Raw genomic sequence first — 72,089 nt, 5'->3', positions numbered from 1 at the left:
ATATGGAACGTTTTTAATCAATAAGAACGGGACATTTCATATTAATACTTATATTAAAGTTTAACCTTATGAGTTTTCTACACACACACACACACACACACACACACATATATATATATATATATATGTGTGTATGTGTGTGTGTGTGTGTGTGTGTGTATATGTTACATATAACTATATATTTTTTAATCATCGTTAATCCTAATCTTCAAGCTATCTTATCATAATATTTCATATTATTTTATAAACTTTATGTACTAATCATATTACTTATCACATGTACATACATATATTCATACCCAATTCGTTATATTTATCTTTTATTTTCAATCATATTCATATTATAAATTCATTTTCATATTTTAAGTTAATGTTACTTATCATATATCATAATATGTTATCATTAACATTACAACAATAATAATAATAATAATAATAATAATAATAATAATAATAATAATAATAATAATAATAATAATAATAATAATAATAATAATAATAATAATAATAATAATAATAATAATAATAATAATAATAATAATAATAATAATAGAAGTAATATTAATAAAATGACTACCTTTAAAATAAGTCTCCTTAAAAAAAACTATCATTGCCTAGGCTCGAACCCCCGACCTCTCGTTACACGCAAACACCCTTAACCAATCGACCCATTCAGTTTTTCTGATTTAAAACACCCATTAATTTATTTAACTTCATTTTCTGTTATCACCTTCTTCATAAATTTCAATTTGGCCAGAGTATTAATCGATCAGACTAGTCCCCAATCTTCTTATCAAAGATTGTGACACCTAAAAATATTTAACATCACATATTTATATACTAGTATTATTAGAAAATGAGAGAAAACAAAAAATAATAAAAAAATAGAAAAATAAAAAAAATGGGACAGCCCTCTACTATAGCGACTGTCTTTGCAAAAAAAAAAAAAAAAAAAAATTTGATTTTTGGATTAGAGTTCATTTTAGATAATAATTATAATATGAATTATGTTTAAAATGATTCATATAAACTTCTGAGATTGCTAATTATATCAGAAACATCACATAAACCTTCAATTTGATCTTAGAACAATCTTTGACTTTTTAGAACCAAAACTTTGACTTCAAAATTCGAATTCATTTTGAGGATTTGGAACTTGAAATTTTGCAGAAATTTTAAGTCAAGGATTCCTAACAAGACTGCATTAATACTTTTTAAAATTTATTTCGAATTCGAGCTTTTAAATTTTGAGTTCAAGAACATAAACTCAAATTTTTGATTATGAAATTAAGATTGTTTTAGATAATAATTCCTACATGAAATATGTTCTAAATGATCCTTGGAAACTTTCTGGATCATTAATTAAACTTAAAACATAAAGACAAGTTCGAATTTTACCATGAACGATTTGATTGACTTTTGACTTTATAACCTTGACAACTTGGTATAACGAATTGAAACTTGATATTGTGCAGATAGTTTGAGTATGAGATTCCTAACACTTCTACATTTTTACATTTTGAAATTTGATTCGAATTTGAGACTTGGCTAAAAAGGTGAAGAACAGAGGAAGAATGAATTTGCTTAATTAATTTTTTTTTTGGTTTTCTTTAACAATTGTAGAAGTGTAAAATATATATTGAACTGAATAGTTTGTAATAGGAACGTGATTCAATCGCCTGTTGTTTTGTAGTAAGGATTTGGTCGACAAAGATCAATTGGAAATAGTAGAAGACAAAGAAAAAAATAAAATGGATAAAGATTGATAACTGAATTGTACGATTCAAAGACTTTGTTAATTAGTAAGTTTGTTTTCATCTGATTACTAACGAAAAATTACAGATATTTATTAATTATAAATATACTAATATTATTATTAATGGAACTATAATAATTTTTGACAACAACAATAATAATAAAAGTAATAATAATAATATGGTAATATTAATATTAACAATATGATGATTTTAATAAATTTAATAATTAATAGTAATGATAATAATAATAAAAATGATATTAATAGTATTATTAATGATACTAATAATAATACTAATTATAATAATATTAATATTATTAATGATAATAATATTATTAATAATAAAATGATATAACAATTTTTTTTTACATATTAAATTTCATATCTATATATATATATATATATTAATATTATTAATATTGATATTACTATTTATATTGAAAGTAATATAATATAACAATTATATTTTTATTTGCAAGAAAGTTTAATATGTTGACATTATATCTTAATAGCTATGTAATATTAATATTTGTATTATATATCCTAATATAACATTTATATATACATATATAATATCATATATACATTATATCTTAATAGCTATGTAATATTTAATATTTGTATTAGATTTTGAAATCATATATATACATAAAATAATAATATCATGTATATGTTTATATATATATATATATATATATATATATATATATATATATATATATATATATATATATATATTCTTTTTAATTGTACTTAATTATACTGTTTATTATTTTACATTTTTAATTCTAATTAATTAAAGTGTATCTTATTTATTCAAAATATTATATATATTCCTATATTTATATTTATATAAATATATTTACATATTTATTTACACACAATGGTTCGTGCATCGTCGGGAATAGTCAAAGGTCAAATGAGTTCATGAGAACAGTTCAAAAATTTTGAGACTCAACATTACAGACTTTGCTTATCGTGTCGAGATCATAATGAAATTAAGTTTAAATTTGGTCGAAAATTTCCGGGTCGTCACATATGCAATAAAATTGAGATAAACAAAGTTTTCTGAATTGAAAGGTGTAAGTTTAAGGTAAAAGCTCATGGCTGACAGGGTTGCTAGAAACATCGTGAGATGTTCCTGTTCAATCAAAATCGAAAGTACATCGAGGTGATAGCGAACAGCTTCAATATATTGTGCTCAATTGACTACCTAAAAAATTTGTGCGATCTAAAGTGAGGAGTAAGTTTAAGATTATTTACCCATGTGTGTAAGTGATTTTCAAAAAGTCTGGGAGGAAAGTCTGATAAGTTTATTGATTTTCAAAGACTAAAAGTGTAAATACTTGAAAATCTAAATGGAACATAAAGTTCTGAATGAATAAATTGAACAAGGTTATTAATTGCAAATCATAGTTCAGTTCTGATCCCAAGAAAAATGTTGATTAATTCATCTTCTCACAAAAATATGGTAGTCTACTATGTTAGCTGTATAGTTTGTTCTTGACAGTTTAATCTGTTTTCATACTTGTGATATACACCATGCTAGTTTATTGATTTAATTCATCATATGTATATGCATGCATTTGTTTTCCATTGTTTACATTATAAAATGAAAAAGACAAAAAGATTTAGTGTGATTTTAATATTTTTGCATGTTTCATACTGTATATTGTTGCATATCATTTGGTGGTTACTTCATAAACTCTGTATATGTGGACCAGGGGGAGTAAGCAAGTGTGTAAGTGTTAGTGGAAGAGATCCGTAAAATGAAAAGTTTATTAAGTCGGGTATTCACTTATTTGACTTAGGTTAAAATGCTTTTGGATCTGGAAAAGATGTGTAAAGTTGAGATTTTATGGACTAGTTTACATAAGTGAGTTGAATTGGTTGAGAATTAGCGTTAGAAGAAACGAGAATGAAAATTTAGTTTTAATGTTTTAATTGCAACCGGACGGTTACACAATGCAACCGCACGGTTACACCATGTAACCGCCCGGATAAGTGAAATTTAAGGGTTTTTGGACTTAAAATCTAACCGCACGGTTACATATTGCAACCGCACGGTTACATATTTTTGGGTCGGATACAACCCTGCAACCGCATAGTTGCAGGACGGGTATAAATATCCAGACTCAGAACCGTGGGTTGCTTGTGCTCTCAGTTGGTTAAGTGTTAAATTCATCTAAAATTGCAAAGTGTTAAGGGGAGCTTTTGATCTCGTTTTTCTGAATCTACTTGTGTTTCTCATCAATTTCATCTACAACAGGTTCTATTTCATCCATTAAATCTCTTGTTTTAATTAGTTTTTATTTTTTTAAAGTTAAGATCAATACTGAGAGTGTTGATGTGTTTTAACTGAAATTGTTGTTTTAAACATGCTAATCGGAGGTATTAGATGCTATTACAATGATTTATTTAATGATCAATACTCGTTTTGGTGGATTTGGGTTTTGAAAACCCTAACAGTTCGGATGAATGCAACCGCACAGTTGCACACTGCAACCGCACGATTATGCGTGCAACCGATTACTATTCTGTGCATCCGCACGGTTGCACAGCAGATTCAAAGTTCAGATCGACCAGTTATTCGTTGTTTTTATTTATTGTTGTCAGTTCAATGAGTTGCTTTAACCATCTTTGAGGTTATGTGTTATAGCTCATCTCTATGGCGAACAGAGCATCACGAGGGTGTCTCAGAGTGAATCTGGGAGCGCTATCACAACTCGAAGAAATCTGATTGCTGATCGTGCGATTCTGACCGGGTGTCATGTGAGAGCTCAACCAGGATTTACTGCTTACTGGAGGGGAATAAGTGCTGGGGCATTTATTCACCGAGATAGGGTTTACTTCCCTAAGCTTATTAGGGAGTTCTATACAAACTTTGAGTTTAATGAGAGAAAAGTGAAAAGTATTCATCTGAATATGTTTGGATATTCCTATGACTGGACTTTAGAAGAGTTTGCTGAGATACTCGATATACCTGATGGTGATTTTAAGTTCTTCAGCATGAGCAAGGATATAAACACTACTCCTAGAAGTTCTGCAACTGGAAACTTGTTTTCTTCATTTGGTTTTGTTTATGAATTGTGTAAATCTGGATTTAAGTGGCCAAGAAGGGGACCGGTTGAAAGGATCCGAAACTAATCATCCGGACGTTGTCCATATTGATTACAAACGAATTACAATAGTTGATAACATTGCGAGGTACTTGCCCTCTATATGATACATCTTACAAACGTTGCATTTATTCTTAAAAGGCAATCTATAGTTACATCCATAATTGACATATTCGCCTGACATTTCATAATATTCAAATGACCTAAACCGCCATTTACTTAATAATAGTCTCTATGAACTTCAATGACTCGAATGCAACGCCTTATGATATAAGTCCTTAATGGCCTCAAGTAGTATCCTTAGTACGAGATAATGCACAGCGGAAGACTTAATTCATACCTGAGAATAACATGCTTTAAAATGTCAACATAAAGTTGGTGAGATATAGGTTTAATGTCGACAGCGATATAAATATAGACCACAAGATTTCATATATAAACATTTTAATAAAAATATTCTAAGTGGTTGAGCACTTGGTAACCATACTTAACAATTAATCACGTCGCATATTCCCTTTAATATGAAATCTTACTACACTGTACCAAGTGTAGTCACGAAACGAAGTACTGTGCAACCGTTGAATACTGGTCGTCCAGTCCGGTTGGGGTTGTCAGGCCCGATAGATCTATCAACAGGATTCGCGTTTACAATACCGCTGTAAATATTAGTTACCAAGCTACAGGGAAGTATGCCAGTGGTACAACTCAACGTAGAATATATTTTTCAGTTACTTGTGTCCATAACGTAAAACATAAAATACATGTATTCTCATCCCGAAATATTTAGAGTTTAAAAATGGGACTATATACTCACTTTCGTCTTGAAGATATATATAATTTGACTTGGTCTCCGGTTGATATCACGAACCTATCCATATATAATATATCAATACCTTTTCTTTTTAAACAAACGTCACATATATATACTTGTTATACTTTTAATACTTTGAATAATTCCTTAGTCCGTAGTTAGCAGCTCGTTGTTAGTAATTCAATTTTAATGGTTCATTTTTAGATGTTTAATATACCCGCAATGAAATAAATAAAACCCCCAACGAAATAAATAAAACCCCATCGTATATGTATTGGTCAAGATTAATCTTGACCCACGGTACCGGTGTTGTCAAATGACGTGTTGCGTACATAAAGTACCGGTGTTGTCAAATGACGTGTTGCGTACAAACATGGGATCTTATGATTAATCTTCTCGTGTTGTTTACGGGTGATCCTGAACCATATAAAATTGAATTATAAGTACATATATATAAAATATCATGTTATCTTAGAAATATATGATTTATTTAATTTTTCCCAATTAATCCCGAAGTTAAACAAGTCTAGGATAACCAATTTTGTTTCGGTCATAGTTTCTTCGTTACAAATCCGTTTTCGTTGATTCAACTTGCCATCTCCTTGGATCGAGTCCCTCTTTAAGACTATGAACTGAAAATACCTTGGTTTGTATTCAAAATCACACGGCATAGGTGAAACTTTAGTGAAACTTATGAAGTTAAACATTTTTGTTACAAAAAAATAACACTTAATGACCATTTTTCTAAAAATACTTATACTTTGAATTAAATCATGAAATTTTTATGTGTTAACATATTTATAGTAAAAATCATTTTTCCAGAACATAAACCTCCAATTCAAAGTTTAAGATAGTTTTTAATTATCCAACCCAAAACAGTCCCCGGTTACACTCCGACGTCGTAAAAACAGTTTTTAAGATATTCTTTGAAAAACCAAGTTATACCTTGTTAAGTTAGCATATATTTAAGTTATATTACAGGTCTTGAAGTATTTTAAAAGTTAAGTTAGAAGGATCTATTTAGTTTGCAAACAAGTTTGAAAACTTTCAAACTATGTTCTTGTTGTTAAAATTGTATACCACAAAATATGATAGCTATATATATATGAATCGAATAAGGTTATGAACATAGATACTACCTCAAGTTCCTTGGACAAGGTTGCTGTAAAAGAAGAGTAAAAAGCTAGAACCAAAAGGGTGATGGAATTGGATGAAAGATTGGAAGTAAGTTTGTGTTCTTGGAAGGATTTCTTGAAGTGTTTTTGTATGGTTTTCTTATGGTGTTTAAGTAAGGTTTTTGAAGCTAAATGATGGGGAAAATTCTTGGAGATGATCAAGTATGAAGTTAAGAGTATTTTGAGAGAGAAATGGAAGTGTAAGTATGAGAAAATGGGGTGAAGAAATGGTGTGCATGCATAAAAACGTTTTTAGGTTATAAAGAAAAAAAAAGATACCTAACTTTGTTTTCTTGCTAAATAATTCATGCTACTTGACAAATGGTTGGTTCCACATGTTTCTTAATCATTTAAGGCTGCTAAGGAGCAGATTTTTATTGGTATATACCAATAGTAAATACATCTAGAAGCTGCGTATGATACGGGTACATATACCCTAGGTATACGTATAGAAATCTTTGAGAAAACGGAACGAGGATTCAAATATAGCTATCTTTTGTAAATATACTTATATTGTTTTATGTATTTAAGTCTTTAAAAGTGATTAAATACATTACTTATACGATATATGTATAAACATTATAGGTCATAAGTATTTAAGTCAAATAACGTTACGTATGGTTATCGTTTTGAAAACTTAAGTTAGTAGTTTCAAAATATACTTATAACTTATTGTTATTAATACAAAATGAGATATTAAAACATTCTTAGATCATGTTAAATATGTATATATACATATATATACACAAACGTATAATTATCATATATTGTATAGTTCGTGATATCATCGGTCAAACTAGACGGTCAAACGTTGTGTAAAACTCTTTTCGAAAACATAAGTCTCAACAATTTGGATTGTTTATCATGTTGGTAAGGTTTAATTTATGTAAATATTAATCTTATAAGTATAGAACGATCGAAAAAGTGCGGGTCAACTTTAGGGTTTTTGCTTATCGTGTCGGAACCATATAGAGATTAGAGTTTAAATTTGGTCGGAAATTTCCGGGTCGTTACAGTACCCACCCGTTAAAGAAATTTCGTCCTCGAAATTTGGTAGAGGTTGTCATAAATAACAATAGGAATGTTTTCATGACGAATATGAGGTAATAATGAAATTTTATCATTATTGAAAGATTTAGATAAAACGATTCGGTTATGTGAGACGCACGAGCGAAGCTATCACAAAAGAGTGAAATGAGTAAATATAGAATTGTTGTCACCGATGACGTGATTATGATCGATTTCCGGGATTTAAGGGTTTTAAAGAAAATCTTATGTAATAAGATTTAGTTTTGCGGCGATCAGGATCTTCTTTGATTTAACGCGGCAATCTGTTTTGATTTCTTTGTCGAATATTTCACTATAAATTTACCTCCTTGCCTTTCTTTCTTCCCACATCTTCTATTCTTTCTCTTTAGTTCCTACTTTAAGACATTCGCTAATATGCTCCATCCCATTCTAATCCTTGTTATATTTCTAACTTTCATATCTTTCATTCTTCTTTTTCATCTATCACCAGAAGAATATATTCTCTTTTATCCTTTCCTTGGAATTATAATGTTTTTAATTCTCCCGTGCCTTTACGTTGCAATACGTATTGATATGCACGGTTTGTAGTTTCGGGGTTGTTGTTAGGTTTTATACCTTCCCTTATATTTCGATGTTCCTACTCCCGTCCCTTAAAATCATTGTCATCCATAGTTAATGCTCTCTCTTATTTGCTGTGGTTTATGTTCCTATTTCTATTCTGAGGTTTTGTCCTTTCGTTTCTTCTTCCCGTCCTCGAGCCAAGCGAACAATGGTCCGAAATTCGTAGGTAGGAAATTTGGAATGAACCTAGCTATTGGTTTTAGAATGAAATTGTAATGGCACGATCTTGATTCGTTAAATTACTCGAATATTCCGGAAAAATAGAACTATCAAGGTGATACGTTCTAATATGTTTGGAGACTTGATAGAATGTAGGAGCCGTGTAACATGGCACATGATGACGGTACTGTGAATCATCACATTCCATTAGAAACTTAACATGACTTACTGTAATATAATGAAGTTGATCAAGTTTCATTATATTATACTAATTCATGCATCAGTTCCCAACACTACTTCAAATCATTTATATTTTAATCTCGGAGGTTTCAGAATTTAGAAATTAACACAGTTTCTTTTATATTGTAACGCAGATGTTACGGAGAGATAAATGATCGCAGATAGGAATAGTTGTAAAAATATCTCCAGAAATATGAAAAATATGTATAACGAATGATATGAAGATATCTTATAATATCTAAGATAAGATGATGATGAAAAATATCATCCGGGCAAGGTTTTGAATAAAGAGTAGGGTTCTTACTGACGGTTTCAGCAGGTACGGAATCGTTTGTATTCTTTGAGAGCAGGTTCAGTCCCTGTGATTTATCCACAGCCTCTTTCATACTTTGCTTCATCCGTTTTCTAGTTCCAAACTTTTTTTTTTTTTTTTCAGCTTTACCACCTTACTATTCTTTGTCATCAAACTTTTGACCGTTAAAGTCGTTTACAGTTTTTGCTGCTTCGTTAGCATTTCAAGAACTATTTCATAGTCCCGGGTGTTTTTCAGAAACTTCACGTTCAGATTATGAAATTCTTAGGGATAGACATTATAGATATGATGGAAGAAGTTCCGCGAGATTTTCAAAATACTGATTGTTGATTTCGCCAAAAGGATAACGATCTGCTGGTGCACCTGTTGATGTTGTCGAGGGATATAAAAGGTTTTCCGGTAATGACGGCGAAAGGACAAGGTATAAATATCATGATTATAATAGAAATAATCTCACTGAAAAGTCGAAGTGGAGCTGTGACAAAATTAGCTTCTTGAAAAGGAATTGTAGGGTTGTTCTTGCTAATAAATGGCAAAGGATTCAATACGTTATGTGTTAAATTATGAATTTAGGTTCGAGAGTTCTTCAGGTGTATAACTGTATGTATAAATCTTCATTCCGTAGGCGAGGTGCGGCGGGTTCAACTTCTCGGTCGAGGTGTTTTCAGGAATCATGAAAGGATTTGAATGCGAATTGTAATCGTCAAGTTACGAATGAGGTTTAAGATAAAATCACGTGGCAAGCTTGAAGAATTGTTTAGCTTCATATGTTACAATCAAAATTTTAATTCATTTTAATTGTCCAGAGTTAGCCGGAACAGTTAGCGTGGAATCCTTAATAGATTTTTAATTAGTTAAATCGTGTGTTTCTAACAATTTTTTTTATTTAGTCCAATGTTTTCTTCTTTATGCCACTTGTTGGATTCTGGTAGGTCAAAATCCGAATATGAAATTTGATTGAAAATGGTTATTCTGGGGTGAGCGGATACGAATATCGGTGGTTGTAAGTAAGATAATAGATAACCGTTGAATCAGATTCAAGAATGTACAATATAACTTATTAATGTGAATTCTAAATATTCCTCGGGTACTACCCACCCGTTAAAATATTTTCATCATTAATAGTTTGTACGAAGGAATTTTTAATTACTATCTTTATAAAAATATACTTGCATATATATTTTCTTCAGAGATAATCATAGATTTAATGAGTCAATATGATATTAAACTCATTTGATTTATCGTTAATTCTAGATTACATAATCTCTAAGACTTTAGAAATTACATAATCGTCATACGATACGTAAAGCGAAGATAATCGATGTAGAACGATATATAGAACGAAGATCATACTCGAAGTACAGATATTGAGTCGTGTGATGTTGATATTCGAGATACAGATTGTGATGTTGAGATTTAAGGCGCGGTTGTGATTGGGGTGATAAAGGTACTGTCGGCGTTGACGATGGTAGTACGGATTATGCTGCTGGTGCTGCTGTTGGTGTTTGTAACCTTCGCACCATATTCTCCAAAACCACTACCCGAGCACGGAGTTCGTTGACTTCTTCTATTATACCGGGATGATTGACGGTTGGAACGAGCGAATGAACAAGATTTGAAATATGGGATAGTATGTAATCATGACGAGATACTCTAGAAATGAGCGAGAAAATGGTGTTTCGAATAGGTTCGCCGGTAAGTGCTTCAGGTTCATCGTTAAGAGGACAATTTGGTGGATGGAATGGATCACCTTCTTCTTGCCTCCAGAAATTTAGTATATTACGAACCCATCCCCAATTCATCCAGAATAGATGATGGGAAATTGGTTGATCCATTCCGGTAACGCTGTTCTCGGAGCTCGAATGGAAATCCATATCGGCGAAGCTATCGAAGTCGGAGGAATTTGAGCTGGATGAAGAATCCATCTTGTATGGTCGGAGAAATGAATTTTTGGTTTGGAATAGATTATAGGAGTTGGGTTTGGTACTCTTCAATACATAATTTACATATGTATATATAATATCAAAATCCCATGAATTACGGAGAATCTTTGAAATACGTCAGGCAATGTCTATCGTAACAGATACGCTAGGATATGAATTTTGTCTATACACTATCGATGCACTAAATGCAGTAAGACGTGTCTAGACTTAAGAATGATAAGCAGGCAGTTCCCTAAGAATGATAAGCAGATGATTTCCGACTAGGATTGATAAGCAAAACTTTTGACAGGCAGACACGGTCAAAGTCCAGACTCACTTAATGTATCCTAACAACTACTAGTTAGACACACTAATGCAAGGCCTGGTTCGCTAAGAACCTGGCTCTGATACCAACTGAAAGGATCCGAAACTAATCATCCGGACGTTGTCCATATTGATTACAAACGAATTACAATAGTTGATAACATTGCGAGGTACTTGCCCTCTATATGATACATCTTACAAACGTTGCATTTATTCTTAAAAGGCAATCTATAGTTACATCCATAATTGACATATTCGCCTGACATTTCATAATATTCAAATGACCTAAACCGCCATTTACTTAATAATAGTCTCTATGAACTTCAATGACTCGAATGCAACGCCTTATGATATAAGTCCTTAATGGCCTCAAATAGTATCCTTAGTACGAGATAATGCACAGCGGAAGACTTAATTCATACCTGAGAATAACATGCTTTAAAATGTCAACATAAAGTTGGTGAGATATAGGTTTAATGTCGACAGCGATATAAATATAGACCACAAGATTTCATATATAAACATTTTAATAAAAATATTCTAAGTGGTTGAGCACTTGGTAACCATACTTAACAATTAATCACGTCGCATATTCCCTTTAATATGAAATCTTACTACACTGTACCAAGTGTAGTCACGAAACGAAGTACTGTGCAACCGTTGAATACTGGTCGTCCAGTCCGGTTGGGGTTGTCAGGCCCGATAGATCTATCAACAGGATTCGCGTTTACAATACCGCTGTAAATATTAGTTACCAAGCTACAGGGAAGTATGCCAGTGGTACAACTCAACGTAGAATATATTTTTCAGTTACTTGTGTCCATAACGTAAAACATAAAATACATGTATTCTCATCCCGAAATATTTAGAGTTTAAAAATGGGACTATATACTCACTTTCGTCTTGAAGATATATATAATTTGACTTGGTCTCCGGTTGATATCACGAACCTATCCATATATAATATATCAATACCTTTTCTTTTTAAACAAACGTCACATATATATACTTGTTATACTTTTAATACTTTGAATAATTCCTTAGTCCGTAGTTAGCAGCTCGTTGTTAGTAATTCAATTTTAATGGTTCATTTTTAGATGTTTAATATACCCGCAATGAAATAAATAAAACCCCCAACGAAATAAATAAAACCCCATCGTATATGTATTGGTCAAGATTAATCTTGACCCACGGTACCGGTGTTGTCAAATGACGTGTTGCGTACATAAAGTACCGGTGTTGTCAAATGACGTGTTGCGTACAAACATGGGATCTTATGATTAATCTTCTCGTGTTGTTTACGGGTGATCCTGAACCATATAAAATTGAATTATAAGTACATATATATAAAATATCATGTTATCTTAGAAATATGTGATTTATTTAATTTTTCCCAATTAATCCCGAAGTTAAACAAGTCTAGGATAACCAATTTTGTTTCGGTCATAGTTTCTTCGTTACAAATCCGTTTTCGTTGATTCAACTTGCCATCTCCTTGGATCGAGTCCCTCTTTAAGACTATGAACTGAAAATACCTTGGTTTGTATTCAAAATCACACGGCATAGGTGAAACTTTAGTGAAACTTATGAAGTTAAACATTTTTGTTACAAAAAAATAACACTTAATGACCATTTTTCTAAAAATACTTATACTTTGAATTAAATCATGAAATTTTTATGTGTTAACATATTTATAGTAAAAATCATTTTTCCAGAACATAAACCTCCAATTCAAAGTTTAAGATAGTTTTTAATTATCCAACCCAAAACAGTCCCCGGTTACACTCCGACGTCGTAAAAACAGTTTTTAAGATATTCTTTGAAAAACCAAGTTATACCTTGTTAAGTTAGCATATATTTAAGTTATATTACAGGTCTTGAAGTATTTTAAAAGTTAAGTTAGAAGGATCTATTTAGTTTGCAAACAAGTTTGAAAACTTTCAAACTATGTTCTTGTTGTTAAAATTGTATACCACAAAATATGATAGCTATATATATATGAATCGAATAAGGTTATGAACATAGATACTACCTCAAGTTCCTTGGACAAGGTTGCTGTAAAAGAGGAGTAAAAAGCTAGAACCAAAAGGGTGATGGAATTGGATGAAAGATTGGAAGTAAGTTTGTGTTCTTGGAAGGATTTCTTGAAGTGTTTTTGTATGATTTTCTTATGGTGTTTAAGTAAGGTTTTTGAAGCTAAATGATGGGGAAAATTCTTGGAGATGATCAAGTATGAAGTTAAGAGTATTTTGAGAGAGAAATGGAAGTGTAAGTATGAGAAAATGGGGTGAAGAAATGGTGTGCATGCATAAAAACGTTTTTAGGTTATAAAGAAAAAAAAAGATACCTAACTTTGTTTTCTTGCTAAATAATTCATGCTACTTGACAAATGGTTGGTTCCACATGTTTCTTAATCATTTAAGGCTGCTAAGGAGCAGATTTTTATTGGTATATACCAATAGTAAATACATCTAGAAGCTGCGTATGATACGGGTACATATACCCTAGGTATACGTATAGAAATCTTTGAGAAAACGGAACGAGGATTCAAATATAGCTATCTTTTGTAAATATACTTATATTGTTTTATGTATTTAAGTCTTTAAAAGTGATTAAATACATTACTTATACGATATATGTATAAACATTATAGGTCATAAGTATTTAAGTCAAATAACGTTACGTATGGTTATCGTTTTGAAAACTTAAGTTAGTAGTTTCAAAATATACTTATAACTTATTGTTATTAATACAAAATGAGATATTAAAACATTCTTAGATCATGTTAAATATGTATATATACATATATATACACAAACGTATAATTATCATATATTGTATAGTTCGTGATATCATCGGTCAAACTAGACGGTCAAACGTTGTGTAAAACTCTTTTCGAAAACATAAGTCTCAACAATTTGGATTGTTTATCATGTTGGTAAGGTTTAATTTATGTAAATATTAATCTTATAAGTATAGAACGATCGAAAAAGTGCGGGTCAACTTTAGGGTTTTTGCTTATCGTGTCGGAACCATATAGAGATTAGAGTTTAAATTTGGTCGGAAATTTCCGGGTCGTTACACCGGTAATCATCAGAGAGGAGAACATCAAGGATGAATACAGGCAGATGATGAGAATCATAAAGAGAAATGTGATGTTTAGAGATGAGGATGATCTAGAGCTGACTGTGACTGAGGTTCTGATGTTGATGTGTTTGATTAGTCAAATTCCTTTCAACTTTGCTTATGTGGTAGCGAAAAGAATGGTGGGGCTGCCAGTGTATGTGGATCGTGGTTTGCCTTATGGGTTCTTGCTGAACAATTTCTTTGAAGATGATGATGAGTTGGTGCATCCAACAGATGTGGAAGAGGTGGAAGCTGAGGTCTTATATGCAGCTTAAGTGGTTATTTGGTGTTGGTTGTTATCTTTTGGTGATCTTTTGATGAAACTTTGTATGATATTGGTAACTTTGTCTTTTGATTATGGTTAGATGGTATGTAAATTATGAACTTGATGGACTGGAATGTTTAACTTTGTGTAATAGATGACTAAGTTAATGTGTTATGCTTATGTTATCCATCCTTAATGTTTGTCTGATGGTTTTAAATTTCATGAACTGTGAACTTGAATGTTTTCTTTTGGATTTAGTCGATTTGGTTGTAATAACTTGATTTTAATGTCTTAATTTTCATGTTATTGAATGTATTGACTGTGTGTTTAGTTGTTTTGCAGGGAAAGTATATAATGTGATTTTAGATAATGAACTGGGTCCTAGGGGGAGTTTGTTGATGCATAATTAGTCCCAGAGTTCATTATGATCAAGTTAAAGTGCTAAATCGTTTAACTTTCTCTGCTAGTATGCAACCGCACGGTTGCAGGATGCAACCGTACGGTTATACAGGCAACCGCACGGTTGCAAGGTGCAACCGCACGGTTGCAACGTGCTGTGTATATTTAAAGGGGATTTCGGGTTCATTGTTACGGTGACGTATCCTAGCATATACTACACGTACAATCCGATTCCCTAGTGTTCTAGTATTCAATATAGTCGATCTTTAACATATCTAAGTCGATTTTATCATTAAGATCAAAGGTTTTCATTGAGTTTTAAGTATAAAACCCAATAACGAGATTTTCCGCACTCGTTATTGAATCTAAGATCGTTTAATCATGTTTACACAATCCTACAATATCATCATCTCGATAGGCCTATAATTAGTTCAATCAGTCTTATATACATTTTGCACACCATATGTTGTATATATTGAGGTTAGATGTGTTTTTCTATTTGTTAAAAGTGGCAACAGCTTTGTCTAATACGATGCATTGTTATTATTGGCTTACCAAACATCCGACTCCAACCGAATATAGCCGGTAAATATTCGTTGATTTTCTTAACCCCTTTACATATTACTGTATCTACCAAACAACCCCCTTCACTATATAAATGACATTGATGGACCCTAATTAAACAAATCAAGTTCTAGTGATGACATCACAAAATTAAGTGAAGAGTAAACAAATAATCATCAAAAACCAATGAACATTATATATACACACACTAATAATTGAATTATATAGTTGATAGTTCTATGTTCACCCTCAAAATATAAGGTTTGAATCCGAAACTTCTTGTACGGATATTATAGGATCCAAGTAATTAGAATGTATTGGAATGATTCAATTTTTTCTATTCGGATTGGTTTAAACGGAACGAACACCCTTTTCAATAATACCTATATGACCTCCCAACGTAAGTGAGATGAAGCAAATTATATCGTCTAACTTTTGACCAGTATATACTTTTAAATTTTAATGATTTTTTTATCAACTGAACTTGTAAATAATAAATAAAAAGAAGAAAAAGAATATTAGTGTAAAGTAAGTTCGTACCTTTCTAAAGTAAAATTAGGAACCAAAAAAAAGAAATAGGGAGACTTGACAATAGAAAAGTATAGGGACCTAAATGTCTTCACTTCAAAATAAAGAGACTAAAACTGTTGAAAAAGAAGGATAAAATGAAATAAGCAAACAATATGCAAAAGTGCAAATTCATACCTCACTCATCATTTGCTGCTCTCACTTTCTCTCTCTAAGAAAACACACACACACACACACATTACTCTTCTCAGAAGGAAGAAATATTTGATTTACAGGTACATTCACATTGGATCCAAATTCTCATTTCTGTATATGTGTATTTATATAACTATATGATGAAGGAAAAAGACAAAAAATGTCAGCTTCAATGTAGCTAAATAAATGGTAAACATCATAAGCAAAAGGACAGGTGCAGGTCCTATTCATATTTCACTCTCATTGGAAATGTGTCACAGAAATTATGTTTTTTTTTTAAAATTAATCATTTTTATTCACATGATTCCTTTTTTGAAGCATACCTTATTACATCTCTATATATCTGCATAAATACAATTTACCTGATTTGGGTTTATTATTTATTAAATTTTATAATAATAGTACTACATATTGTGTAAACTATGAGATTTCTGTATAAAGATACGAACTTTATTGAATCTTGGTGAGAATGTTGTTTATGGTCTGTTGATGAATTTGTAAATTTGAGGGATTTTGTGGGCTTTTCGTTTAGTAAAGTAAATAGCCCCTTTTGGGTTTATGATTATTTCTGTAAAAAGTTATGAACTTCACTGTTTATTTATGAAAATGCTGATTATGGTTTATGTTTGATTAGGTGATTAGGTATATAAATGATATGAATTTATGAGCTTCATTGGGGTTTGTCATATGGTGTAAGTGATTTACTGGGTCAAAGATTGAATCTTGGTAAAAAGGTTGGTAGTTATTTGGTACTTCACTTCAAGGGCTTGATTTGGTCTATTTGTACTACATTAGTTGGCAATAAAAGAACTGCAGGGTAATTGTTAAAAGGTTAAATAAGATTTTTTTTTTTTTTTTTTTTTTTTTTTTTTTTTTTTTTTTTTACTTTTGATGTCTGGAGAGCCAAGAGTTAGGTCTATAAATGTGACTGAAACAGAAGCTAAATCGATCCTTAGTCTTGCTGGAAATAAATCGGCTCTGGGTCTTGTAAGCGCTCAAAAACCCGCGACAAAAACATCAAAAAAGATTGAAATGTCACCTGAGGAGGGTTCTATCGGTGGGAAAAAACGATCCGTTGTAGCATCATCGCCGCCTTTTAGTTCCACGGGTGTTCCTTCAATATTACGCAGGCAGGTTTCACTCAATGCTTCGTGTTCTTCGGATGCATCGACTGATTCGTTTCAAAGCCGGGCTTCTACAGGTAGGATCTATAGAACAAGTAGCAATTCTAGAGGGAGGAGGCAGTTATCTTCAAGACCGAAAAACGTTGTTATTGATAGTGCTTCTGATACTTCACCTGCTGATCTTTTATCCAAGAAAAGGTGTGCATGGGTAACATCAAGTTCAGGTATAAACGATTGACCCTCGTTTTCTTATAAAATAAGTTAAAGTCGAAATCTTCGATGTTATTTTTGAATGAACATTTCAATTTTCTTTTTGTAACTCTGTCTAGTACAACTTACATTGATCATCTAGTTATCTCGTTTGTGGAGTATATTGACATAATTATTTATGAATTGCAACATAAATACAATACCATGCTTCATATATCTAATTAATAAGATTATTTGTGTGGTAATCCTTCACATTGCTATAAAAATTTGTGCTTTGCTAGTTAAACGAATGTTTTCTTGGGGTTTTTTTAATATTCTTGAACTTGTTTTCTGACGGTAGATCAAACTTATGCCGTTTTTCATGACGAGGAATGGGGAGTTCCTGTGCATGATGATAAGTATGTCTACACAACAATCTTTGTGTTCCTATATTACTTAAATAGGGTTCTATATAATTGTTTCAATTGTTTTCTCGAATTGTCAAATTATGTAGAAAGTTATTTGAGCTGCTTGTGCTTTCTGGGGCATTATCAGAACTTACATGGCCATCCATTCTCAACAAACGGCATCTTTTTAGGTATTGTATTATTATTTTTTGTGATATGTTTGACGTTTTTATGTCAAGTGTTTTCTCTCATAAAATGGTTATTATGCAGAGAAGTTTTTGCGGATTTTGATCCATTGGTTGTCGGGAAGTTCAGTGAGAAGAAGCTAGTGGGACCTGGGAGTGCTGCAAGCTCTTTGCTTTCAGAGCTGAAACTGCGGGCCATAGTCGAAAATGCTCGCCAAATTTCCAAGGTAGATCCTCTATGTTTCAGTTAATAATCTTATAGCGCTAGCGCTACAACTATCATCTGGTTGTGGTTAGACAAAATCTTAGGGGTGGTAATTTTGACCCATTTTTTTTTATCAGGGTTTATCAATGAAGTGTCAAACTGATCAAATGAAAAAATTTAACTAAGAAGGAAAGAGTTGATAGTCTACCAAAGTACTCCATATAATTTTGATGCATAAAACCTCTTAAACTTTATAAATATTATTAAGATCTTGACAATCATTCATCTTGATTCTTATACTTACATCTTATCCAATCAAGTTCCAACTTTATTTTCCACATGCAATAAGTACAAGCAACATACAATACTTTATGCATAATTGTGATTGTATTCAAGATCCAAAAACTGACTAGTGCATGACCTTAGTGCTATTTAGCAAAGTTGGGTTAAGTTCGATTAACCACTTGTATATCTTGCACTGCAAGTTGTACCTTTCTTTGGATTTGGAAGTTTTAGACGTTAGAACAGGGTTGGTCTTTACTTATCTTTTTGGTATTACAGAATAGAATTATATATGACATGGCATGCTTGAATGAAATGATTGAATTCTGGTAGAGTAGGTGGTGTGAATGTTAATTTAATAGTGGTCCTGGGATTGCTTCAACTTGTATCATTATTTATGTATTTATATGTTTAAAGATGACCTAAAATGTTACAAAATTTAAATATTTCTTGAAGTGTCACCCTCATTCGAGCAAAGCTAACCTTCTAATAATATGAAATTTGGTTAGTTGGTTAAAAAAATGCCAAAAGTAGTTTTCCAGTCCCTGTAGTTGCGTAATTTTCAGAATACAAGCCCTGTAGTTTCGCTTAGCTGTTCCCTTTTATATAAAATGATATGATATGTTACCATTATGAAATTGTTAAAACGAGTAGTTCATGTTAACCACAATAAGAGACCTATATGAGAATAAAGTTGAGCAACAATTAATCATGATGTTGATGATCATATAACAAAAGAAGATGGTCAATGATTTACTTTTATGAATTGAAGTTGAAGCAACTGATAAAGTTTAGTCCTTTATGACTTTCTTGTGTCATGGAAATAGTCCTTTTGCAAATCATGTGTTTGGGGATATGCGTGTTAACGAAACGGGTTGTACAATAATTATATGTCTACGGAGGCTTTTGGGGCTTTCGATGAAATGATGACACGTTTGGCCTACGAGAGCGCACCGGGTGGTGGATCCTCCAATGTGTTGTCGTACGAAATTGAGAATCGGTCTGGGAAGAATTACTTGAAAGAGACGGTAAACGGTAAATTGAAAAGGGCGGGACCTCTAGGTTGAGTGGTCGGGTTCAATTTGTTTGTTAGTTTGATGTGATTGCTCTTTTCGTGATGTATTCGGTTTTGTTTGGTTAGTTTGTCTTTATGGTTTTTCAGGTTGTTGGGAGGCTTGTTTATAGATAGTTTCGTTTGGATAGTTGCTTTCTAGGGGCGAGCTTTCCCTGTTTCCCTGTCTTTTTGTATTCCTTGTTGAGGGCGTTTTTCCTTGAAAAACGACATCGTTTCTATATGAGCATTCATTTTTTCACCAAAAGATAAAAGATAAAGAAAATAATTAGATGATCGAGCATTAAATCACTATTGATTATTTAAAATATGGGGTGGTCAGGGAAGGGTTGGAAACAGCTAGGGAGTATTCTTGATGGGGAGTATGGGTTCAGATTTTCACTCTCCCACGTAACCTAGGTAACTCAAATAGGGAAAACCGTAGAACTTTTTTAGTATATAAAATTACCAATCAAGGCTTCATTCCTAGATGATTGAGTATTTGAAACATCTGGATATCGAATTAATCTATATATTCAAATGTTAAGAACTGATTATTGTAACTTTATGTTGCAATTATTAGTTTTGAAAAACAAATCCAAACACCCCTGTATATAGCTAAAGATTCTATTAGAAACTTAAAGAGTTGTTGGGTATATATTCTTGTGATAGGTATGGAAAAATTACACTTCTTGATAGTGCATATCATTTTAAAGAGGCCCATTCTGTCACCTGAACATTAAGATTCAGCTTTATCGCTTGTACTTTACGCAGTCAAAGTTGTAGAACCTGTTATGACAATTTGCCTAGCGCACCCACACTAGCGGAAGCGAGGATATAATTTGTTTGAGACAAACTTGCGAGAAATAATAGAAAGCAAATAAAGTAACTGATAACACGACGATTTAACGTGGTTCGGCAAAACCCTGCCTACGTCCACCCCAAGAGTTCCCTTTATTCTTATAATATAAAAGAACCCCATACAAGAAAAAAGTACACTATGAGTTAAACCTAAACCCAAGCCCCTTAGATTTTAGTATAAAATCTAAGTTTCCCGTACATTCTTTTACAATCCTTACAAGAATAAACTCTCGGCCTCACAAATAAACACACTCCGTTGATAAACCTATCAACTATGTTTTTCTCTCTCTTTGTGATCTTGTGATACTCAAATGAGCTCTACATGTCCATCTATTTATACATGATTCTTACACATATGAAAGCTATATGTGAAAAAGAATCAATAACCAACTAGTACACCTTTGACTTGTAAACATGCAAAATCAAACTTTTCCTTGTCTTGTAAACTTACACATGTATGTTAGAATGCAAATACCAAAATGACTGTGTCATCCATGTGAAAACAAATACCAATCAAACTCACTTTCTATGACTTCTTTATACATGCAAAAGACAATTTGTCTTTGTCTACTAAATGATTTGTCAAATATTTGGACTAGTGTCCAACAATCTCCACCTTGACAAACATTTATCTTTATTCGTCACCGAAAATACTATAGCCTAGTATTTTCACCATTGGCCTCCTTATCACCGCTGCACACACCTTGAATCACGTCGGTCCTGAACCCCGATTCAATTAAAACGGCAAAAAATTATGTGCAGCTGACCCTGTCAACTTACATAGTTGACTCCGGAGAGGAGTCTCTAATCACCTCTCCTTCAGTAGGATTTCCTTTCTCACCATCGTCTAACTTGATCAAACATGTCGTCACATGTTCCCGATCAATTTTCCGTGTGCACACTTTCCAAACCTTCGAGGCACGAGTACATTTGGTACTCGCCACCAGACGATATAAACCCTCATACTTCTCTCCCTTCATCAGGACCTTCGCGCCATGTGTGATTTTCATAACTCCACCTACGGCTGAATAGCCGTATCCTTGAGAATCTAACTGGCTTAAGGAAATTAGATTTTTGCACATCTTTGGTGCGTACGCCACGCCACCAAGTGTGTAAGCAGCTCCGCGAAACAATTTTATTTTCACCATGCCAACACCCTCAACATCACATGTTGAACCATCACCTAAAGTCAGCACTCCAGCCTTCTTTAATGTTAGCTTAACAAAATAAGCTTTCTTGGAATACACATGCATCGTACAACCCGAATCTAAAATCCATTCATCTTGAGCAGAAGTAGAACTTTTGGAAATTGTGAGAACATCTCCCAAATTAACCGACTCATTAACTGCAACTGCAGCTGATGAACCCCCAGATTTTTCTTCACCATTCTTCCAGAGTGGACAATCTTTCTTGTAGTGACCCCACTCTTGACATTTGAAGCACTGGACACCCTTCATTCCGTCTCTTGATCTGGACCTACTTTTATCACCAGATCTTTTTCCGGAAAACCTTCCCTTTCCATGACCAACCATAGCAAATTCATGCTCAAAACGGTCATCGGATCTTCGTCTCTTATCCTGAGATAAGAGTGCCGGTACTACCTCCTCCATCTTTACAGTAGTTTTTCCGTAAAGAACAGTAGTAACCAAAGTATCATACGAACTGGGAAGAGAGGTAAGAAGAATAAGGGCCTTATCTTCTTCCTCAATATTAACCTCAACTTTTGCAAGTTGATCCACCAGACCATTAAACACGTTCATGTGTTCAATGATATTCCCGCCTTCCTCCATCTTCAACCGATAAAGATCACGCTTCAAGTGAAGAAATTTGGTACCAGATTATAAGACAGAATAGTAAAATTTAAGAACAAGAACTTATTGGAAATCCTTCTCCAATTATAGAAAAACTCTTATTACATTCATATTATTACATAAAGCAACTATCCCTATTTATAGTTGATTAACCTTGTCCTTTAAGCAAGTCTAGAATAATCTAGGATAATCAAGTTTAGAATAATCTAGAATAGTCAAGTCTAGAATAAATTAGAAAAGTCAAGGAAGAAGCAAAATTGAAAACAATGACGGCTAGCCCACTTGTTATCCGTTCACATGTTCCACCTCCTCAAATCCATTTGAGATATAATTTCACAAAATAAACCTCTAACTATTACTTTATGTCAAGATTGGTCCAACAATCACCCCCCCAATCTTGACCTTGAGTTATCATTTATTTCTTTGAGTCTTCAATCCTTTGAACCCCAAGAATCTCTCTCATTTCAGCAAACTTTAACTTCGGCAATGCTTTTGTAAGAATATCAGCCCGTTGCTGATCCCCACTGATGTGTTCAACTTTAATCTTCTCCATTTCAACACATTCTCGTATGAAATGATACCGTGTGTCGATATGCTTACTTCTTCCATGAAATACCGGATTTTTCATCAATGATATTGCTGACTTATTATCAACTTTGATCACGACTTGTTCTTCTTTTCTTCCAGTTATTTCAGCTAAGAGTCCCCTTAACCATATTGCTTAACAAGTTGCTGCAGTAGCAGCCATAAATTCTGCTTCGCAGGATGATAAGGCCACTGTTTGTTGTTTTTGTGAATTCCAAGCAATAGGTCCATCATCAAAGTAGAACACTAATCCAGTAGTACCCTTTCCATCATCTGGGTCCACCGAGAAGTTGCTGTCACTAAATCCAAGTAGGTTATTGCTACCATTCCTTCGATAGTGAATACCCAGGTCTACTGTACCTTTCAAGTACCTGAGAATTTGCTTAACAGCTTGAAGATGAGTAATTTTAGGAGTTTGCATATACCTACTTGCATATCCCACCGAGTATGCAAGATCCGGCCGTGTATGAGTTAAATACCGAAGGTATCCAATTGTTTTCCGGTATTCAGTTGCATCAACACATTTGCTGCCATCATCTTTCATCAACTTCACACCTGGTCCCATTGGATATTTGGTGGAATTGCACTCCCACATTCCTGATTCCTCTAGGATTCTTTTAGCATATCTTGATTGATGAATTTTTATTCCATCTATGCCTTGTATTACTTCGAGTCCGAGATAATAAGAAAGTAAGCCCAGATCACTCATCTCGAATTTATCTTCCATTTGCCTTTTGAATTGTTTGATTTTCTCCAGGTTATTACCCGTTACAATCAAATCATCAACATAAATTCCTACCAAAAGTGATCCTTCTTGTGTTCTTTTTGTGTATACAGCTTGTTCAAGCTTACACCTTCGAAATCCATATTCCTTTAGAACTCCATCTAATTTTGTATTCCAAGCACGTGGGGCTTGCTTCAGGCCATAGAGAGCCTTTGACAGTCTGTACACCTTTTGTTCCTTCCCCTTTATCACAAAACCTTCCGGTTGAGATACGAAGACTTCTTCCTTGAGGTCACCGTGTAGAAATGCTGTTTTAACATCTAGGTGATGAACATCCCACCCTCTTTGTGTGACGACTCCGTCAAAACACTTAACGGCTCCGTCACTTAGTCCCACAGCTTGATCGAAACTCTATATGAATTTAATAAAACAACCTTGCATTCTTTATTTAAAAAAAAATGATTTCCTATAAAGGAAATCTACTAAAATATATAAGTTTAGAAAAACTATACAATAATACTTTAACCAAAAGTTGACCAAAACAAAGTCAACAAACAACCACTACCAAATGTAACAAAATAGAGTGCAAGTTAATGTTTAACAAAAGCTGCTATCATAAATATGCAGACTCTCTAAGCACAGCGGAAGCAATCAATCATGAACCTGAGAATAAAACATGCGAGTAACTGTCAACAAAAATGTTGAGTGAATTATAGGTTTAATATTGCAAACAATATTTAATTTAAACAATAAAAATTTATGTTTGAAAACATAAAACTCCTTTTTAAACCACCAAATTATATGCTAGAAAACATATAATAAAACATTATTCCATTTTCCGTGAGCCACCTGGTAACCACTTAACCATTTATTTACCCTTGCCAAACACAATAAAAAAATATACACCGAACAAGTGTATCTACAACAAAATACGAAGTACTAAACATTCCGATTATAAATTGCTAGCGCGACTAGCTCGAAATGGGGTTGTCAAACCCGATAGATCTATCCATAGGATTCGCGTTCACCAGTAGAAACCAGTGATTACAGTTACCAGACTAGGGAATATTTTTGTTCAACTCACAATGAATAATTTAAACCAACTTCCACTTGTGTCCAAAATATAAAATAAATTGCATGTATTCTCATCCCAAAAGATTTAAAATAGAAAATGGGACTATAACTCACCTTAATAGCAACGAAGTAACCAATACAATTAAGCGAACAGCAAATGTAGTACAGTGATCAGGAATGATCACAACGCCGACCTATAAATAAAGCAGGTCGATATAAATAACTAACTTAGGTCAAGTCTTAGTATGACAGCTATTGTACATGTTGCAAGTAGTCATAGAACAATACTCAATATGCATCGGTTTGATCGGAACAGCTTACGGACACACACTTTCTATTTTTAGAAAGTTTCTATTTTTAGCAGGTTTCCATTTTTGGAAAGTTTCTATTTTTGGAAAGTTTCTATTTTTGGAAAGTTTCTATTTTTGGAAAGTTTCTATTTTTGGAAAGTTTCCAAATTTAGAAAGTTTCTATTTTAGGAAAGTTTATAAGTTAGGAAAGTTTCCTTAATTAGAAAGTCAACAAAAGTCAACTGAAAGTCAAAGTCAACCGAAAGTCAACTCAAAAGTCAACCTTGGTCAAACATGGTCAATGTAAATTTTAAAAGTGTAAGTTATAATAATAATATAAGTTATAACGTTTATTAAAGTTAAATATGTCTAATTATGTCATAACATAAGTTTAATTAAATTAAAATGAATTATTAAAGTTAATATAAATTTAAATGATATAATTAATATAACATAAGTATTTAATTAATTAATTAAGTATTAGTCATAATATAAGTATTATTCATTAATAATAAATTTTAAATTATATCATAAGTATTATTAATTAATAATGAATTATTAATCATATCATAAGTTTCTAATTAAAATTATTAAATCATAAGTATTTAATAATTAAGTCATAATTAAATAATAATTAAGTCTTATAATAATTAAATAATTATTTAATATTTATTATAAGTCTTTTAATAATTTCTCAAAAACAAATTTAATACTTATCATAAGTATTTTCCTTTAATAATAAAAGTATTACTAATCATAAGTTTAATTAAAATGTTAATTAAATTATAATTAATAATTAAATGATATAATAAATATTTATATCATATGTTTTAAATAATAATAATTACTTCTTTTATCATAAGTAATTAATTAATAATGAATTCCATAAATTTTATCATAAGTTTAATCATTAACCATAAGTTTTAAGTTTAAAAGTTCGCCGGGTCGTATCTTGAGCCCCGGGTGTCGGTTTCGGGCAAGCCACATATGCAACTTCACCTACTCAAACTACCCGACACAATTATGAACTCAAGAACACTCCAAGAACAGTCCCTAGGTCGTGGATATCAGCCATGACAACATTTGGGAAAACAATTTACTCAAAACGGTAATTCGGGCACAACGGGTGAACCGTGGCTCGGATTTAGGTGACCCGAACATAAAAATTCGTCTCACCATCAGTCCTAACCAAATGACACACCCTAAAGACACCAAGGATGGTCACAAAGTCGGACCCAACCTTGTTCATGCCAAGAACACCTTTCAATCTTTTACAAAAACCAAATTAAGCATATCTAGGGCTCCGGGAAACGAAACGACATGAATCCGGAGTCTAAAATTAATGTCTTGATGAGAGGAACTCATTTATGTACTTTATTTTAACATTCATATCAGTTATAAAGTCAGAATATACGAATCAAACTGCTGTCCAAAATTTACAAACCGAAATCATACGCAAACGAGTAATTCTACGCATCCAAACAACATTACAACAACTTATACATATCATACTAATCATATAACATATAAAATCAGTAATATAATTGAAAAATCAAAAAGCTAGGGTTAGGGTTTATACCCTAATCAATAATCAAGAGATGTTAACTTGTAGAGAAGAACGTGTAGAATCCGATTATGCAATCTATTTGATGATCCATGCAAGATTAGATGAAGATGATGATGATTTGGTGGAGCTAGGGTGACGGCTCAAAAAAAAAGAGAAGAGGAGGAAGAAAATAAAATGGGAGTAATTAGGTTTGAGAGGAAATGCTAGTGTTTAGAAAATGAAAAATGGAATAATGAAATAAAATCACAAACCACCCCCTCCCTAAGGGAATTTTCGGCCAACAACTGAATGGGGTGGGCCCCACATGGCCCACAATGATAAATATGTAATTTCTTTTAGCCCGAACGCCCGATCGAAGCCCGAAACTCGAAAACGCTACTACGCGATTGATTTTTCGGAGAGATAACAACTACGCGACGGATAAAATATATAAACACTATATATAATCATATGACATCAAAATATCATAATTAAAATAATTAGGACTTAAAAATTCCAAAAGTTCGACCGTTGGTTTGAAAACCGAAAAGATTCGCCGGATAGAAATCCGCGACTCGTAGGAACGTATAATTTAAAATATGAATACAAATATTCATATAACACATAATAATTAATATATTATTACAAAAATAATAATATAGGTCATAGAAATGACGTGGCACGAATAACAATTAACGGTCGTTAAATAGTTAACGGTAAAAGATAACGGAAAAAGTAGGGTCGTTACAGTACCTTCCCGTTACGGAAATTTCGTCCCGAAATTTAAGCAGGTGCAGGGGTTGACTCAGCATTTGGGAACAAATGCGGGTACTTCTTCTTCATCTGATCTTCACGCTCCCAAGTGAACTCGGGACCGCATCCGGTGTTCCCTCTAACTCGAACAATAGGAATTTTACTCTGCTTAAGAGTCTTTACCTCTCGGTCCATAATTTCAACAGGTTCTTCAATAAAATAAAGTTGCTTATCAACATGAAGTTCATCAAAAAGAATAGTTTCATTGGGCTCGGCCAAACACTTCTTTAAATTCGATATATGAAAAACGTCACGAATAGCACTGAGTTCTTGTGGCAATTTCAAACGATAAGCCACTGGTCCAACTCTCTCAATAATCCCAAAAGGTTCAACAAAATGAGGATTCAACTTTCCCCCTTTTACCAAAACGTATCAGCCCTTCCAAGGTGATACCTTCAACATAACACGATCACCGACCTGAAATTCAATATCGTTTCTTCTTTTATTGGCATAGCTCTTTTGCCAACTTCTGGCGATTCTCAATCTTTCCTTAATCTGTGCAATCTTCTAGGTAGTCTCGTGAATGATCTCTGGTCATGTGAGTTGAGCATCCCCAACCTCATTCCAACAGACAGGAGACCTACACTTTCTACCATACAGAGCTTCAAATGGTGCGGCTTTAATACTTGCATGATAACTGCTGTTATAAGAAAACTCATCCAGCGACAAATATTTATCCCACCCATTTCCAAAATCAATAACACACGCTCTTAACATGTTTTCTATGTTTGAATGGTCCTTTCACTCTGACCATCCGTCTGTGGATGATAAGCGGTGCTCATATCCAATTTAGTTCCTAGAGCACCTTGTTAGGACTGCCTCAGTCCAACATAATCGATACGGGAACACCATGTCTCGAAATAATCTCCTTCAAATACAAACGAGTAAACTTCTTCATTGAATATGTTTCCTTAATTGGCAAGAAAAGAGTTGACTTAGCGAGTCGGTAACAATCACCCAAATGGTATCATAACCACCCACAACTCCCGGTAACTTCGTAATAAAGTCCATCTTAATACCTTCCCACTTCCACTCGGGAATTTCAGGTTGCACCAAAAGTCCAGACGGTTTTTGATGTTCAGCTTTAACCTTAGCGCAGGTCAAACACTTAGCCACATACGTAGCCACATCAACTTTCAAATTAGGCCACCAATACAGCTCCTTAAGATCATGATACATCTTTCCTGAACCAGGATGAATAGAGTACCTAGACTTATGAGCCTCATCTAAAACAAGTTTTCGTAGATCACCAAACTTCGGAACCCAAAGGCATCCCGCAAAATACCGAGTACCATCGGTTTGTACCTCTAACTGTTTACTCAAGCCTCGGACCTTCCCGTTACAAAATTTTCCTCCTTCAAGGCTTCTTATTGTGCCTCAAGGATCTGCCTAGCGAGGTTTGTTTGAATTGTCATATTCAAGGCCCTAAACCTGCGAGGTTCAGCCCTTTCTTTACGACTTAATGCATCAGCCACATCATTGGCCTTTCCCGGATGATATAAAAGTTCGCAATCATAATCATTTAACGTCTCAACCCATCTTCGTTGCCTCATATTTAACTGTTTCTGATCAAGAATATGTTGAAGACTTTTGTGATCAGTGTACAATGTACCTTTGACCCCATATAGATAATGTCTGCTAATCTTAAGCGCAAACACAACAGCTCTCAACTCTAAATCATGGGTTACGTAATTCTGCTCGTGAATCTTCAACTGACGTGACGCGTACGCAATAACTTTCTTTCGTTGCATCATAACACAACCAAAGTCTTGACACGAAGCATCACAATAGATAACCAAATCATCATTACCCTCAGGTGGTGATAATATCGGTGCAGAAGTTAACTTCTTCTTCAGAGTTTGGAAAGCAGACTCTTGTTCACTCTTCCACTCGTACTTCTTCCCCTTATGCGTTAAAGCAGTCAGAGGTTTCGCTACTCGTGAAAAATCTTGAATGAACCTTCTATAATAGCCTGCTAATCCTAGAAACTGGCGAATCTGAGTAGGAGTTTTCGGAACTTCCCACTTTTCAATCGCCTCAATCTTGGCGGGATCAACTAGTATTCCTTGTTTACTAACAATATATCCAAGGAATTGAACTTCTCTTAATCAGAAATTACATTTAGAGAACTTAGCGTACAACTCTTCTTTTCTCAATAAATCAAGCACCAACTTCAAATATTCTTCGTGTTCTTCATCACTCTTAGAATAAATAAGGATGTCGTCGATAAAAACAATAACGAATATGTCCAGATAGGGTCTGCACACACAGTTCATGAGGTCCATAAACACAGCAGGTGCATTTGTCAATCCGAACGGCATAACAAGAAATTCAAAGTGACCGTAACGGGTGCGGAAAGCAGTTTTCAGAATATCAGTTTCTTTAGCGCGTAATTGGTGATAACCGGAACGAAGATCAATCTTATAATAAACGGACGAACCTTGAAGTTGATCGAACAGATCATCAATTCTCGGAAGAGGGTAACGGTTTTTAACAGTAAGCTCGTTCAATTCACGATAATCAATACACAAACGAAATGAACCATCTTTCTTCTCAACGAACAAAACGGGAGCTCCCCAAGGGGACGAACTGGAACGGATGAAATAAAGTTGCAATAATGAAGGAAGAAATAAATATGGAGTAGTCACATCTGTGGCATAGATATTTAAGGCAATTCTCTCAAAGGAGTTAACGAGGATCATGGACTCCAAAGTAAATTTTCATTATATTTCCGAAAGGAAGACGTATGAAAGGTGTGATAATTCAACGAGAGTGAACTTCCGTGTACAATGAGCGAGGAAGTCTAGGATTCATCCATATTCTTAAATTTATGTGCGGATGAAAAGAACGCGAATCATGGGTTATAAAGAATGGCCGACTCCAGGTGAGATGAATCTCCAAAAATAATTTCGTGCACCCTAAAGTATCGAATCCTAGGATTGATGTTTACGAGGGTGTTGCGGTTGACAGCGAAAATTGAGAGTAGAAACTCCTCAAACGGTCTAGAGTAATATATATCCATGATACCCATTATAACAACAGTTGGGGTAGAAACCCACCTAGCGCCTTTTCTACAATAAGGTGACCATCGAGTGTACCCCAGAAACTTGATTTATCGGTCTGCGTTTCGGCCATGTCCAACCATAAGAGGGAAAGTTTTATGAGCGCAAGGACTTTCCAACAATTTTTATAAAACCGAAATCCAAAGTGGTGTAAGAGTTTCTATCAACGAACTTAATGGTAAGTTCCATCCTTAAACGGAGAATAAGAAGAAATGTGATCCAAACACTCTGTAGAGTAATGCGAAAATTCTAATGTAATCAATCAAAAAAGTTTTGAAAAAGCTTTAAACGTCTAATGTAACCCCATAAATGGAACGAAGCTCTTAGTAAATTTAGAAGTATGTACAACGTGTACCATTTTACGTAAATCAATTTGAGTTAACTAGACAACTCAATAAGAGTGGTTTTAAAATAATTTTGAAGGTATAAATTAGTGTATACTAGCCAAAATAGGTAAGGGTAAATTTGTCCATTTGAATTCATACGTACATATATGATTTTATAAATAGTATACATGACAAAGTATTTCATTACTTCTATTCGCCCATAAATCTCGTGAGAACCGCCCAATTACACAAATGTGTAAAATTTTTAATGAAAAGCAGGGTATCCGCATCACAGAGGTTACGAGTTGAAGTAAGATCGTTAAAGCTCGGGTGATGGACTTGAATCGTCTTGCGACATCTCTTCAATAAATGCTACGAGGTCATGAAAACCAATGAGTTAAATAATGTCTTGACTTTTATCAGAACATAAGTCCTTGGGTCAAAACTATTCACGTGCGAAGCTGTCACTAACAAGCGAGTTATAAATGATAAAACATGGGGTAGGTAGTTCGGTTAAGATGAGTCTCTCGCATATCAACAAATAAGATAATGAGTATCTTCCTTACTCATGTAATAACGTTAGAATTTCCGAATGAGTGGTGTACAAATTTTCTTTGACTCGCTTTCTATTCCTCATGTCACAATATTGGGACTTCTTTATGAATTAACGTAATATAATCACGTTGGCCTGACGCCATTATATTTCACTAAGTCATAGTTCCATTCCAATAGCACTACATGAGGTCAGGACACGCGGTCAACCTCGAATTTCAACACAATTTCCCTGAAACAATTTCTTAACAATGTGCTAAGGATAGAACAAGAGACAAGGACATCGAAAGTAATGAATAGGAGTAACGATGACATAAAAATGTCTTCGAAGTACCAAGAATCTCTAAAAGTAAGAATGACGTTTTCCGTTTCAACAACCAAAGCACATAGGCACAACGGCACAAATGCACGTAATATAACAAAATGTTATATACCTAAACATAATAGCTGACATTGAAATGCCGAGCTTTTAGAAGTCAAGAATGACATCTCGCGTAATATAACTCAAACGTTATATACATAACCATAATAGATGACATAGAAATGCCGAGAATTCTTGAACACGTAATGTAACTTAAACGTTATATCAATAAACACTAATTATGACATAGAAATGTCGAGAATTCCAGAAGTCAAGAATGACACCCCCTCGGTTTCACTAACCGAGGTGTTCCTTTAAAAGATGAACTCGCATGAGTCGGAGAATACGTTTAAATCGGAATGGGAGTTCCTCCCGGATTCAGAACATAATAGAAATGTATGTATGATAACAATATACATACCAACACGACACAAATAATCACATATAATAATATATAATAGGCCGGGCTGTAGACTAGACTCACTAATGCACCCTATTGACCCGGGTAACGACATCAATGCAACCTAATTCCCTACAACCAGAGCTCTGATACCAACTGTGACGACTCCGTCAAAACACTTAACGGCTCCGTCACTTGGTCCCACAGCTTGATCGAAACTCTATATGAATTTAATAAAACAACCTTGCATTCTTTATTTAAAAAAAAATGATTTCCTATAAAGGAAATCTACTAAAATATATAAGTTTAGAAAAACTATACAATAATACTTTAACCAAAAGTTGACCAAAACAAAGTCAACAAACAACCACTACCAAATGTAACAAAATAGAGTGCAAGTTAATGTTTAACAAAAGCTGCTATCATAAATATGCAGACTATATTTAATTTAAACAAAAAAAAAAAATTTATGTTTGAAAACATAAAACTCCTTTTTAAACCACCAAATTATATGCTAGAAAACATATAATAAAACATTATTCCATTTTCCGTGAGCCACCTGGTAACCACTTAACCATTTATTTACCCTTGCCAAACACAATAAAAAAATATACACCGAACAAGTGTATCTACAACAAAATACGAAGTACTAAACATTCCGATTATAAATTGCTAGCGCGACTAGCTCGAAATGGGGTTGTCAAACCCGATAGATCTATCCATAGGATTCGCGTTCACCAGTAGAAACCAGTGATTACAGTTACCAGACTAGGGAATATTTTTGTTCAACTCACAATGAATAATTTAAACCAACTTCCACTTGTGTCCAAAATATAAAATAAATTGCATGTATTCTCATCCCAAAAGATTTAAAATAGAAAATGGGACTATAACTCACCTTAATAGCAACGAAGTAACCAATACAATTAAGCGAACAGCAAATGTAGTACAGTGATCAGGAATGATCACAACGCCGACCTATAAATAAAGCAGGTCGATATAAATAACTAACTTAGGTCAAGTCTTAGTATGACAGCTATTGTACATGTTGCAAGTAGTCATAGAACAATACTCAATATGCATCGGTTTGATCGGAACAGCTTACGGACACACACTTTCTATTTTTAGAAAGTTTCTATTTTTAGCAGGTTTCCATTTTTGGAAAGTTTCTATTTTTGGAAAGTTTCTATTTTTGGAAAGTTTCTATTTTTGGAAAGTTTCCAAATTTAGAAAGTTTCTATTTTAGGAAAGTTTATAAGTTAGGAAAGTTTCCTTAATTAGAAAGTCAACAAAAGTCAACTGAAAGTCAAAGTCAACCGAAAGTCAACTCAAAAGTCAACCTTGGTCAAACATGGTCAATGTAAATTTTAAAAGTGTAAGTTATAATAATAATATAAGTTATAACGTTTATTAAAGTTAAATATGTCTAATTATGTCATAACATAAGTTTAATTAAATTAAAATGAATTATTAAAGTTAATATAAATTTAAATGATATAATTAATATAACATAAGTATTTAATTAATTAATTAAGTATTAGTCATAATATAAGTATTATTCATTAATAATAAATTTTAAATTATATCATAAGTATTATTAATTAATAATGAATTATTAATCATATCATAAGTTTCTAATTAAAATTATTAAATCATAAGTATTTAATAATTAAGTCATAATTAAATAATAATTAAGTCTTATAATAATTAAATAATTATTTAATATTTATTATAAGTCTTTTAATAATTTCTCAAAAACAAATTTAATACTTATCATAAGTATTTTCCTTTAATAATAAAAGTATTACTAATCATAAGTTTAATTAAAATGTTAATTAAATTATAATTAATAATTAAATGATATAATAAATATTTATATCATATGTTTTAAATAATAATAATTACTTCTTTTATCATAAGTAATTAATTAATAATGAATTCCATAAATTTTATCATAAGTTTAATCATTAACCATAAGTTTTAAGTTTAAAAGTTCGCCGGGTCGTATCTTGAGCCCCGGGTGTCGGTTTCGGGCAAGCCACATATGCAACTTCACCTACTCAAACTACCCGACACAATTATGAACTCAAGAACACTCCAAGAACAGTCCCTAGGTCGTGGATATCAGCCATGACAACATTTGGGAAAACAATTTACTCAAAACGGTAATTCGGGCACAACGGGTGAACCGTGGCTCGGATTTAGGTGACCCGAACATAAAAATTCGTCTCACCATCAGTCCTAACCAAATGACACACCCTAAAGACACCAAGGATGGTCACAAAGTCGGACCCAACCTTGTTCATGCCAAGAACACCTTTCAATCTTTTACAAAAACCAAATTAAGCATATCTAGGGCTCCGGGAAACGAAACGACATGAATCCGGAGTCTAAAATTAATGTCTTGATGAGAGGAACTCATTTATGTACTTTATTTTAACATTCATATCAGTTATAAAGTCAGAATATACGAATCAAACTGCTGTCCAAAATTTACAAACCGAAATCATACGCAAACGAGTAATTCTACGCATCCAAACAACATTACAACAACTTATACATATCATACTAATCATATAACATATAAAATCAGTAATATAATTGAAAAATCAAAAAGCTAGGGTTAGGGTTTATACCCTAATCAATAATCAAGAGATGTTAACTTGTAGAGAAGAACGTGTAGAATCCGATTATGCAATCTATTTGATGATCCATGCAAGATTAGATGAAGATGATGATGATTTGGTGGAGCTAGGGTGACGGCTCAAAAAAAAAGAGAAGAGGAGGAAGAAAATAAAATGGGAGTAATTAGGTTTGAGAGGAAATGCTAGTGTTTAGAAAATGAAAAATGGAATAATGAAATAAAATCACAAACCACCCCCTCCCTAAGGGAATTTTCGGCCAACAACTGAATGGGGTGGGCCCCACATGGCCCACAATGATAAATATGTAATTTCTTTTAGCCCGAACGCCCGATCGAAGCCCGAAACTCGAAAACGCTACTACGCGATTGATTTTTCGGAGAGATAACAACTACGCGACGGATAAAATATATAAACACTATATATAATCATATGACATCAAAATATCATAATTAAAATAATTAGGACTTAAAAATTCCAAAAGTTCGACCGTTGGTTTGAAAACCGAAAAGATTCGCCGGATAGAAATCCGCGACTCGTAGGAACGTATAATTTAAAATATGAATACAAATATTCATATAACACATAATAATTAATATATTATTACAAAAATAATAATATAGGTCATAGAAATGACGTGGCACGAATAACAATTAACGGTCGTTAAATAGTTAACGGTAAAAGATAACGGAAAAAGTAGGGTCGTTACACTTTGGGCTGCCAAAGCTAGAATAAGTCTAACAGTCTCAAGTCTAGCTACGGGTGCGAATACCTCGTCAAAGTCTACACCATGTGTCTGGATGTAGCCTTTGGCAACTAGCCGTGCTTTATGTCGTGTGACATTTCCTTTTGCATCCCTTTTAATTTTGTATACCCATTTTAGTCCAATAGGTCGGTGTCCTTGGGGTAGATCCATTAACTCCCAAGTATTATTCCTTTCAATGGAAGCTATTTCACCTTCCATAGCTTGCTTCCATTCTTTATGTCTTGTAGCTTCCTTGAAATTTGTTGGTTCTCCTTCGGTAAGAAGAAGATCATATATATCACTTTGATTTTTCCAACCTCGTGGTGGTGTATCATCATATGTCTCCTCTTCTGCCATAGATGGATCTGACTCATTGACTGTATCTGTCGGGAGACGAGACATCATAGGTCCTCGTTGTTTTACTGTTGTTTCAGGACTGCTAACATCAGAATGGGTTATGCTTTCCTCATTGGTCGATCTTCCTTGACTTGAGGAGTTGCTGCTTTGTGGGCTATATGAGCTACTTGAGCTGCCTGGTTCAGTAGGCCCATTTTCGGAATTTTGATCAGCCGAGAAAACTTCACCGGGGTTTATATGTATCACGAATTCTCCTTTGTGATTAGGTTCTTGATTGTTTTCTACTCCGGAATGCCAATCCCATTTGCGTGCTTCATCAAATTCCACATCTCGACTGATTACTATTTTCATCTTCTCGGGATCATACATACGATGTGCCTTAGTTCCTGGTTCAGTTCCTAAATAAACCATAGGAATACTTCTGTCACCAAGTTTTTTTACTTGATCTGAAGGTACTTTCACATATCCAACACATCCAAACACCCGTAAATGATCAAGATTTGGTCTTCTTCCTTTTAAAGCCTCATACGGTGTTTGATTTTTCAGAATCTTCGTGGGCAACCTGTTTAGAATATAAACCGAGTGACGTACTGCTTCAGCCCAGAATCTTTGTGGTATATCCATTGCTTTAAGAATACTTCTTGTTGTGCTCATCACTGTTCGATTTCGCCTTTCAACGATACCATTCTGCTGTGGCGTGTAAGGTGCAGTCAACTGTCTTGTGATTCCAGCATAATCACAATACTGATTGAACTCGTTGGATGTAAATTCTCCTCCCCGATCAGTTCTAAGGACCTTTATTTTCCTTCCATATTGATTTTCAGCAATCGCCTTGAATTTCTTGAATTGCTCAAATGCCTCTCCTTTGGTTTTTAACATGAAAGACCACATAAACCTGCTGTGATCATCAACAATCAGCATAACGTACTTGTTTCCCGCTTGGGTTATAGGGGATATGGGTCCGCACAGGTCTGCATAAACCTGTTCCAGTGGATTTTGGGCTCTAAAAGCCGTCTGGACAGGAAAACTTTGTCGTGAATGTTTCCCTGCTAAACATGCTTCACACATCTGTGTAGGGTGATCAATAACCGGCACTCCATCCACTAGATTGTTGGTCCCTAGCCGCTTTATTGTATCAAAGTTCACATGACCGAGACGGGCATGCCACAACCATGCTGGATCATCAATCTTGGCATGTAAACAGATTGGTGTCCCAACCTCGAGATTAATTTTATACAACCGATTAGGGGACCTTTGAACCTTCATTAGCAGCGATCCATCTACCTCAAACATATATAAGAAACCATGTTTGATCAAGATTACACAACCCCCTTCTTCAGCTTGCCCAAGACTAAATATGTTAGTCTTTAAGTATGGGATATAAAGTATGTCGGTCAACAAACGTTGTTCACCATTCTTACATGTTAAAAGAATAGATCCTCTTCCTTCTATATCCACACACGAGTTATCCCCAAATCTCACTGTACCACCAATATCCGTATCAAGTTTTGAAAACAGTCCTTTGTTTCCTGTCATGTGGTTTGTTGCTCCAGTATCTAAGTACCACATGTTTTCTCCACCATCATGTGACTCATACTTTGCTGGAAAAACCTTCTTTTCACTTAGATGAATTACTTCCTTCTCGCTTCTTTGATTGGCTACGGACATCAATAGTGCAGGTCTATCATCATTAGCCACTGGTAGTTCGGTTGATCTAGCTTGAGTCAAATTTGCTTGTTCTCTTTTCTTTCGTGTTGGACAATCCGATGAGAAGTGTCCAAATGCATCACATCGAAAACACTGCAGCTTTGATCGATCTTTAGTTAAGTTTTCAGTTATTTGTCTACCAGCAAAAAAGTTTTGTCCGCGGCCTGAAACCCTTCCTCGACCACCAAACTGTCCACGACCTCGGCCCCTACCCCGGGTGTCTTGGCCATTCCCTCGACCTCGACCAAAGTTGTTTTCCCTTTTCTTTCTTGAGTCTCATCCTTCATAGGACAACAGAAGTTGGTCATGGCTGTTATTTGTAGTCTTTAGACTGGTTCGTTCTTCGTAAGCTTTTAGCCTACCCACAACTTCCTGGAATTTCACCGTTTTGAGATCAACCAGTTGTTCGATAGTGGCTGCCATATTTAAGAATTTTTCTGGTATGGCAGTTAATATTTTTCTCACCAACGTGGTTTTCTCAATGACGGTTCCAAGTGCAACTGATTTTGAGGCAATTCCAGAAAGTTTTGCTGCAAAATCATCAATTTTTTCGTTATCTTTCATCCTTGCTGCTTCAAATTCAGCTTTAAGAGTTTGAAGTCTAGCCTCCATCACTCGTTCAACTCCAAGGTGACGGGTCTTGATTGCATCCCAGATTTCCTTCGCATGGGTGCAACCTGCAACTTGAAGAATCAAGTCTTCAGGTAAAGACTGATACAGATAAGCGATTGCAGCATTATCCTTTTTCTGATCGACATCAGTTCCAGGTTCAATTGATTCCCAGATTCCATGTGCCTTAAAAATCGCTTTGATCCTAAGCGACCAGATGGTATAATTGGTCGCAGTTAGGATAGGGCACTGGAACGTAAGATGGCTGGTATCCTTGATTGCATCCGAGGTATTGATAATATCCCCCATGAATCTGGTCTTCGATCGACGCTCGTATTTTTCTGTCTTAGAATCTGGTGATTGATCTAGTCCTTTTGATCAACAACACGATCCCTTTTGTAACTCAGCTCTGATACCAATTGAAGAAATTTGGTACCAGATTATAAGACAGAATAGTAAAATTTAAGAACAAGAACTTATTGGAAATCCTTCTCCAATTATAGAAAAACTCTTATTACATTCATATTATTACATAAAGCAACTATCCCTATTTATAGTTGATTAATCTTGTCCTTTAAGCAAGTCTAGAATAATCTAGGATAATCAAGTTTAGAATAATCTAGAATAGTCAAGTCTAGAATAAATTAGAAAAGTCAAGAAAGAAGCAAAATTGAAAACAATGACGGCTAGCCCACTTGTTATCCGTTCACATGTTCCACCTCCTCAAATCCATTTGAGATATAATTTCACAAAATAAACCTCTAACTATTACTTTATGTCAAGATTGGTCCAACATCAAGTTCAACTTTGTGGTCATATTCTTCCCGAGATATAACTTCTCGAGGGCCACCCACAACCCCGTTGCGGTTGTCTCGCCACTGACATTATTAATGATCTTATCACTGATGGATAGGCGAATGGTACTGACACATCTTTCTTCGATGTCATTCCAATCGTCATCCGTCATCTTTTCTGGCTTTCCGTCCTTTTTACCCTTCAACGGCTTTGCCAAGCCCTGTTGAACCAGGGCATCCTTCACCCTTGCTTGCCACAAGGTGAAATTCCCGGTTCCATCAAATGGCTCCACCTTAAACTGCATACCGCTATTTCCCGCCATCTCAAACCAAAAAATATCCGATAAACCTGGATACGCTCTGATACCACTTGTTATGACAATTTGCCTAGCGCACCCACACTAGCGGAAGCGAGGATATAATTTGTTTGAGACAAACTTGTGAGAAATAATAGAAAGCAAATAAAGTAACTGATAACACGACGATTTAACGTGGTTCGGCAAAACCCTGCCTACGTCCACCCCAAGAGTTCCATTTATTCTTATAATATAAAAGAACCCCATACAAGAAAAAAGTACACTATGAGTTAAACCTAAACCCAAGCCCCTTAGATTTTAGTATAAAATCTAAGTTTCCCGTACATTCTTTTACAATCCTTACAAGAATAAACTCTCGGCCTCACAAATAAACACACTCCGTTGATAAACCTATCAACTATGTTTTTCTCTCTCTTTGTGATCTTGTGATACTCAAATGAGCTCTACATGTCCATCTATTTATACATGATTCTTACACATATGAAAGCTATATGTGAAAAAGAATCAATAACCAACTAGTACACCTTTGACTTGTAAACATGCAAAATCAAACTTTTTCTTGTCTTGTAAACTTACACATGTATGTTAGAATGCAAATACCAAAATGACTGTGTCATCCATGTGAAAACAAATACCAATCAAACTCACTTTCTATGACTTCTTTATACATGCAAAAGACAATTTGTCTTTGTCTACTAAATGATTTGTCAAATATTTGGACTAGTGTCCAACAATCTCCACCTTGACAAACATTTATCTTTATTCGTCACCGAAAATACTATAGCCTAGTATTTTCACCATTGGCCTCCTTATCACCGCTGCACACACCTTGAATCACGTCGGTCCTGAACCCCGATTCAAATAAAACGGCAAAAAATTATGTGCAGCTGACCCTGTCAACTTACATAGTTGACTCCGGAGAGGAGTCTCGAATCACCTCTCCTTCAGTAGGATTTCCTTTCTCACCATCGTCTAACTTGATCAAACATGTCGTCACATGTTCCCGATCAATTTCCCGTGTGCACACTTTCCAAACCTTCGAGACACGAGTACATTTGGTACTCGCCACCAGACGATATAAACCCTCATACTTCTCTCCCTTCATCAGGACCTTCGCGCCATGTGTGATTTTCATAACTCCACCTACGGCTGAATAGCCGTATCCTTGAGAATCTAACTGGCTTAAGGAAATTAGATTTTTGCACATCTTTGGTGCGTACGCCACGCCACCAAGTGTGTAAGCAGCTCCGCGAAACAATTTTATTTTCACCATGCCAACACCCTCAACATCACATGTTGAACCATCACCTAAAGTCAGCACTCCAGCCTTCTTTAATGTTAGCTTAACAAAATAAGCTTTCTTGGAACACACATGCATCGTACAACCCGAATCTAAAATCCATTCATCTTGAGCAGAAGTAGAACTTTTGGAGATTGTGAGAACATCTCCCAAATTAACCGACTCATTAACTGCAACTGCAGCTGATGAACCCCCAGATTTATCTTCACCATTCTTCCAGAGTGGACAATCTTTCTTGTAGTGACCCCACTCTTGACATTTGAAGCACTGGACACCCTTCATTCCGTCTCTTGATCTGGACCTACTTTTATCACCAGATCTTTTTCCGGAAAACCTTCCCTTTCCATGACCAACCATAGCAAATTCATGCTCAAAACGGTCATCGTATCTTCGTCTCTTATCCTGAGATAAGAGTGCCGGTACTACCTCCTCCATCTTTACAGTAGTTTTTCCGTAAAGAACAGTAGTAACCAAAGTATCATACGAACTGGGAAGAGAGGTAAGAAGAATAAGGGCCTTATCTTCTTCCTCAATATTAACCTCAACTTTTGCAAGTTGATCCACCAGACCATTAAACACGTTCATGTGTTCAATGATATTCCCGCCTTCCTCCATCTTCAACCGATAAAGATCACGCTTCAAGTTCAACTTTGTGGTCATATTCTTCCCGAGATATAACTTCTCGAGGGCCACCCACAACCCCGTTGCGGTTGTCTCGCCACTGACATTATTAATGATCTTATCACTGATGGATAGGCGAATGGTACCGACACATCTTTCTTCGATGTCATTCCAATCGTCATCCGTCATCTTTTCTGGCTTTCCGTCCTTTTTACCCTTCAACGGCTTTGCCAAGCCCTGTTGAACCAGGGCATCCTTCACCCTTGCTTGCCACAAGGTGAAATTCCCGGTTCCATCAAATGGCTCCACCTTAAACTGCATACCGCTATTTCCCGCCATCTCAAACCAAAAAATATCCGATAAACCTGGATACGCTCTGATACCACTTGTTATGACAAATTGCCTAGCGGACCCACACTAGCGGAAGCGAGGATATAATTTGTTTGAGACAAACTTGCGAGAAATAATAGAAAGCAAATAAAGTAACTGATAACACGACGATTTAACGTGGTTCGGCAAAACCCTGCCTACGTCCACCCCAAGAGTTCCATTTATTCTTATAATATAAAAGAACCCGATACAAGAAAAAAGTACACTATGAGTTAAACCTAAACCCAAGCCCCTTAGATTTTAGTATAAAATCTAAGTTTCCCGTACACTCTTTTACAATCCCTACAAGAATAAACTCTCGGCCTCACAAATAAACACACTCCGTTGATAAACCTATCAACTATGTTTTTCTTTCTCTTTGTGATCTTGTGATACTCAAATGAGCTCTACATGTCCATCTATTTATACATGATTCTTACACATATGAAAGCTATATGTGAAAAAGAATCAATAACCAACTAGCACACCTTTGACTTGTAAACATGCAAAATCAAACTTTTCCTTGTCTTGTAAACTTGCACATGTATGTTAGAATGCAAATACCAAAATGACTTTGTCATCCATGTGAAAACAAATACCAATCAAACCCACTTTCTATGACTTCTTTATACATGCAAAAGACAATTTGTCTTTGTCTACTAAATGATTTGTCAAATATTTGGACTAGTGTCCAACAGAACCAACTTTATGCTTTATACATCATGTCGCTTTTTTGTAAAGTGTATCCTAACTTTTTGCAGGTTTTGTCAATCACAGGTCATAGATGAATTCGGGTCGTTCCATAAGTACATTTGGAGCTTTGTGAACTATAAACCTATTGTTAGCCGATTTCGATACCCTCGTCAAATTCCTGTGAAAACTCCTAAAGCCGATGTGATAAGTAAAGATCTTATAAGGAGAGGGTTCCGTAGTGTGGGTCCTACGGTCATCTATTCGTTTATGCAGGTGGCGGGTTTAACTAATGATCACTTGAGTAGTTGCTTCAGATTTTCGGAATGCATGTCAATTGCAGAATCGGATGAAGTCAAGTCAGTCAAAGTCAAAGATGATGAACAAAAAGTCAATGAAGGAATTGAATCATGCATATGTAATGGCATTGAGGAGTTAAGTTTCTCATCAGGGTAACAGTTGGTAGTTAATTATGTTGCTTTTGAGATAGTTATGTATGATTGAAAAATGCCTCATATTTGTAGATTTATGTTATCTAAACTGCATTTCTAGAAACATGAGTATGATTTTATGGTAACAAGTTTGTATAGTGGAAATGATTAAGAATTAAATTTATCTCTAGTTTACAATTTTTGTAGTAGTTAAATCACTTTTATCGTAAGTACATTGTCCTAAATTCGTTGAATCAACTGTTTTTCTTCTTCTTATAACTCACTATTCATAACTGTAGGGACTATATCGTTTGAAATCAAACAACATGGCCCAAGTTGAAAACTAACGCATTGTGATACGAGTTTTGTCCTTTTCTGCACAAATAACAAATCAAATACGGAGTACTCCGTAGTAAGATACACTTTGGTTTTGTTTGTTATGAAGCGGGGATGAGTGTAATTTTTTGTTTTTTGGATCCATCCTTTTATACATTGGGGGCTACATGGTTATAATTTCTATATTTATTGTCTTACTCTTGGTGTCTTGGGCATTGGCATTTGGCAGCTTATATCACTCATAGTAGTGCTTTGTTTGTGTCTTAATTCAATGGTTCAGCGCTGAATGTTGAATCCTTCAGCATCCAACACGTTTATTTATGATATCTGATTGACAAATGGTGCTCAGTGCTGAACCATTTAGAGCTGAAATTCTCTCTTAACCATTAAACACCTTAATTTTATGTTATATTCTGTTTAAATTATATAAGAACACTTATTAAACAACTATATTGTAGTTGTTATTCATGTCAAAAGTTAATAAAGTGATTTTACATTATTCACACTATTCATTTAAAACGACTATTAAGCATGATATTGTCATTCAAAGCAACTTTATTTATACAGAACCTTTGAATCATTCATATTATGAACCCTTCAGCGCTTAATTATTCAATTTTATCAAACGTACCTTTTTGAATTAATATGAATAGTAGTGTTTTTTAATTTTGATAGTATTATAACTTATAAGCCAAAACTACCCAATCATTCATAATCACTGAAAAGATGTTTGACAATGGATGATGAAGCACTCGAGGATGAAAATGTATAATTTCATACACAATAACGATAAGAATTAAGTGGATAAGAAAAACAAAAAAACTGGTAACTAAAAACTTACAGAAGCACACGAAGCATTTAATGTAGATTCATCATTGCAGTAATCACAATGGTTTATGCAATAAAAGATTGTACATTTGTACCTGATACATTTGAAGGTGTACCATTGTTGAATGATGTTAAGTAGATATGAGACATGGTCTTAAATTAAAGTGGTCATGATCTTCTCACACTTTTGCTCAATGGCCCATTTGAAGTTCAATAGACTTTATTATTGATATTATATCATGTGGTAAGTCGACAAAGGTTGTATATATTGGATAAATTCGGTAGTGTCATGAATGATTTGGTCGCTAACAACAAGCTAAAACGTAAGTAAGATCATGAGGTATGCTACATCTCTTTGTGATCTTTATCCTAGTTTATTTACAAGTTATCTCATTCAAGTAGCAAGGGTGCATCAACTTTGTTAGATACATGGCCTTTCATTTAGTTAGTGGACATGGCCACCATCTTGCCATATCTTTGCCCGAATTAAAATTTTATGCGACTAATAAAATTGCTTGTTTCATTCTCTTTGGTCACTGTTTCCCCATTGAAGGACGATTTTGCGGCTTGGACACCAGCTCCCAATGATCTATTTTCCGTTGTCGTTGTTGTTACAATCTTAATTGATGACGGTTTTGTTCTAGGCCCGGACAAGGATATGATGATATGGGCTAGTTAAATTCCTTCAAAAGTTCTGATTTTGCATTGGTTAGTTATTCAACAGGCTTCCCCGGTTAAACAAGTTTTTAGGACACGTGATTTAATTAGCAAGGAACAAAGCAATATTTGATCAACAATTCTTGTGTTTGTCCATCATCAGTCGATATATTAAGATAGAGATTTTCTTTTGGGCAACTAATTCCAAATTACATTCAAGTTTTATTTCTTAGCTTTGGGATAGCAATTCTCGAGTTCACGTTCACAAGGCTTATTTTAGTTCTTTGTTCGTTTTGTAGATTTGTGGTTAGCATTTTGGCTTCTTGTATGTTGTTTCCTCTGTGTTTGTAATTCCGAGTCTTTATTCAAAATTCTTTTAATGAAGATCTCTATTTTATATGTCGTCTCCTTTTCGCCAAAAAAAATAAAAAAAATAAAGTGTAGACTATACCATGAGTCCATGATGTCATAACCAAGTCTACTCATAGATATTACAACTACAATTTCCTGAAAAATTTTAAATAGAAACCAATTAAATAAAGCCCGCTACATCTTACTCGGAATTTATTCAATCGAAAGGAAGTGTCTTGAACAAACAGATAATCAAAGTGAACTAGTGAAATGCTCAATGTACCTAAAAGGTTTTACCGGAATTATCAGTCGCCTAGTTCTCAGCTGCACCATTTGATGGTTCGGTTTCACTTATTTTTTATTATTGTGAAGTGTTCTTTGAAGGAGAAGATGCAGCTGTGAGTAAAAGAACACTAGGTGATCCTTGTTCTTTAGTACGTAACGGCATGTCGTGATCATGGATTCCTTTGTATGTTAGAATTACCTCAGATGAGCCATCAACCGCCATTTCGATATGTTTCCTAACAGGACATCCAGCAGAAGTGCACTTGTAGTAGTTCCTGAAACAATATATTCAAACTAACAGTTGAGAACAAGTGTACTTTTATGTTCAGTCTACAGGTAACAGTTGGAACCAATTCATAAAGGGGTAGTTCTTGCACGGATGAAAAAAGAGCCGGGAATGGGTTGACTTGAAAGACTTGTCCAAAATATGTAATTTTCTATGCATTTATTTGTGAGCAAAATATGATTGCAGAAACCAGAGTACCATGCTAATATTTATTGAAAGTGATTTAGGGGGTTAGATGCATTAACATCTTACTTGGGCAATATTTCAACCATTCAACCCGATTGTTTTTTAGAGAAATTTCTTTAGTAAAACCATTAAAGAAGGGTAGCTGACCAATAAAAACATATAGCTTAGACCTCAAGATAAGGAAATAATCTAAATTGTCAAATGATAACTCAATAGTCTAAATTGCCGCCTCAAAACTAAAAATTTATTAGAAATCGAGATAGAGCCTGGTTAGTTAAGACCCCAAGAGAATACGAATAATAGAAGACAATCCAACCAGCCATTCATGAATGATTGGTCTAAATAGACACATCAAAACTCTCAAACTGTACAAAATCAGTCATATCACAGTTATTTCGAAATTTTCAATGACAACTGGCAACTATAAGCATTAAATACAATAGAACCAGATAAAAATAGCATCTGTGCACATGCAGACCACTATATCAAAATGAAAATTGACTGATAATAGTAGCTTGTGCTAGAAATGTAAATTAAACAAAGGTATGCACCTGGGATGAGGATTTCCCTTCACCATTTTTTGTCCATATTTCCTCCATCTATAACCATCTGCTGAAATTCCGACATCGCTAGCTGCATGTATCACAAATTTGGGCTTTTTGGGGCGTTTAGGAGCAACTGCAGGACTTGCCGAGCTGCTTTTCTTTACTCTGGTGACCAAAACCATGCAGCGCAAAACATAAGAGCATCAATTTATGATTCTTAACTTGCATGACATAATTAAATAAATATTGGGCTATATAAATAAATATCAAGGTTTCAAAAATCGCTACTCAGGGAGTACTCGGTCGGACATTTAGGGAGTACTCGGAGGCTTGACCAAGTTTTGACCGATTTTCCGAGCAATCCCGAGTTTTTGCCAATTTTCCAAGTAATCCCAAGTTTTGGCTGAGTTTTCGCCGAATTTTTACGATTTTCCGAGTTTTGACCTAGTTTGACCGAGTACTCCCCGAGTTGCAAAAAAACTAAGGGCCTGTTTACTTAGTACTTAATGATTTGTTTCTGTACAACTCTTAATTCAACTCTTAATTCAGTAAGTAAAATTGCTGTTTCTTTGTCACTTAATCTGAAAATTGGTCTGTTTCCATGAGACATGAGACATGGAATCAGACACCCCTCCATAATAAGAGGCAAATGGAAACAAGGCAAATTCGGGGAGGAAAAAAAAAAGTAAACAGCCCCTTAACTCGCCGAGTAATTCCGAGTTCTACAACACTGATAATATGAAACCAACTTCTATCAATTTGTGTCTTCGGTAACCGAACTTTATAGGCCAGAAAAGAAGTAAAAGAGTTTCAACATCTGGTAACAACATTCAAATTTTTAGCTTTTAGGGACATTTAGATATCTTTAAAAAAAAAGATAAAAAAACGTTGATGCTATATTTCTAGGCTGAAAAAGTTGGTTACACCTGGAATCTGACCAAAAAATGATAATATGTATGCAATTAAACCAAGAATAATCATGAAACTGATGCCTTGCCTCTGTTTTGGCGGTGGTGCATCCATCTCCTCAACTAAAATTTGCCCGTTACTGATAAAGCCACTTGATTTATGTTGATTGGATCCAGATGTCAAGCTCGATTTACGTTCATGTCCTCTAGAAGACGGTGATGACATCTTACCTCTTCTGGAAAACACTTTCTTAGGTGGTTCATGTTTGTGCTGACCTTTATAAACTATCTTTGTGATGGCATTGTATTGATCACAAGACTCGATCTTTTTAGCATCACATTCATTGTAAGTGCACTTAAAATAGCTTCTAGAACCTTGAGGACTCTTCACTTGTTTCTGACCATATTTTCTCCAGTTGAACCCATCAATAGGTGTTTTCACAGTGCGTGAAGTAGATACACTTTTGGTATCAGATGTAATCATCTGGTTTGTTACTGGCGTATCAATGTCAATATGCCCTTCTATTGAGAGTGCCTCTCCTTGTGAATTTATTCTTGCAAGACTTGAAATCGGTGGTGATAATTCAGACGATAAAGATGGAACTTTTGGTAGTTGAATCTTACTCCCTGGAAGAGCTTGAGCAGCCTGAGCTATAACGATTGCCAAGGCCTCTTGGTGACTCCCTTGAAGTTGATTCTATGTGACAAAAAGTAAATAAAGACTGAAAAGTATCAGAACGTTGATATGTGCATAAGACAACGACTAGAAAAAATAAATTGAAACCATGAAAAGTCATTATGTAACCATCAACCTACTCGACCCGTTTGATACTTTCCCTTTTTTTGTCGAGTATTGTCATTTTTTTAACATCATGTTAGGAGTCAGTGATGGGGGCAGCAGAAGCCAACCCTGGATCATATCCGGACCACGTGTCTGGAGAAAACCCCCTAAGGCCCAAATTAACTGCCCATAAGGCACAATTTGAAGATGACTCCCCCTGGATTCGAACCCATGACGTTCTCATCCAATGAAACTGGATACCCCGGGTACCAAAAACCAATTTGACCCATCCAGTTTTTGTGAACTTAGGCCTTTAGTAGATTATTACTACTTTATGATTGTGGTTAACTTAACTAAGCGGGTGTTTAGGATTGCAGATTTGCTTATTTATATGCTAATCTGCCTATTTCTTATTTTTAGAGCAGATAAGCAAATCAAAACACACCTTTGAAGAATGCTTCTCTGCTTATTTCAGAAGAGGTAGGCACTTTAAATAAGCACGTACATACCTACTTATAATTAAGCAACCAAAATATGCTGGCAAAACTTATGTTCACTTATAAAGATATATAAATTTTCCTATCAATTACTCCCAATATATTTAAATTTAAATAAAACCTAAAAAAGGACTAAAATTAGCAAAATAAGTTCAGATACCGAGTAAATTATATACCTTTAGGTGCTCCAATTCATCCTGTCTCATTTCATATTGTATAGGCACCTCCGCCAACCCTAACATACAAACAATCAATGACACACATATACAAATATTATAATTTTAATTACATATTTACATATATACAACAAAATACAATTCAATTAAACAAATTAATGATGGTACAACTACATACCAGAAGCTAGGGTTTCAGATTGACAAATTCTAAAATCTTCTTCAATTTCCATAGGCGAATTCTCAAATTCACTAACATCTCTTTGATCATCGTAAGCATCGTCATCATCGAATTCATTTTCATTTACGGCGCCGGAATCTTCATAACCGTCAACGTGGTCATCGACGCCGTGGTGGTTTCGTTCTCTGGTTATGATTTCGAAATGAGTTGCTTCAGAGCTTTGATCACTGTCTTCATCCATGGCGATAATTTAAAGATTGAAACTTTGTGATGAAATTGAAGTGTAGTTTGTGATTTTTATTTGTTTTGAAGTGTTTACTGATTTTATTTTATTTTCTTTTCTAATTTTCTATTTTCCAGTTTGGTCTTTGTTTAGGGGAAGTATAGTAGTACTGTATTGGAACTTGGAAGTGTATCCTATGTAACTACGGAGTATGTTGTAAAAAAGGAAATATTTTAATAAGCTTAAATTTGGTACTCCGTATTTATTTTTATTTATTACTTTTATTATCTAAATGTATGTATTATACTCCGTAAAAATAACTTGAAAATTCATGATTTGAATATTCTTTAGTATTATTTTTTAACGGCAATATCGACATCAACTAGAGAGGATTTAACCATTTTCACGATCATATGTCACTCACACATGCGTTGTGAAGGAACTCAAATCGCAACAACCCTTGCAGTACAAATTATATCTCGACCCTTGGAATCAAACCTGCGCATACTCATTGAGGACAAACAAGTCACTCCCTCATATACCATTCAACCAATACCTCGATGATAGTTTCTCTTTTAAGTCAAACCGTATATCACTTTTGTAAATAACCCCAATCACTCCATATTAATCCCCAATCACTCATTTTAAGAGCAATAAACGTTGGTTCGAAGTTATTGGTATTAATGGAAGTGATGTAGACGTGTACGTTCAGGAAGTTGGTACATGGACGTTCGATATTGATTCTACCATGGAAACGAATACTGTTGAAGAAGTCTATTCTGATAATGAAGAGACTAATGTTTGTGACTCCTTTAATGAATATGATATTGAGGTAAATGAATCGTTTGATCACTTGAAGGAATTTAGCGGTATTATTATTGATAATGAATCGTCTCACTTATCTGAGAATGTAAGTGTTAAGACTAAAAGTTGTCACTTTGAGTCTAAAAATTCCTATGATTCTGCAGATTCTAAGCCACAACCACCCGGTTTCTCTAATCAGCAAGATGTTCTGTTCCCAAGTGAAAAGTCTATAGGATCTATTAATTGTGTAACACCTATTGTAGGCGATGGCGATATAAGGATTAACGGTGTCCCTACAGAGGATAGTTCATTCGAAGATATCTTTGGTATTGGGGAACTTTTGGGATACAATGTTAAAGGTTGCAACAAATTTTTGAATCGAGACAGCGGATACTACGGGTTTAAATGAAGATCATGTCCATTAATAGTTACGGTTCCAGGTTACATTTGAAACGACAATGGATTCGGGATTTATGTATCAAGTCCCAAATTCAGTTTTTAGGTATACAAGAATCGAAGATGATGTGATGACCCGGGAATTTCCGACTAAATTTAAACTTAATCTTTATATAAGCTCGACATGATAAGCGAAGTCTGTAATGTTAAAGTCTCAAAATCCTTTGAGCTGCGTTCATGTATACATTTGACCTTTGACCATGCCCGACGATTCACGAACAATTGTTTGTAAATAAATATGTATATGTAAATGTAAGTATACGTATATTAAATTGAAATTATAAAATATAATTTAAACATTTGAATCAAATACGTAAAATAGAATACAAAGTAATTGAGTGTAAATTTAAAATGAATCTATATGTATAACTATAAATTCTATGATTAATTATTATTATATGTGTATTATAATACAAATAATAAATATTCATTAAAGACTATCATATTATATCATGTAATTAATAATATAAAATACAATTTAAAATATAGTTGTTGTATTAAAATCAATATCTTCACTATCAATATAAATATTAATATTAATTTTAATATTAATAACGGTATCATTAATGTTATTATATGAAATCTGGTACATTTGAATTATGATTATTATTTAATAGTATTAATAGTATTATAAATATTATTAATATCATCATTATTATAACTAGAGGTAAGAATTAAAATTTTATTTATGACTAATATTGTATTGTTATTAAATTTTGTTATTAACATCAGTATTATTATTATTAGTTATTATTATTAGAACTATTATTATTATTTTTTATTATTATTATAATTATTAATATAACTATTATTGGTGTTATTATTAATATTTATTAAGACAAAAAATAATACATTTTATTATAATTAATAATAAGATCAGTATCATTATTATATTAATATAATTATTATTATTACTAATATATTTATTAAGTAATAATATTTATTATATAAACTATAACCAATAAAAAAACCTGTACGATATTGTGAGCAACTTTCATACTGTGCTTGATTGTTTTTTTCACTAAAACTAGTACAAATCACGGGCTCAATTAGAAGATCAATCCAAAATTAGTTAGATATCAATATCAAAACTTTTATTATTTTTATTTTTATTTTTGTTTCTGTCTTTTTGATTGATAAGTGGCGACCCAAATTTTGCTACAAAACAAATTGCAAGCGAATCTTGATGCAGTAATACTCGGTCCACAGCACACCATATATGACACTTATGGCAATTTGTGGAATAAAATCAGAAAACAGAAAGAAGAGCTCGATAGGTTCTGTATATGAAACTTTTTGGTGAAAACTTAAATTCGAAACAATTTTAAAAATGTAATAAAGCAGTCTTGTTAGGAATCTCTCAATCAATCTATCTGCAAAAATTGAAGTCCCAATTCCTTTTATCGCTTTCGAATTTTGAAGTCAAAGGTAAATCCTAAAAAAGTCAAATTTGTGTTCATCATTAAAATTCCTAATAGTTTGGACGTTTTCTGTCAAATTGATGAGTTATAAAGATTATAGGATCGATTTGGAACAAAATTCGTGTTGTAATCTTTCTCTAAAACGCGTTCAAATTTGAAATCAATTTTTTTTTCTTCTAATCAGCGACGGCCAGCAGCAGGCCTTTTCTTTTTTTCTTTTTTTTTTTTTTTTTTTGTTTGTTGTTCTTTTTCTGTTAAATTCAAATACACTAGTGAACGTTTCTGTTTTGTCATTAAACCTAAAATCAATCCTTGTTAATGATAACCACTTTGGTCAAAATTATTTGATTATTGAAGAAGATGAAGAAGCATAAACAGAAAATGGGTTATATTAAATCAGTTGAGATCTAAATCAGATAAACAGCAGCAGAGCAATGGTCTTGTGTGTTAGTGTGTGAGCGAGTGGTCTCGGGTTCAAGCCCAGCGTGTGTCATTCTTATGTTATTATTATTAATTATCATTATTGCTAATATTATTACCCTTACTATTAATTATTATTATGATGGTTATTATTATAGTTATTGATAGTATTACAATTATTATTATTAGTACTACAACCATATGTAAATTTATAAGTATTAGAACATTACTATCATTATTAATATTACTACTAATTTTCCCATTTTAGTATTATTACCATTTTTATGATTATGATTATTGTTATTGTAATTACTATCAAAATAATACAATTTATTATTAATTTTATAAATATTAGTACTAGTATGATTTTTAGTACTATTATTATACTTATTATTATTATTATTATTATTATTATTATTATTATCTTTATTATTATTAACAAAAGTATTATTAATATGATTATCGTTATTTGTATTGTTAATATTAAAAACTATTATCATATCTTTTACAAAAATGGTTATTTTGTTATCAGTACAACCATACAATTATTATTATTATTATTATTATTATTATTATTATTATTATTATTATTATTATTATTATTATTATTATTATTATTATTATTATTATCATCATTTTTTTTACAACTAGTATCATTATTAATATTATTACTATAATTCTTATTATAATTATTATTATTATAAGTAATGTTATTATTAATATTATCATCAAATATAACTTTTATTTATTAGTATCATTATGTATAAAAAAAATATTTATATTTATAAATAATATTATATATATGTATGAAGTAGTTATATTAACAATCTTTACATAAAAATTCATATATATCAAATTAAGTATTTTTCTTAAAATTTATATATATATATATATATATATATACATACATATAACTATATAAATAATAATCATTTTCGAATATATATATACAAGTTAAATCTATAATATATAAGGTTATAATATATGAAATTGTTCAATTATAATTATGTATATTAATAAATATACAAATAATATAGGTTCGTGAATCCGAGGCCAACCCTGCATTGTTCAATATAGTCATATGTATTTTTACTACAAAATACATTAGGTGAGTTTCATTTGCTCTCTTTTACTCATTACATTTTTGGGCTGAGAATACATGCAATGTTTTAATAACTGTTTTACAATATTTATATGCGTGAGTTTCATTTGCCTTTTTACTCTTTATATATTTTTGGGCTGAGAATACATGCGCAATTTTTATAAATGTTTTACGAAATAGACACAAGTAATCGAAACTACATTCTATGGTTGGATTATCGAATCGAATATCACCCTTTTTAGTCTGGTAATCTAAAAATTAGGGAACAGACACCCTAATTGACGAGAATCCTAAAGATAGATCTATCGGGCCCAACAAGCCCCATCCAAAGTACCGGATGCTTTAGTACTTTGAAATTTATATCATGTCCGAAGGAGGATCCCGGAATGATGGGGATATTCTTATATACATATTGTGAATGTCGGTTACCAGGTGTTCAATCCATATGAATGATATTTTTGTCTCTATGCATGGGACATATGTTTATGAGAAATGGAGATATGAAATCTTGTGGTCTATTAAAATGATGGAAATGATTATTTATGTTAAACTAATGAACTCACCAACCTTTTGGTTGACACTTTAAAGCATGTTTATTCTCAGGTATGAAAGAAATCTTCCGCTGTGCATTTGCTCATTTTAGAGATATTACTTGGAGTCATTCATGACATGTTTCAAAAGATGTTGCATTCGAGTCATTGAGTTCATCAAGATTATTATTAAGTCAATTATAGTTGGATATATTATGAAATGATATGCATGCCGTCAACTTTCGATGTAAAGCAAGTGATGTTATGCGAGGTGTATATAAAATAGTTATTAATTTTAGCAGGAAATACTATTAAATACGATACAATTTTACACAAGATATTTATTTATTTATAGAATGGATATACCTAAACCTTGCTACAACACTATAGGCAGTGTACCTAATCGTAGAGTAGTATAGTTTTTAGTAAGTCCGGTTCGTTCCACAGGGAGCGGGCTTATTGCACACTATATTTTTAAACAACTATATTTGTACAAAATATATATAATTATATATAATAATATATAAAAGGGGGTTTACCGTTTAATGACCGGTTTGTCGATTTATATTTTAAGCGAAGCGTATAGTAAATGATGATATTTAAATAACAATAAAATAAATAACAATAATTAAAATGACAATAAATAAAAGTACGAGAAAAAATGAAATAAAATATATTATGCTTATTTAAACTTCCGTAACCATGATGGTTGACGTGTTGATTTTAGTTTTATGCCCATGGGTTAATTGTCCTTTGTCCTGGATTATTTAATATGTCCATCTGGTTTTTGTCCATAACAGTCCATCGGTCATAAATATAAAATGCGAGTGCCCTCGTCAAATTATCCTTATACCCGAAGTTAAATATTCCAACTAATTGGGGATTCGAATTGTAACAAGGTTTTAATACTTTGTTTAATGAATACACCAGGTTATCGACTGCGTGTAAACCAAGGTTTTACTACTTTGTTAACAATTACACCAATTACCCTTGAATGTAATTTCACCCCTGTTTTAATTATTCTAGTGGCTATTAATCCATTCCCGTGTCCGGTTAAATGAACGATTATTCGTACATATAAATACCCCGCCCATCGTGTCCGATTGAGTGTATATGGTAATTTATAGGGACGCCCAATTGTAAATCTTTATATTAACATTAACAAACTTTCATTTAGTTAAACAAATATAAAGCCCATTAATAGCCCATAGTCTAATTTCCACAAGTGTCGTTCTTTTGTCCAAACCTCAATTATGGTACAAAGCCCAATTACCCAATTTTAGTAATTAGCCCAACATCATGATTACTTCATTTTAAATAAGCATAATAATAACTTAGTTACGAGACATTAATTTAAAAAGGAGAACATAACTTACATTGAGTATTTATCGCGTAGTGTTACACGGACAGAATTTTGACTTCAAAAACCCGTAAAATAACCTTTACATAACCCGAACTAATCTAATATAACACTAATCTATACTATATATATATATTTATTTATTTATTATCTTATGGAGTATTATTATTATTTTTATTATTTTACATGCAGAACTCGAGAGCTTTTATAGCCAGAACTGAAATTCACTGCTCCGCGAGTCGCGGCCATTTTGGCCTTCCAGCTCCGCAAGTCGCGGAGGTTCCTAAACCAGCCCACAAGTTCAAGATCCAAGGCTGCCGACGGTTTTTATTTAAATATATATAATATATAAATAATTTTTATAATTATTTATATATTATATTATATTTATATACATAGTAGACTCGTAAATTTTTTTTCCGTTGCGTCGAGCGTTGAGAGTTGGTTCATGTCCCGGTTTCGGATTTTCGAACGTCCTTGCGTACGCTGAGATATTTTGTACTTTGCGTTTCGTAACTTGTACTCTTGTCATTTTTAGACGTTCCTTATCAATAAATTGAACCTTTTTAATTGTATCTTGTACTTTTGAGCTTTTTGGACCTTTGCGTCTTCAATTCGTTGTTTTCGCCTTTTGTCTTCGCACTTATTTAATATAAATGAATATTACATGAAAATGGAACAATTGCAACTGAAATCTTTACATATCGGAGGGATATTGATACTAAATATATGTTCATTTGGAGCACTATCAGCAAGTTTGTCTTTTAAAAACGAATGCAATGTTTGTAAAATGTATCATATAGAGGTCAAGTACCTCGCGATGTAATCAACTATTACAAATCGTCTATAATCAATATGGACTTCGTCCGGATGGATTAGGACGGGTCGCTTCAGTTGGTATCAGAGCGGAGGTCTTAGCGAACCAGGTCTGCATTAGTGAGTCTAACTGATAAGTCGTTAGGATGCATTAGTGAGTCTGGACTTCGACCGTGTCTGCATGTCAAAAGTTTTGCTTATCATTAGTGTCGAAAAATTATTTGATTATCATCCTTAAAGTCTAGACACCTCTTACTGCCTCTATTGCATAGACAGTGTATAGATAAATCCATATCTTAGCGTATCTGTCACTGTAGACTTTATCTGACACGTTTCCTTAATTTTCTCCGTAATTCACGGGATCTTTGGAAGTATGTACAAATATTCTATATATAATGAGAATATCATTCGATATTCGAAAATCATTTCATATCAAAACCCTTTAACTGATCGTGAGAGATGGATCCTACACCTAGCCTGGATTCCATTAGTTCCAGAAGTGATTTCGAGATGTATATTGAAGCAGACTCCGAAGTCAATGAATCAGAAGTGCCTCAACCATTTAGTTATTTTTCTTTCTGGAGGAGATGGGGGTGGGTTCGAGACTTACTCACTCGATGGAGAAATGAAGAAGGCGAGCCCTACTGCGAACCAAACTTACCTCCTAACATCGGAGAAAACGATGTACTCACCGGTGAACCTATGCGCAACACTGTATTCACCCTTCTTACTAAAGTTTTCCACCTCCAAGGTCGCATTACTGCAATTTCAGAAAATATTCAACCTCTACTTCCGAATACCAATCGAAGGGGAATATTAGAAGAAGTTAGGGAACTTCGAATTGATAATCAAGATCTATCAAATCAGATGAGTGGATGGATAGAAATGATAGAGGGTGGGATAGAAACCCTGACAAGAATGGTGCGTGATCTACAAGCTATGCTTACTACACCAACATCATCACCAACCTCAGCACCAACAACACTTGTAGCACCGACAAAAATAGTACCATCATCAGCAGCAACAGCAGCATAACCAGTACCAACCACAACAACATAATCTCAGCCTCGCAGTCTATACCTCAAGCATAATCATCGTTCTACGAATCGTTCTACATAAACTATCTTCGTCCTTCATGACGATTATTTAATCTCTAATGTTTTAGAGATTATGTACTCTAGTTCTAGCTGTAAATCTGATGAGTTTAATATCACATTGACTCATAAAATCCATGATTACATCTGAAGAAAATATATATGTATATACGTTTTCATAAAGATGGTAATTAAAAGTTTTATTGTACAAACTGTTAATGGTGAAAATATTTTAACGGGTAGGTAATACCCGAGGAATATTTAGATTACACATTAATAAGTTACATTGTACGTTCTTCGAATCTGATTCAACAGTCTTTTACTATCCTACTTACATCCATCGATATACAAATCCGTTCACCACAGAATAACCATATTCATCCAAATTTCATATTTGGACTTTGATTTATCAGAATCCAACAAGTGGCATAATAAAGAAAACATTTAACAAAATAAAATTTGTTAGAAACAAATAAATTAACCATGAGAAAATTTTGTTAAGAATCCACGCTAACAAAATCCTAGCTAACTGTTCCTAGCTAACTGATTACATTTTATTTATCGCAGTTTATTTATCGCAATTTAATTATCGCAATTTTATTTATCGTCATTTAATTTCTGTTATTTACTTTACGCACCTTATTTATCGTCATTTATTTTCTGTTATTTATTTTACACACTTTAAATATCGGGACACGTATACAAGGTTTTGACATATCATATCGACGCATCTATATATATTATTTGGAATCACCATAGACACTCTATATGCAGTAATGATCGAGTTCTCTATACAGGGTTGAGGTTGATTCTACAATAATATATATAGTTTGAGTTGTGATCGAGTCTGAGACATGTACACGGGTCACGATACGTATTAATTAATTCGAATATTATATATTAAACTATATGAATTATTGGACTGTTAACTGTGGACTATCAACTGAGGACTATCAACAGTGGACAATTAAAATGAATTAAAATATTGATTATAACATATGAAACTAAACAATTCTTCAAGTTTGCCACTTGATTTCATCTTAAACCTCATTTGTATCTTGACAATTACAATCCGCGTTCAAACCTTTCAGGATTCTTGAAAACACCTCAATCGATAGGATGAATCAACCGCACTTCATCTACGGAAGGAAAGATTTATGCATATAGTTATGCACCTGAGAAACTCTCGGCAACTGAGTAAAAGTTTAACACGTAGCCACGTTAGATAATTTGGCATTTATTAGCAAAAATAACTTTGCGATCCCTTTTCAAAGTAGCCAATTTTGTCACAGCTCCAGCAAGTCAACTTCGACTTCTCATTCGAAGTAGCCTTACTATAATCCTTATATATACAATTACCCTTTTGATAACGGAGAATTCTTTTATATTCCACCATATTACCAGAAGACGTACCAGCAACCTCGTTGCTTTTTGGCTTAAATCTCTCTGACAAATCATTATATTTATTCATTGAAACCCTATCATATACTCATCCGCATCTTGTAACGAGAACTGCCATAACAATTACCGAGAATCAGCAATCAGTACTTTGAAAACTCACAGCATATCTACATCAACAGTTATATGTATGACATTTATCTCTTAGAATTATGATCTCTTATTCTGAAATTCTGAAAAGCACTCAGTCACAAATCAATACTCTGAATGTTGAAAAAGCTGAATGAAGCAGCAGAAACCATAGACAACCGTAAAACGACCTTAATCATCGAAAGTTTGATGATAAAGAATAGTATGTTGGAAAAGCTCAAAAAAGGTGGAACTGGAAAACGGATTGAGCTAACCACGAAGAAGACCAAGGACAAATACAAGGACCATACCCTATATTCAAAGAATCCAGATGATTCTGTATCCGATGAAATCTTTAAAGAATATCCTACTCCGAAGTTATGTTAAAAATCGTGCAGAAAATCTTTCTTCATCAACCTTCGAACTTAGAAATTCCAAAATATCATCATAAATATCTTCGATATTTCTGAGGATATTTTCATAACTCTTCTTGTCCGAAATTAGTTAATCCCTTCGTGCTATCAGTATTACATAATATAGAAACTGTTAGTTTCTATATTTTGTAAACTTTCGAACTTAAAATATGAATGTTATTGAAGTAATGTTGGGAACTGATGCATGAGTTAGTATAATATAATGACACTTGATCAACGTGATTATATTACAGTAAGTCATGCCGAGTTTTTAATGGAACGTGACGATTCACAGACCGTAAGTCATCATTTGCCATGTTATACGACTCTTACATTCTATATAATCTATAAACATATCAAGAACAAATTTTCTTGATAGTCCTATCTTTCTCTTGAATTTTGGTAAATTAACCAATCAAGATCGTGCCATTACTATTTTCTTTTTAGAACATTAACCATGTTCATTCTAAATTTCATATCTACAAATTCTGGACCATTACTGGTTATACTTAGAGTCGAGAAGAGAATAAAAAGGCAAATAGCTCCGGTATATAAGGGAAAATATAAAGCCCAATGATAACACTGAAATTACAAACCGTGGATATCAATGAGTATAGCAATAAAAAGACACGGAAGGATTATACATACAATAATCCCTAGAGCATAGTAGAAATAAACAGATTCTTCCGGTGGGAGTTGGAAAAGAAGAACGATCATTACGATAGTCATAATAAGAACAAGAATTAGAACCGGATTAAGCATTATTATAATCTTTTGGATGTATGAACTAAGAAAGAAAGTACACGAATGGTGAGAAAAATGGAACGGAGGAGTTTAACTTATAATGGAAATATCAGATAAAGTAATCGAGGCAGATCACCGTATTTAATTATAGAGATCTTAATCTCCTTATTCGCCGAAGAATCAAATCTCTCAGATTTCGAAGATTTTCTTTAAATCCCTTGAATTCCGGAATTCAACCAAGACGACGTCAAAAGTTAAGACGAACCTTATTTTCTAAATTCAACCATGACTAGTCAAAAGTATGATGAAATTTATCTTTCTCATTTCACTATTTTGTGATCGCTTCATTCATGTTCTTCTAATAATCGAATTGTTTTATCCATATTACTCTATGATGATAAAACTCTATATATCAACTTGTATCCGTCATGAAAACATTATTATCGTTAACCATGACGACCTCACTCAAATTTCGGGACGAAATTTCTTTAATGGGTAGGTACTGTGATGACCCGGGAATTTCCGACTAAATTTAAACTTAATCTTTATATAAGCTCGACATGATAAGCGAAGTCTGTAATGTTAAAGTCTCAAAATCCTTTGAGCTGCGTTCATGTATACATTTGACCTTTGACCATGCCCGACGATTCACGAACAATTGTTTGTAAATAAATATGTATATGTAAATGTAAGTATACGTATATTAAATTGAAATTATAAAATATAATTTAAACATTTGAATCAAATACGTAAAATAGAATACAAAGTAATTGAGTGTAAATTTAAAATGAATCTATATGTATAACTATAAATTCTATGATTAATTATTATTATATGTGTATTATATTACAAATAATAAATATTCATTAAAGACTATCATATTATATCATGTAATTAATAATATAAAATACAATTTAAAATATAGTTGTTGTATTAAAATCAATATCTTCACTATCAATATAAATATTAATATTAATTTTAATATTAATAACGGTATCATTAATGTTATTATATGAAATCTGGTACATTTGAATTATGATTATTATTTAATAGTATTATAAATATCATTAATATCATCATTATTATAACTAGAGGTAAGAATTAAAATTTTATTTATGACTAATATTGTATTATTATTAAATTTTGTTATTAACATCAGTATTATTATTATTAGTTATTATTATTAGAATTATTATTATTATTTCTTATTATTATTATGATTATTAATATAACTATTATTGGTGTTATTATTAATATTTATTAAGACAAAAAATAATACATTTTATTATAATTAATAATAAGATCAGTATCATTATTATATTAATATAATTATTATTATTACTAATATATTTATTAAGTAATAATATTTATTATATAAACTATAACCAATAAAAAAACATGTACGATATTGTGAGCAACTTTTATACTGTGCTTGATTGTTTTTTCACTAAAACTAGTACAAATCACGGGCTCAATTAGAAGATCAATCCAAAATTAGTTAGATATCAATATCAAAACTTTTATTATTTTTATTTTTATTTTTGTTTCTGTCTTTTTGATTGATAAGTGGCGACCCAAATTTTGCTACAAAACAAATTGTAAGTGAATCTTGATGCAGTAATACTCGATCCACAGCACACCATATATGACACTTATGGCAATTTGTGGAATAAAATCAGAAAACAGAAAGAAGAGCTCGATAGGTTCTGTATATGAAACTTTTTGGTGAAAACTTAAATTCGAAACAATTTTAAAAATGTAATAAAGCAGTCTTGTTAGGAATCTCTCAATCAATCTATCTGCAAAAATTGAAGTCCCAATTCCTTTTATCGCTTTCGAATTTTGAAGTCAAAGGTAAATCCTAAAAAAGTCAAATTTGTGTTCATCATTAAAATTCCTAATAGTTTGGATGTTTTCTGTCAAATTGATGAGTTATAAAGATTATAGGATCCATTTGGAACAAAATTCGTGTTGTAATCTTTCTCTAAAACGCGTTCGAATTTGAAATCAATTTTTTCTTCTTCTAATCAGCGACGGCCAGCAGCAGGCCTTTTCATTTTTTTTTGTTTGTTGTTCTTTTTCTGTTAAATTCAAATACACTAGTGAACGTTTCTGTTTTGTCATTAAACCTAAAACCAATCCTTGTTAATGATAACCACTTTGGTCAAAATTATTTGATTATTGAAGAAGATGAAGAAGCATAAACAGAAAATGGGTTATATTAAATCGGTTGAGATCTAAATCAGATAAACAGCAGCAGAGCAATGGTCTTGTGTGTTAGTGTGTGAGCGAGTGGTCTCGGGTTCAAGCCCAGCTTGTGTCATTCTTTTTAATAAGGGACTTATTTGAAGGTAGTTGATTTTTATTATCATTATTATGTTATTATTATTAATTATCATTATTGCTAAAATTATTACCCTTACTATTAATTATTATTATGATGGTTATTATTATAGTTATTGATAGTATTACAATTATTATTATTAGTACTACAACCATATGTAAATTTATAAGTATTAGAACATTACTATCATTATTAATATTACTACTAATTTTCCCATTTTAGTATTATTACCATTTTTATGATTATGATTATTGTTACTGTAATTACTATCAAAATAATAAAATTTATTATTATTTTTATAAATATTAGTACTAGTATGATTTTCAGTACTATTATTATACTTATTATTATTATTTTCTTTATTATTATTAACAAAAGTATTATTAATATGATTATCGTTATTTGTATTGTTAATATTAAAAACTATTATCATATCTTTTACAACAATGGTTATTTTGTTATCAGTACGACCATACAATTATTATTATTATTATTATTATTATTATTATTATTATTATTATTATTATTATTATTATTATTATTATTATTATTATTATTGTTATTATTGTTATTATCATTTTTTTTTACTACTAGTATCATTATTAATATTATTACTATAATTCTTATTATAATTATTATTATTATAAGTAATGTTATTATTAATATTATCATCAAATATAACTTTTATTTATTAGAATCATTATGTATAAAAATATATATTTATATTTATAAATAATATTACATATATGTATGAAGTAGTTATATTAACAATCTTTACATAAAAATTCATATATATCAAATTAAGTATTTTTCTTAAAATTTATATATATATATATATATATATATATATATATATATATATATATATATATATATATATATATATATATACACATATAACTATATAAATAATAATCATTTTCGAATATATATATACAAGTTAAATCTATAATATATAAGGTTATAATATATGAAATTGTTCAATTATAATTATGTATATTAATAAATATACAAATGATATAGGTTCGTGAATCCGAGGCCAACTCTGCATTGTTCAATATAGTCATATGTATTTTTACTACAAAATACATTAGGTGAGTTTCATTTGCTCCCTTTTACTCATTATATTTTTGGGCTGAGAATACATGCAATGTTTTAATAACTGTTTTACAATATTTATATGCATGAGTTTCATTTGCCTTTTTACCCTTTATATATTTTTGGGCTGAGAATACATGCGCAATTTTCTTAAATATTTTACGAAATAGACACAAGTAATCGAAACTACATTCTATGGTTGGATTATCGAATCGAATATCACCCTTTTTAGTATGGTAATCTAAGAATTAGGGAACAAACACCCTAATTGACGCGAATCCTAAAGATAGATCTATCGGGCCCAACAAGCCCCATCCAAAGTACCGGATGCTTTAGTACTTCGAAATTTATATCATGTCTGAAGGAGGATCCCGGAATGATGGGGATATTCTTATATGCATATTGTGAATGTCGGTTACCAGGTGTTCAACCCATATGAATGATATTTTTGTCTCTATGCATGGGACGTATGTTTATGAGAAATGGAGATATGAAATCTTGTGGTCTATTAAAATGATAGAAATGATTATTTATGTTAAACTAATGAACTCACCAACCTTTTGGTTGACACTTTAAAGCATGTTTATTCTCAGGTATGAAAGAAATCTTCCGCTGTGCATTTGATCATTTTAGAGATATTACTTGGAGTCATTCATGACATATTTCAAAAGATGTTGCATTCGAGTCATTGAGTTCATCAAGATTATTATTAAGTCAATTATAGTTGGATATATTATGAAATGATATGCATGCCGTCAACTTTCGATGTAAAGCAAGTTTGTCTTTTAAAAACGAATGCAATATTTGTAAAATGTATCATATAGAGGTCAAGTACCTCGCGATGTAATCAACTATTACGAATCGTCTATAATCAATATGGACTTCGTCCGGATGGATTAGGATGGGTCGCTTCAGATGACTCGATTAAAGATGGCGCGTTTGTGTTCATTATGGGGTAATCATAATTTCGATTATGCTGTTAGCATGGCTAGAGGGTTCTCTGGGGGAATTATCTCGCTATGGGATCCGAATTCTTTTATTCGTAATAACATTTGGTGCGAAGATTCTTTTGTAATTGTTAAGGGTCGTTGGATTAGGGAGGATATGGAGGTTTTCATGGTTAATATTTATGCCCCGCAACATGTTTCTGATAAGGCAATTTTATGGAACAAATTATCGAATTTCATGCAATCTAATTCGGGAGAGTATATTATGTTTGGTGATTGGAATGCAGTTAGGTCCGAAGATGAAAGATGTGGTACCGAATTTTGTCATAATGATGCCCGAATTTTTAATGAGTTTATCGATTCCAACGGTTTATATGAGTTACCTTTAGGTGGCTTAAGTTACACGTGGAGGAACAAAGCTGGTAATAAATTTAGTAAGTTGGACCGTTTTTTTATTACTAATGACGTTCTTTTTGGTGTAGATGATATTAATGGCGTTGTCTTACCTCGGGGTTTTTCGGATCACTCACCGATTCTTTTGTTTCAAGATAAACCTGACTTTGGTCCTACTTATTTTAAGGTGTTCGCATCTTGGTTCTATAGGAGCGATTTCGGTCTGATGGTACGTGAAGCTTGGCTTGATATTAATGTTAATCAGGGAGAAAATATTGTGTTCAAACTTCGCATGCTAAAGTCAAAATTAAAAGAGTGGATCTCACATTCACGTTCAACAGAAGCAACCAAGTTGTTAAAATTGGAAGTTTACATTAATCACCTTGATGTTGAAATTGATAGTGGAAGGGCTGATATTGATATGGTGCAATTAAGAAATTCTTTTTTTCATGAAAAAGAAGATTTACTTAAGTTGTTGGCTCGGGATAATTTCCAAAAAGCTAGAATTAAATGGGATGCGGAGGGCGATAAAAACTCAAAGTTTTTCCATTATTCGTTAAAGCATAAATGGGGTCAACAATTAATTCAAGGGCTTATGATCGATGGTTCTTGGATTGTTGATCCGATTATGACAAAGGAGAAGTTCTTTGAGCATTATAAAGAGAAATTTGATTATGTTGATACCGGTGCTCAATTCGGGCAGATTTTTCCGAACTATATCCTTTCTGATTTTGAATCTTCATATTTGGAAAGAGGAGTAGGAGATGATGAAATTAAACGTGCTGTTTGGGATTGTGGGAGTTCTAAGGCGCCTGGTCCCGATGGATATTCGTTTCAATTCATCAAAGAATTTTGGGACATCTTACAAACCGATTTATGTAGAGACATCCGGAACTTTTTTGATACCGCATCTCTACCCCATGGTTCAAACTCTGCTTTTTTCTCATTGATACCGAAAGTTAAAAACCCTGTTCTCATTACTGATTTTTGACCGATTTCTTTGGTTGGTTTTTTCTATAAAATTGTCTCAAAAATTCTCACGAATAGACTTTTAATGGTGATCGACAAACTTATTAGTCCGGTGCAATCATCGTTTATTTTCGGGAGACAGATTTTAGATGGCCCGATGATGTTAAGTGAGACAATTTCTTGGACCAAAAAGATGAATCGAAAAAATGTTATTATTCAAAATGGACTTCGAGAAAGCTTACGACTATGTTAGTTGGGAGTATCTCATGTTTTTGTTATCTTTTATGGGATTTGGTCCTAAATGGTGCGGGTGGATTATGGGTTGTCTAAAATCCGCAAAAACGTTGGTGCTCGTTAACGGTAGCCCTACACGTGAGTTTCCCATAAAAAGAGGTCTTCGACAGGGTGACCCATTAAGTCCTTTTTTGTTTATAATCGTGATGGAAGGGTTACATTTAGCTTTCAATACGGGTGGGGAATAATGCGTTACAGCTTTCTCATTTTATCTACGCGGATGATGTGATCATTTTTTCTGAGTGGAGTAGAAGGGATTTAAGACGTATCATTAAAATTCTTGAAGTATTTTTCCTTGTGTCGGGGCTGAGAATTAACATTATTAAATCCCAAGTATTTGGTGTAGGCGTGATCCCTTCTGATGTTGATCTATATGCTAGCGAGGTGGGGTGTTGTTCAGGCATGTTTCCTACCAAGTATTTGGGGGTTACGATTGGTGCCAACATGAAACTCGTTTCTAGTTGGAACTTTCTCGTTGAGAAGTACCAATCTAGATTAGCATCGTGGAAAGCTAATTTAATTTCTTCAGGTGGTAGTTTAACGTTAATTAAATCTGTTATGGGTAGTATCGGTATTTATCCCATGTCGATTTATAAGTGTCCCGAAACAATTCTGAAACGTTTAGAGGCTATTCGATCAAGGTTTTTTTTGGGTGGTAATACTTCTACGAGAAAAATGGCGTGGGTTAAATGGGACTCTACTTTGGCCTCTTTTGATAATGGAGGATTAAATATTGGAAGCCTTAAAGCTTTTAATATAGCACTCTTACATAAGTGGAAGTGGAGATATCTTTTTAAGTCGGACGATTTATGGGTTTTGATTATCAAAAGCATTCATGGAAACGTTTTCGAATGCACAAATGGCCTCGCTTCTAGTACATGGGCTGCTATTGTGGAGTGTGTTTCACGATCTGCACAATCTAATCTTCTTCCAACCGATCTTTTCCGTATGCAAATCGGTAATGGGCAAAAGGTTCGTTTTTGGCATGACTTATGGTGCGTGTAAGACCCAAATATTTATTGTACATAATGTATTTATGGTGTACGATACGTGTAAGAAGTGTATGAAGCATGTACGTGTTGTTTGCTCGAACGTCGAAAGAAACTGGACGTTGTCTGAAGTGACAAGGTGTGTACGTATCTTTTCAACCCCAAATAAAGTTTGTGTTGATGTTTTAAAGCCTTACCATTGGAAAGAAAATCTTATTACATTTCCAACGATATTTGATTCATCGAAAAAAGAGCTACGGTCAAAAAGTTATGGCCAAAAAAAGTTTCTGAAAACTGACCTGCAGGTTGGAGCGGCGCTCCACCATTTGGCGCGGCGCGCCGATCCCGTCTGATGCAATTTTCAGCCTTTTTAAAAGGCTTAAATGAGGGGTACTTTGGTCTTTTCATTTAGGGTCGGTTTAGGGTCACCAAAACTGATCTAGAACTCCATTGGAGCTCATTTCTCACCCACACAAACACTCTCATCCATACCTAGAGAGAGAGGAAGAGTTCTAGAGTGAGAGAGCTTGAATTGGAGAAGAAGGAGTTGGATTCTCACCAAAGCTCGGGTTTTAAAGTTGTTCTACTCGTCAACGGCATCGTTTTGGTGGTATTGGTAAGTTCAAACTCCAAATTACATTTGTTAGATTTGATATTCAAGTTAGGGTTTGAGTTTGATTTATAGTGAAACCCTCTTAGATGATGAAATGGGTTTATGGTGACTAGTTATTCTTGTCACTTGGCGAATTTTAGGTTGGTTGACGATTTGGCCTTGATTAGGCTTTAATCTTGAGTTTAATCACTAGGTTTAGTGATTATGGAAGTGTTGGAACCACTTTAGGTGAATTTAGGTTGACTAATTTTGACTAAAGTCAAAATTAGGGTTTGGTGATGATTATGACCCAATTGTCGATTTAATAAGGTTTATAAACTTAAAATGGATTAAGTTGAAGTATAAATGTTTTGATGTCAAAACTTGCTAATGGCGTGATATTGACATATTATGGGTCAAATTAGGGTTTAAGTGTCATTTTGGGCAAGATAGGTGTTTAACACCTATGATTGGGTTTGATTGGCATATTAGGACCATTCTCACTTGTGTTAGTGATTATTGGTTAGTTTGGGCGCGGTTTGTGCTTGGAAGTGCATTCGGGTCAAAATTGCACTAGTTGTCAATTTAGGTTGATTTGTATATCCACCCTAATTGTGTTACTTGTTATGTGATAAATGGATTAGGTACATTCCATCGGTGATTGCAGATTATTCGGTAGCATTCTTCAAGGCGACAAGGTGAGTGTTAATATCCTATATGCATATGTATGTGTAGGATGGGTGCGGGTCGGGAGAAGGGGTTCTCGCTTGTAGAGCTCGATTCTCGTATAGGTGGAATTGTTGGACTTGTGTATAGGTCCAATTGGCACGGTTGTACGTTTTGGTTAACCACGTTGGCGAGGTGCACACTTTGTGTGTACGTTATCACATGGGCGTGTGATGTGGACTTATATAACCCCAATGACGAAGGGTTAATATAGTGAGTGGAATAATTATATGTGTAGGTATATAATGTATCTATTTGTTGTAGCATGAGATGTGAAGTGTCGAGGTGCTAAGACACCACGTTTCACGTGATGAGTGAAGCATCGAGGTGTTAAGATGCCACTCGGGGTGAATCATCGAGGTGTTAAGATGCCACCTAGGGGTGTAGTGTCGAGGTGTTAAGACACCACTCCGTAAAATAATGAGTGAAGCATCGAGGTGTTAAGATGCCACTCGGGGTGAAGCATCGAGGTGTTAAGATGCCACCTAGGGGTGTAGTGTCGAGGTGTTAAGACACTACTCCGTAAAATAATGAGTGAAGCATCGAGGTGTTAAGATGCCACTTGGGGTGAAGCATCGAGGTGTTAAGATGCCACCTAGGGGTGTAGTGTCGAGGTGTTAAGACACCACTCCGTAAAATAATGAGTGAAGCATCAAGGTGTTAAGATGCCACTCGGGGTGAAGTGCCGAGGTGTTAAGGTGCCACCCTAGGGGTTATTGATATGAGGTGTTAAGTACCCTAACGGATGTTATGAACACCGATGGCGTTTTCGCGAGCGCCATTCCCATGTGCGATTGGTTAACCATGGTTATTGTGTTGTAAGCGTAAACAAATTATGTTATTCGATATATATATATATATATATATATATATATATATATTGTATACATATAATGTTTTATTGTCGTGATGTAGCTAACCCTCCGGGTGTAGCTTATTGGCGTTGTTCACATCGTTGTTGGTGAACTTATATTTTGTTGATGTATCTTTAGCTCGTTGCTTAGTGATCTTACGGTATGCTTAGACTAGCTTGCCTTTATGCTTAGATGCTCCGGTATGCGATATTTAGTTTTGTGTGGCGTGTCCATTTTATGCATATATATGTATGTAGTATGTTATCACTCACTAAGCGTTAGCTTACCCTCTCGTTGTTGACTTTTTTATAGATTGCATGGATGCGGAGGCTCGGGTATGCGGGGACTAGTGGACTTGCGTAGTTGCTTTAGAAGGCTTGCTTTTGGATTGATTAGGATTGGGTAGCGTATCCCCATTCGCCATGCTCGGCCTTTATTTTGTATTACAAATCATGTGGTTGAAAACTTGTATTTTCGTACGAAAGTCGTAAAACGGCCGATGTGGGCCCGGTCTTCGTAAAACTAATTTTATTAATGGAACGTGTTAGTTCTACATATATTAATGTATGGTTAAAAGCGTTTTGTCTAAATACGTCGGGAAGTGGTCAAACATTTTCGCATTTCATGACTTTTTGGACAGGCCAGTTTGGCGCGCCGCGCCATATGCTGTTCCAGCAAAAAAAAAATTAATTGATATTTCCGCGTGATCATTTGTATTACAGGTTGGGATGTTACAAGTGGTATCAGAGCATGGTCTAAGGGATTTAGGTGACTTGATATAGGTGCCTAGACTTAGACTTTTGTGTGTGCTTAATTTGTTGCGGGACTTGTAGGATTACGGGTCGGAATGGGTTCTAGCTAGTGCTTTGTTTATAGGTTGACTAACGTTTATATTAGTAATGTGGATATTATTAATATGCTATTGTGATGTGATAATAATTCTCGCGTGTGTTTATATCGCGTAGAATTTTGTTTGTGTTTGTTTATATCATCGAGCGAGGCGGTCGTTGTACTAACGAGTTGATACGGTGTGTGTGCGTAATAAGGACTTGCAAACCTTATTACGGGTGCAAATCGTGTCTAACAAGTGATGTACGATGAGTGTTTAGCAAGATGGGGCGGTGTTGTGCGTGTGATTTATACGTCCGTGATCTAATCGTTTGCATTCCTTAGAATGAAAATGGAAGATGGATGCGGAACAAGTGAGCCTATTCATGAAGAGAAGGATGAGTTAACGTTAAAGATTGAGGCCGTGTTTGAACAATATGTCTCGGTTTTCACCGAAAAAGTTAGAGAAGTAACCAAGGAGTTGGTCGAAGGACAAATGACGGAAATGGTCCGAGACCAAGTGACTAAAGTTGTAAAGGAATAGTTTGAATAAGGCTTCCCAAACCTCGAGGTAGCGATGATGAAAATGTACTTACAAGGTTAGGATTTCATGGTGCTCATGGTAAGAGGGCACGAAGTACGCCTGAAGGTGTCGGGAATGTGAAGAATAAGAGTAAGAAGGGTTACAAGCTCACGTGCTTTAAGTGTGGGGAACGGGGTCATTTGGCACAAGATTGTACGGTGGTGCCTTTAGGCTCAATCAGGTGTTTCATTTGTCGGATGGAGGGACACCGGAAGACAGAGTGTTCCGAATCGCATGACGATCGGGTTAGGAGGTTAGAGCGCGAATACATGATGGGTAGTGGAGCGCGGAAGCCCAACAACGCTACATCAGGTACTTTTAGTAAGAAATTATATGTTGTTCGCTTGTAATAACATGCGGTAAGTGCGTAAGTCTTAGCTAAACTTTTTTCTCCTTTGGAGATAATTCGTAGCGAGCGGGGTTTACGTTTATGGCTCCGGGTTGCTCTCAGTAGAGCGTATAAGTGGTGTGTGTTATGCCTTGACTCTATGGTGCGAATCCTTGGGCGCTTAGGCATTTTGGTTGGTACCGGGTCGTTAAGCTCGTTCGAGTGAGACCCTTAAGGTCTCAATTGTGTTGTGCATGTTATTGATATGGGTGACGTTCCTAATGGAAGTACCCTATAGTGACGTTGGATTGTCGGGCGAAGGGCGTAAGACTTGGTGCAACCGAGCATCCCTTAGTATTTGGGAAATGTTTCTACCAAACCATGGAAATGGGTTTTGGTGTTCGGTCGTTAAGCGCGTGTTCGCTTTCGTGTTGAAGTTGATGAACCATGAGGTTCGACGGGTGGGATGAAACCCGAGAAATCGAGTGTTTCGGATCTGGATGTATGTTGGTAAAGGAGTCTACGTGACGCGACATTAGGTGCCTCTTTTATACCTACTAGCGTGGTGTTCGACTCCGATTATGTTGCGGTTACATTGTACTTGGGGTACCGAAGTGAAACCCTTAGTTACATGAGTGACTGGGTGAAGTTTGGCAAGCTATAGCAATTGGATGATTGCGAGAGTGGAGTTGTGTAATTTGCGGTACACTTTTCGTTCAAAGTGTTAAGGATTGGTTGAAATCCTTTGTGTGATCAAGATTAGAGCAAGATGTAGTGATGGGTTGTGTGAACCCAATTGTTGATAAAGTCTACCTTTGGTAGCAATGTACGATTGTACAAACTGCGGTTATGGAACGTAGTTCCAAGTGGGGGAGTTACACCCCCGCACGAGGAGGTTTTGGTGGGAGATTTCGGATGACGCTTTTAGTAAACCGAAACTTGTGTCGGGACCTAGATTTGATCAATTGTGGTAGAGTACAATTTTGATTAAATTGTACTTATGATTTTGGATTTGAATTATCACCAAGGTGGTAATGTGGTAAATCTCGTTGAGAGATAATGGACGTGTTTGGCAAGCAAGGTGAAATCCCTCGGTTAAGTGATGTGTGTGTCGGATTCTCTTTTAGAGAATTATTTTTTTGTACCTATGTTTGATATAGGTGGTTCTTGCTCGATTGTGTGAATAGTTAGTGGTATCCGTTAGGATTCACTATGGCGTAGCAGAGCGCGATGTTACACTACTC

At 33.7% G+C, this 72,089-nt stretch overlaps 2 protein-coding genes across 2 annotated transcripts; one reads left to right on the top strand and one right to left on the bottom strand.

Moving 5' to 3' along the window:
- The first annotated feature begins 17,437 nt into the window (after positions 1-17,437).
- Positions 17,438-43,133, top strand: LOC139890621 (uncharacterized). Its single transcript, XM_071873519.1, has 5 exons — positions 17,438-17,894; positions 18,221-18,278; positions 18,374-18,457; positions 18,537-18,678; positions 42,633-43,133. Exons 1-5 carry the CDS (start codon positions 17,438-17,440, stop codon positions 42,999-43,001), a joined length of 1,110 nt encoding a protein of 369 aa, XP_071729620.1. The 3' UTR covers positions 43,002-43,133.
- A 2,306-nt stretch (positions 43,134-45,439) lies between these two features.
- Positions 45,440-49,374, bottom strand: LOC139890620 (probable WRKY transcription factor 32). The gene is made up of 5 exons (XM_071873518.1): positions 48,991-49,374; positions 48,813-48,871; positions 47,448-48,055; positions 46,457-46,615; positions 45,440-45,708 (listed from the first exon to the last, which is right to left on the bottom strand). The coding sequence occupies exons 1-5, from the start codon at positions 49,229-49,231 to the stop codon at positions 45,510-45,512; spliced, it is 1,266 nt and encodes a 421-aa protein (XP_071729619.1). The 5' UTR covers positions 49,232-49,374; the 3' UTR covers positions 45,440-45,509.
- Between the last annotated feature and the right edge of the window lie 22,715 nt (positions 49,375-72,089).

Source organism: Rutidosis leptorrhynchoides, chromosome 2, assembly GCF_046630445.1.
Source record: "Rutidosis leptorrhynchoides isolate AG116_Rl617_1_P2 chromosome 2, CSIRO_AGI_Rlap_v1, whole genome shotgun sequence".
In the NCBI taxonomy this organism is placed as follows: domain Eukaryota; kingdom Viridiplantae; phylum Streptophyta; class Magnoliopsida; order Asterales; family Asteraceae; genus Rutidosis; species Rutidosis leptorrhynchoides.
This window is presented reverse-complemented; position numbering and strand designations above follow the sequence as displayed.

Bases quoted from the DNA above. Each gene is read 5' to 3' on its own strand.
- LOC139890621 (XM_071873519.1), top strand. From the start codon at position 17,438: ATGTCTGGAGAGCCAAGAGTTAGGTCTATAAATGTGACTGAAACAGAA. The intron at 18,458-18,536 runs GTATTGTATTAT...GTTATTATGCAG, and splicing joins AACAAACGGCATCTTTTTAG to AGAAGTTTTTGCGGATTTTG. The intron at 18,679-42,632 runs GTAGATCCTCTA...TGTCAATCACAG, and splicing joins ATGCTCGCCAAATTTCCAAG to GTCATAGATGAATTCGGGTC.
- LOC139890620 (XM_071873518.1), bottom strand. From the start codon at position 49,231: ATGGATGAAGACAGTGATCAAAGCTCTGAAGCAACTCATTTCGAAATC. The intron at 48,872-48,990 runs GTATGTAGTTGT...TTTGTATGTTAG, and splicing joins ATCTGAAACCCTAGCTTCTG to GGTTGGCGGAGGTGCCTATA. The intron at 46,616-47,447 runs GCAAGGCATCAG...TTTGGTCACCAG, and splicing joins GCACCACCGCCAAAACAGAG to AGTAAAGAAAAGCAGCTCGG.